At 40.0% G+C, this 72,089-nt stretch overlaps 3 protein-coding genes across 4 annotated transcripts; 2 read left to right on the plus strand and 1 right to left on the minus strand.

The window, feature by feature from the left end:
- Window positions 1–2,846: 2,846 nt before the first annotated feature.
- Window positions 2,847–9,941, minus strand: LOC118322214 (kynurenine--oxoglutarate transaminase 3-like). 2 transcript variants are annotated; one of them, XM_035653836.1, is made up of 14 exons: window positions 9,852–9,941; window positions 8,614–8,704; window positions 8,214–8,275; window positions 7,565–7,709; window positions 6,823–6,972; window positions 6,624–6,710; window positions 6,379–6,501; window positions 6,158–6,278; window positions 5,485–5,561; window positions 5,308–5,397; window positions 5,026–5,212; window positions 3,875–3,948; window positions 3,679–3,765; window positions 2,847–3,583 (listed from the first exon to the last, which is right to left on the minus strand). In XM_035653836.1, the coding sequence occupies exons 2-14, from the start codon at window positions 8,701–8,703 to the stop codon at window positions 3,527–3,529; spliced, it is 1,350 nt and encodes a 449-aa protein (XP_035509729.1). In that variant the 5' UTR covers window position 8,704; window positions 9,852–9,941; the 3' UTR covers window positions 2,847–3,526. The 2 variants fall into 2 exon arrangements, with proteins under 2 accessions (XP_035509729.1, XP_035509730.1); XM_035653837.1 differs by having other exon boundaries at window positions 9,795–9,933.
- Window positions 9,942–14,940: 4,999 nt separating this feature from the next.
- lrrc8c (leucine rich repeat containing 8 VRAC subunit C) lies at window positions 14,941–25,434 on the plus strand. Its single transcript, XM_035653887.1, has 3 exons — window positions 14,941–15,110; window positions 20,001–20,143; window positions 22,297–25,434. The coding sequence occupies exons 2-3, from the start codon at window positions 20,006–20,008 to the stop codon at window positions 24,508–24,510; spliced, it is 2,352 nt and encodes a 783-aa protein (XP_035509780.1). The 5' UTR covers window positions 14,941–15,110; window positions 20,001–20,005; the 3' UTR covers window positions 24,511–25,434.
- A 1,039-nt stretch (window positions 25,435–26,473) lies between these two features.
- On the plus strand, window positions 26,474–33,453 carry lrrc8db (leucine rich repeat containing 8 VRAC subunit Db). The gene is made up of 2 exons (XM_035653886.1): window positions 26,474–26,895; window positions 28,921–33,453. The coding sequence occupies exon 2, from the start codon at window positions 28,923–28,925 to the stop codon at window positions 31,476–31,478; it is 2,556 nt and encodes an 851-aa protein (XP_035509779.1). The 5' UTR covers window positions 26,474–26,895; window positions 28,921–28,922; the 3' UTR covers window positions 31,479–33,453.
- The last annotated feature ends 38,636 nt before the right edge of the window (window positions 33,454–72,089 follow it).

Genomic DNA, 72,089 nt, shown 5'->3' on the forward strand with positions numbered 1-72,089 from the left:
GGCAGCAGGCTCGTTTGAACCACGTTTCACTTGGAAAGGGGACGTGAGCAGGCCTTGGCAGCAGGGTGCAAAGCTACAGAGAGCTGCAGTCAAGATGGGGAGTTTCCAACAGCCTTCACAGTCTCAACAGGAAGTCAAAGAAACACTCACATGTCCTTAGATCCACTTCTGATTTAATTCAATGTTATTAGACCAATCTGTTCAGCTTGTACTCAGTCTCCAATAATTACTGTTGTAATTATGTTCTTTTATACGACAGAGTAGCCTATTAAAATTCTATTTACGCTATCTGTAATCATCATGACGTTCACTTCACACTCAAGTTTAAATGGGCTACAACAGATGTGCCATCCTCTCAGTTTGCCGCTGTATGTAAGTCAGCTGCCCACACTTGATTGCTGTCTGTCACTCAAAAACTAAAGAAATGCAAAACATGAATCAATAATTAAAATTCACAGGGAGAGGAAAGCAAAGATATAAAACAATGCTTTTCATTATTGATCTGTCAGATATTTAAACTGTCAGGGCTTCACATCACATGTCATTTTAAGAATCCTCACATCTCACTATTACTTCATACCTTAAGAATTCAAAAAGATTTATATTGTAGACTACAACTATTACATATTGTATGCAGTCTGAAAGCTATCTGTAAATTAATCTGAATGTATTCATTGTGATGAAAGTGACCACACTTATCCTGTTCACAGAATAAACCGTGTAATAAAATCAACATCTCTCCAATTAAACACAAAAATGAAACGTGTCTGTAGAACACCATGTAGCTGATCCAACAGAGAGAGCTAGACGTTTCCCATCATGCCCTGTAGTTCTGCTGTCAGTAGAAAGCAGCTGCCTTGATCTCATGAGGTTATCTTTGCTTATGTTTGCAAGAAGTCAGAGCAAGTCGGGATCAAGTTGGATAGAAATGTAACCCGGATGCACGGTGCTCCGAGATGTCAAAATGTCTGTGAAAAAGGATTGTTCCCATTTTAGCTCTGCCTAACCCGGTGGTTAATTAACACCTGTGTGAGTGAACCAAAATGTTCAAGGTTCAATGCTTTGTGTTGAACTTAACTTCATTTTGCATCCTCCACACGTAATTCTTAAAAGTTCTCAACTACAAGACATTAAATGTAGGCTATACATTCAAACCAACCAAAAACAGTTTATAGTTTCTGACTCCAGCACTGTGTAATGCATGTCCTCCCCACTGATAGGCTGATTTCAATGGTGAGGTCACATCAGAAAAATATGCCCATATATGGTCAAGTAAGACACAAGTAGTTAGGCTATTCAAACCCATGTAGCTAAGCAAATTGTTAGTTCATATAAGCCACATGTGTATCTTTTAACTTAAGTAAGTTACTGACATGGTTAAATATGTCAAAGACTCATTTGACATATAATTACTCAAAAGTAACTTTATGTTTAATGTAACGTTTGTTACAACGTTTACCTGTTGTCTTCCTGTGCCTGAAGTTGACCGCGTTCTCAGGGGAGAAGTTGGCTGTATTTTAATGGATGAAAATTAAAGAAGTAGTTAACTACTTCTGATACAGCATTTGACCTGACACAAGCAACCACAACAGGAACATTCAACATTGGCTGATTGATAGCTAACGTTAGCCCTGATATATCGAAAACTGCCAGCTTACCTGATTTAGCTTAATTGGTTAGTGCACATCGGTAATCCCGCGAGAACTTTTACATCATCTTTATGAATCCGCTTCTTGACCTCTGTGGACGTCACATTGTCACATTGCCAATAATTAGTGTTAATTACTTACTTCAGTGGTTGTCTTCTGTTCAACGTGAACTTCCTACCGCCCCCTACTGGGACTGCGGGTTCCCACTGCAGTCACTCACTCACGGCCCAGGACCTAGATTATATGCAAACACATAATGGCCTTCCAGAAAGAATACATCTTTACATTTGCTAAACTGGATTGACAGAAATATCCTTCTTCTTGCAGAAGCTCAACTTCTCAGCTATGAGGATTTTCTTACTTCTAAAGTCTTTCTTGTCGCTTATAAAAAACAGTAATAAATGCTATTCCTAATGGAATCCTTCAGCTGATGAAATGCCACACAGAGACAAGAATTACACACATTTGAGCCTACTTTCTAAAGTAACAAATGTACCAATAAATATATGAGGACTTATCTCTACAGCAAAAGGAAAATTACTCTTTGTAATTTGTGTTGAACTAAATGACAAACATCTGTTCTTTGTCAGTACACATCAGTATTCTGGATATATAGAATTGTCAACTTATTACATTTATTATGGAAATGTCACATCCATAGAGCCATCATTTGAACCTTTTAGAATTGAATGTAGAAAGAACTGAGTCTGTCCGATCTATAAACAATGAAAACAATGTCCTCAGTTAGTATGCTACAGCAGTGTTTAATGGAAATATGAATCTGACCTTATTGCCTACATTTCATTACATTACTCCTTCAGTAATTCTCTTCCTATATTTATTATTACCCGTTGCAAGTGGAGCCATGTTCTATTATATAATGTTCCATACCTTTTGAGTTATGTAAGTTTAAAGTTCAAAACAAAAATACATAATAGCATTTTATTTATATTGACATAACTAATATAGGTTCGTTCAGTTTTTCATCAATCACTGTTCTGATTAGGGAAACCCTTTCTTAAAGCAATTTTATGGTGGCTTACTAGTCATATTGTCCAGCTATGCCATTTTGCTACACTGAAAATGGGCCATGGAAAGAAGTGGAGACATAGCCAAATATGAACCCGGACAAAGTCCAGGCTTAACACTACCTGGGACTATGATAGTACCAAAACAAAAAAAAACACCATGTCACAATCAGGTTTCACACAGCAATTCAACCCAGGACCTGTGTCTGGGTTTCATGGTTTTATTGGAAATTAGAGACAGGGCACAGTTACAGCAGAAAGGCTTAGTCAAAGTGTAATGTTAAACCCCTGTGCAAATATTAAAATACTAAGTCTATACAGTATGAAAATAGGAAGGCATAAGGGGTTGTGCACATCCAAGGTAGGATAATGGATAAAAACTACATCTCACTTCACACCTTTGGGCACCCACTAGAAGTTGCCATAGCTTCACAAGGTTCACAAAGCCTTCTAGATATTAAGGGGTGTAAGAAAAACTTTAAAAATATATACAGCAGGCCTATATCATCCTAGCGTTTTATTCATTCCTGTAAAGAAAACTACATGGAATTGTAATTTTCAATGTTTAGATTATTATTTGAGATTAAGACCAATTTTTAGGGAGAAGAAAACACAAAATGTATACATAATACAGACAGAGAATTGAAGATTCTAATTTATTGAGATGCACCTGTATCAGAACAATCCATTTCAGCTACGTTGACTTGAGGATTCTCTCCCTTAAAACAGGATACATGATTTTACTACTGCTGGTGTCACTATCAACATTTTACCAGTTTCCAGTTTGTGCGTAATGTTGTAGTCAAATGCTGTTCCTTCAGTTTGACCACAGAGTCTTCAGACTGTGCATTAAACCTTACTCCAGTTTTTTAAGATTTCCCCTGCTGCATCCAGAGTACTATCTTGCTGTTGAGAGAAAGACAACTGAAGGTTATGAAAACACCTCAGCCAACAATAGTCTTTACGAGATCATTTTGGATGTCCTGTTCTTTTGTATTTACCTTAATGAAGCAAAGGCGAATATATTTCTGGAACTGCTTCTTGGACTCATCTCCAACAAACGCTGTGACTGGAATGGCTGCCAGTTTCTGTAAATAATATCATTATTAAGAACAGCAACAAAAAATAAAAACAATGGCTGCAGCGTGAGTGCAGAATTGCAGTATTGTAGATTATAGGCAAAACAAATGAACTTACCTTTTCTTTAATCATCCACTTCACAAACTTGTAGTCATATGCTTCATCATCGAGCATGTGTGACAGGTCCTGATCTACAATGAACACAGAGCAGAGGAATATTCAGCAATAGGGCTGCAGTCAGTCCCACAGCTGATCCAGTTCCAAGTTGGTAAAATACCAGGATTTTTGAAGTTTCCAAATTTTAATCGCCTGACGTTTGTATTGGTATAAGGCAAAGCAGGAAGCATTTCCGAATTAAATCTGAATTTTGTCTGTCTAAATATTAAGTTACACATTAAAATTTGTTTCATTTCAAAGCTGCAACAAAAATATTTTTTTTCTATATTTCAGAGGTAGTCCCCTGGAATAAGTATGGCTTTATGAATGTCAATTATTGAGTTACATTCTAAAATGACTGAAAATAATTTTTACTTTTACTACAATTGCTGTTAGTTTTTTTGTTCCTGCATTTAAAAAAAAGGCACATTCTAAAGGGATGCAAATAGATGCTTAGGTGCAAATAAACCTAGGCCCCCATGTTCATGTGTCAAAGTGTCCTTGAGCAAGACACTGAACCTCTAGTCGCTACTCGGAGGGTTACATCTGAAAATATATCAGAAATATAGGACACATTTCCATTCAATGTATGTTAAACTACTGAGAATATGACAATAATGGGTGAAAGGTCCCTGTTTTTCTTCTTCTTCTATAAACTGAGCTACTATGTTAAACATATCTGGTAACTCTCCCATCACAGTGACAATGTTAGCATGCACTTAATATATATATTGTATAATATATACAAAATATACAATATTATATATAATAATGCTATATATTATAATGAATTTTCCTACTTTTCCTTCCCTTTCCCTCTTTTTCAAAGTGCAGTCATGTTTCTTGTGGTAAAAGTGGAACAGCTGGAGGCGCTCAAACCATTTTGCCTCCTGGCATCAAAAGAGGAGTTTGACCTGTTGATAAATCTTCCAAAATATTTAAAAACAGGTTTCTACTGACCAGAAACCAGAGTTGACCATAAACAGGCAGGAGGCTGTGTGTCACATACTGCGGTAAAACGCGGTATTTTAAGAATGTATCCACACTACTTGCAAGCACCAACACCAGTGTAAAAGTGCTAGTGATGTCAGTTTAAATGCACTGTAACTCACTGAGAGATGTGACGTCCACGAGCATGAAATAGCCTCCCTCTGGGATGACGGGAGTCATACCAGCCTCTTTCACAATGGCAGCCATGCGGTCCCTCTTGCCCTCGAGTTCTTCTGCCAGTGAGGAGAAGTAGCACTCAGGCTGACCCATAAGATCAACGTTCCTGAGCAAACCTTGTGCCACTGCCTCCTGAAGACATACACACAGATAAAGGTTGTAATTAAATGATCCTTGGATGGATGGATGGATTTCAAGGAACATTTTTGAAAGCTGTGCAAACTTGCCTGTAGAGGTGTTGGGCAGGTGTACAGAGTATTCTGCATGACGGTCTGAAGATGCTTTATCAAGTGTTCAGGTCCTATAGACCAACCAAGCTAGGAGACACAAATGTCAACTACGTGATATGAAAGAACTGATTGTTGGTTGTTAGAAACTGTGTTCCAAATATACAGATTTCTTACCTTCCACCCAGTAACACTAAATGTTTTCCCTGCACTGCTGATAGTGATTGTTCTATCCCACATTCCAGGCAGAGTGGCTATAGAGAACAAAATAAGATTAAAACTTGAGGAAATTTTCATTTATTTGAGAAAATGTTTAAAAATAAAGCGTAACCTTTTTTTAAGTTGTCAAATTTAAGAACATAATTGCACGCCAAAAAAGATGCTTTCTATAGAAATGTGCAGTGAGTGAATACTTTAAATGCTCCTCAGTGTAGGATGAGACTATGTGAGGCTCCAACCAAACTAGTCCTGGCTGCAGCGCTCAAGGGTTGGACTTTGGTCCTTTGCTGAGTGTCACCCCCCCCCCTTTGCAGAATGGCTGCAAAAGCTCTGTGATGCAATCAATCAGTACCCGGCTAAGGAAAGCATTTCACCAGTTAGCTTGCCGGCCACAGTAGCACGCCAACTAGCACTGCAAGTAGTTACAGTGCTTCTCCACCAATGCAGGACATGTGAATGCATTTTGCCGTTTCTGCAACTTTCTGGTGCGACTGGACCCTAAGGCAAGCGATGCTGCATGTTTTAGAGATATCGATGCCTGTATCTGTGTGTAAAGAGTAGAGCAGCCTCTATTATGTAAAGAGATAGATGACAGTAGCATATGTAATGGTATGTTGCGCTGAAAACGTGCCAATTTTGATATGTTGGTGTCCTTTGTAGACGAGCCACTCATAAACCTCATCACTGAAGCACAGTGTGTCATGTTTAATACAGAGGTCAGCAATCATCTGCAGCTCATCTCTGGTGAAAACCTGCAGGAAGAAGACAGGAGCTACTGAAAGCACTTGTTTTCTCTGTCAAGTCACTAGTGTTTTCCTCAGACACAATGAGTGCTGACTAATGTATACTTACCTTCCCAATAGGATTGTTGGGGGTGTTGATGATGATGGCCTTTGTCTTAGAGTTGAATTTAGTGGAAAGCTCATCTGGGTCAAGAAACCAGTCGGCACTTGTGATTGTCTTCTTTCCGGACTTCTAAAATATTGCACAAGACATTTTGTGTTATTGCGTGTAAATTCTACAAACATCCACAAGGCGAACAGTAGTTAAAGTAAATACTGCATGTATGGAACATACAGACTTCACATTAAACTCACAAGGCGTAATGGGATCAACACAGGCGTGGCCCCCGCCATTCGCACCATAGGTACATAGCAATCAAAATAAGGCTCTATTATGATGACCTGGAGAAAAAAAACATGATACATTAAATATTCTGTAAATACTGGAAGCACATTTGTGAATGTATAAATGTCGATAAATGTATGGCCCAGTTGGAAATAGAAATGTCCTTACCTCATCTCCCTCTTCCACTAGTCCTTGCATGGTGCTGAATAAAGAACCATAACCTCCTACTGTGACCAGGATTTCTTTGAAGGGGTCGATCTGGCGCCCATAGACCTTCCCATAAACCTGAGAAAGGGCCTTCACCAAAGATGGATGCCCCTTGTGAATCAACAGAAGACATAAGTTATAAAAAAAAAAAACCTACAGTAGATAGAGGATTTCTGGCAATGGCAAATATTTCATTGAATACTGTATTGTAATGTACATTTTAACTTGGTACTTGATATTAACTTCAGTGGTTGCTCCTATCTTAGCACTTACAAACTGCAGCTTTGAAAGACCAGCGTGTATTGTTGGATACAAGATGACAATAATCAACTACAGTTCATCTTTTCTGCACTGTAAAATTTGACCAAATAATCAACTATAATTTTTTACATTTGATTGTGAGATTTGATTGAATAATGTCCAACACCGATAATTTCTTAAATTACAGCTTACTACAATAATAATAGCTGAATTGTAGTTTATAGCGCCTCTCACACAATGTGACAGGCCTCTGTGCTGTACAAATATTATTACAATTGTCAGGACTGTGTCACACTGTGTAAAGGGGCCTTTGGAGGTCAAACACAAAGCATCAAATTCTGTCTCTAGTCTCTTAGCAACACTTTTCCTTTTCAGATGGATTTAGAAGCAATGTTAAATAACCGGTTTCAAAAACAGATTGCGTTTTGTCTTCGTGTCTTACAAAGCCTCTGGTGTACTGGTTCATCCTGTCCACTAATGCCGCCTCTGCTAGGGCCTCCTTGACGTAAGAAGGTGGAGGGATGTCTGGGTAGCCTTGGCCCAGGTTCACAACGGATGGGTCTGCTGCCAATGATGTAAACGCCACCCTTAATTGACAATAAAATAAAGCGAGATCACAAATTGTTCCTGACCTAAGGGCAAATTCTAAAAAAACATCTTCTAAACTAAACCTATTGCTATGGTTGTATATCAACTTTGACTGACAGTCATTTCTTCTGCTACATGCACAGTCACCTATATGTGTTTTCCTTGCATGTTGTTTTCAAACATTAACACATTATAATGGGAGAAACATGGTTTAAACTGTAGACGAGGAATACAAATACATCAGTCATTTCACATACAGTTCCCCCACTTCCTTTCAATTGTGTAAATGAAATGAATCAAAACAAAATGAAATAAAGAATATGGGGCTACTGTACTTCACACCCTACTTGCTGGAATTACTGTGCTCTTCTAACATGCGATCTGGCTGGCTTTCATGTAATACAGGACTAGTGTAAAATGGAAACTTGATCAGAGGTCTGCAAACAAAACTCCTCTCCTGCTGTGCTCTACAAAGAGATCAACTGTTCTGTCCTTTCACTTACCAGACATTCTTGTCCAGACCTTCAATTCTCTTTGAGTGAGTGTGCCGTGAGGTCATTGTATGCTGCAACACAACACCAAGATACTAAATTAACGGCTTATTAAGGATCCATTTACATTTTTACCTTCTTGCAATACCAACAATGTACTTACTTTTCCAACAAGCTGGGTGGTAGAAGTAAAAGAATCATTAAACTTCCACGTATGGTGCTGTTCATTAACACACTAGGACTTTGGTCAGTGGTTTTATAACTGTTGTGACCACACTGGTGCATCATTTACATTACTTACATTTACTTAAATTGCTTTTGTCCAATTTACAGCAAGTCCTGCCAATTAGTTTATCACCAACCAAATATTACGCACAGTAGCTAAATTCAAAGATTTCTGAGATAAACTTACCTGTGAAGTACAAAACCTTCGTCTGCAGGTATTGTTAGCTGAACGACACGCAAACTTGAAGCAATTCAGGACTTGCCGTGCTATGCTCATGCTGCCGAAAGAGAGAGAGAGAGAGAGAGAGATGAAAAAGGTTTTTGCTTAAGGTGCTCCCCTGTGATAGCTGGTAATGGTCTGCATACATGTTTGCTTCTTTCACTCTGAACGCTTGCTCAGCTGTATCTTTCCACATGTACATCTATCTGCAGTTGTTGTAAAGTTCATGTAACTTTTCCCACTGCACCGCTCTTTTTAGGACACCAACTGCAACAAATGTCACCAGAGGCCGGTCAGTGTCTATATCAGACCAATATATTCCCTCTCTCTTCAACATAAAGTTGAATAAAACTGCTCTGAAATGAGGAGGAAGGAGTCGTGAAAGAACAGATAATGTGACAATAATTCAGTGAATCTGGCAAGGCAACGCTGTCTCCCTCTGTTTTCACCTTTTAGTATGTCTGGGTTTTTTCCCCCCAATGTCTTTAATGACAATCCAATAACACATGTACATGTAAGATAAAAAAGAACACATTTAGAAGAGGACATATGTACATTCAAGTAGCTTAATTCAGACAATAATAGTACAGTAAGTTACTAACCTCTGGTCTTTGCTGTTTTTGCTTTTCTGCGATTTGACTAATGAATTGGAGTAGGTTTGTATAGCTGATCGGACAAAAAGTAAGTGAAGAGAGCACCTTGGTCTCTAGTGAATGGCTTTCACTCACTACTGTATTTAAGGTACAGTAGTCCTGTGAAGCTACAACAGTAACGTTAGATGGCGCCAGAATGCTACACATCAGTCCAGCACACAGCCTCAACTAGATGTAGCCCTTCGCAATTAACAATGCCATTATCCGCTACAGCTATTATGAAACCACTCTCGGGGAGGTCTTCCTTCACATTATTTGCCCTCAGCAGATTTGTGTTGCTCCACTGAACCACATGAAGCCTGCATGTTGTTAGCTACATCCATACAACGTATCACGCCGCCTGCCTAACGCTAGCGCCGTCTGGCTAGCTTTAGCTAACGATAGCGACGTTTACTTATGGCTGCTAAACGAGCATGTTGTCCTGTTAGCTTTCTCTTGCAATGATTTACAGTGATGCCAACTACGGCCACCAGTCTTTCTTTAAGAAACACGTACCATGTAACTGTTGCTGACAGAAGTCAAGCCAGCACCAGGTCAGCAACCACAACTTACTTGAAGTTACAGTGTAATGGCAGACCAGGGCTCCGAGTGCCGCGGTCAGGAGGTGAATGGTGGATACTATTGACGGCGTCAAGGGCTGGAGAAAGTGGTGCTGCGTTTACTGTTCGTGGAAAATGGCAATGTTTACATGTAGGTCACGGTCAACGAAGCAAATGTGGTTTCAATGCACAGTGATACTCAGGTAGCATAAAAACGATGGGACCATCGGGAGAAATAGAGCAGGGTTGCTTTAAGTGCTTTATTTGGGACAATGGACATGTTTCCTCTCATTACTCAACACTCACATAACGGGACTTTATCTATTCTAGGACTTTCTACTTGAGAAGCGTGAAAGCAGCATTGTCCCGAGCTGCACTGAACAGCTGTACGGTGATGTCCACTTCACGCACCTTCGAGAAAATTCAGATTTTACATGATTGCTTACTTAGTTTTTTGTCAGTTTTTTGTACTTCTTTGTTTCCTGTCATACTCTGTAATTACTGTTACAGATTATTGTATTACCAAAGCTTCTTGATTTTAAAGTTTGTAAGAAAAAAAAATATATATATATAAAGAAATATATACAGTAGGTCTATATATCAGCATTTCGGTGCGAGTTTACTACGTGATAGTAAAGAGGTCCCTTAAGGAAAAAGGTTGGGAGCCACTGAGTTAGCCTATAATTTTTCATTCTGCTATCAAGTTGTGTTCTGCAGCTACCATACTAGCATTCTGGAAATGAAATGACAGCATATTTAACAGAGAGTGTATTAAGATTATATTTGGAGAAAAGATAATGATGCAATCCTGCATATATGGAGTGAATGTAATTCTGCACAGGCAAATTTTTGCACCATATGTCACCTTTGTGCAAACTGACCTCCTAATTATTATTGCCATCAAAATAGGTGATCACAATAGGCTACAGACACACATGCCCTGTTTCTCAGGGCTTATGATATAAATAAATGGTTATTCCATTATGCAGGAGTTCAGTTTGCACAAATTCATTTATTCATTCATGCTGGCTCCACAATGGAACAAGCTCCCCATTGACATCAGTGTTAAGTTCACTTGAGACTTGGACCCCAAAGCAAAGACACACTCTCAGGTGAGTGGAAACTGAAGATATTTTAATAGAAATCCAAAAACAAAACTGGAACCGAAGCTGGGGGCTGGAGAGGCCCGGGGAGCTTGGCTGGCAGGAGGATGTCTTCAGGAGACTTGCACAGGGCAAAAACTAAGACTCCGGGAAAGTAGGTGAGCAAAGCCAATTCCGGTTGGAAGCATGGAATCTGACAGCCGAGCAAGGGAGAGGAGACCCCAAGGTTAATGAGTGAAAGGGGAATGGCTGGTGAAAACAGGTGTGCCAACAGGAGGGAGCCAGCCACCAACCCCCCTGCCTCACACCAAGGCTCTGCAACAGAAACAGAAAGAGGAGGGGGGAAAGCAGAGAGAAAAAAGAAAAACACAAGACATAATAAACCAAACCATAACAATCAGGACAGCAGAAACTCTACACATCTAGACCAAAAACATACCTGCACACTGCACCTCTACCCATAAAATATATATATTCTCCTTTGTTGTAAATGTAGCACTTATGCCCTTATTGTAAGTCTCTTTGGATAACAGCGTCAGCTAAACAAGTGGAATGGAATTTACATTATATCGAAATTACCTCAGCTCTGTTTGAGATCAGGAAACCACTGCATGCTGACCTGCTGAAGACAGAATTTGACATGTCTTAGGTTATTATTAAGTAAACAAGTTTTGCTTATGCCTAACCAGCTAACAGTCATATATCTGTAGGGTCTTAGGAATATGTCATATCTGAGTGCCTTTAGTCAAATAGAACTTCATTTGTCCCTAGAGGGACAATTGGTGGATTGTCAGTGCTTGGATGTTTCAAGTTGTAGGATCCTGCCAATTATGCATTATCAACAGGCTCTGTCTTGTGATTGAATTCTTGATTGGTTTAGAAGTGTTTCCTGTATGACACCTGGCAGTTTGCAGTATTTCTATTCTATTTTCTGGGAATCCATTTGCTAACCTGTAGAAAGCTTTCACCTGTGCATCAGGAGCACCTGCTTTGTGTTACATCACTATCTAATCTGAGGAGCTCTTCCTCACTTTACAGAGGTTTCCAGCTGTTTCTTCTTCTGTAATGGATAGATCAATGCCTTTTAGGGAAATGCCTGTCAAGCTTTCAGCAGCAGCTCAGTACATAAACCTCAGGTCACTTATGATAGTTACTATCTTACTGTCTGCACTTTTCAAACACTGTGAACAGCAGAGAATGATATAAGAATTTGACTTAACTTTAATCATAGTTACATCATGGTTATGGTGTTTTTCAGTGTTGTCAATAGTGACACTCCTTGCTATTATGCGTCAGGTAAATGTGCTTGCTTTTTGTTTGTTTGTTTTTGTTTTTTCATAGAATTTAATTATAATTTTTTTATGAAGGTACATGATTAAGATATACCAGTTTAATGTTGTTGTTTTTTACATGCTGTGAGAGTTGCAGTTTTTTGCCAGTACCCTAATTCAGCACAACCCTAACCCTAATTATTTTACTGGTTTTTTCTTCTTTAACAGGGACATTTTTAGAGTACCTCACCAGCATTGCTGTATGCAGGGTTTTAGAAATACAGCAATCCAAAAACTGAACTTGCTAGGGGCATCAAAGAATCAAAGTAGTTATTTTTAGACAATTATTTCACTTTTATTGTATACCCCTCGGAGAAAATTCTGAGGTCCAGACCTTGGTGACCTCAATGGTGGGTTTGCCCATTCTCAACAGAGGTGGTGGTACTCAGTAAGAAGGAAGGGTATTTATGTAGACATTAATGCCAAAGAGTGCCAATACTCAGTACCTGTGGCCCGTTTCAGGCACTTTTTTCTCTAAGAGAAGGTATCTAAGAAAATTTGCTGCTTTTATACAAAGTGAAACAATAAGGTTCAGCACCCCTCACCATCCCAATAATAGTTCTACAACCCCTTGTTATCTTCTGACTTGAAAAGGGATGTCAGGCTCTTTCTACAAAATGCCAAACAGTGGTTTTAGGTTCAAGTAGGACAAATATATAAACAAAACATAGACATAAATGGGAAAAAATATTAGTCATACCTCTCAGTACAATGCAATATGATTTTACAAATCCACAAACAACTGCCTCTGCCATGACCATAATCAACACCTCCATGAAACAGTTTTTGTGAAGGTAAGATTATTGAAGGGCTGTTGCATTAGATTGCATTAGTTGTAGCTTGTGTACCTAATAAACCGGCAAGTGGATGTATGCTTAGAATGAATAAATATACTTATATATGTTATTATCTTGCCAGTGTATGCTAGTCCAGAGGCGTCAGAGTGACTCACTGAGTAAGTAGACTGTATCACCTCACTAAGTTCTACATTTCAAGACATGCTGTGATGGAAAGTAAAAGACAATTTCCTTATGGCAATCAGTTAGATTCTTCATTATTAATGTAATACATTGGACCTGCACTATACTCCCTTCTATCAGCAGGAAAAAGAAATCTTCAAATGTCAGTCATTGTAATAGCTAGTAGGTCATAATAGCTGTAAAAGCTGAGTGCTCCAAACAGCCTAAAGGCCTTCCTGCACAGGGGGCAGATGGAGAAAGTGGTGTGTGAAGGAGGGGGAAGGTAACTAATAACAGTTACTCAAATGCTGTACCATTTTGATGTTCATGGACTTCATGTCAGTTACTTGAGTATTTCCATTTTCCACTACTTTATATACCATATTACATTTCAGAAAGAAAAACTGTACACTTTACTCCACTTTGTTTATTTTCCAACTATGTTTTTTGATTTAGATTTTAGGCTACATTAAAAGAAATGAATGAAACATGTGATCAGCTTATAAAATACAATGCATAACTAAAGGATATAAACCGATATTAATGTAATTAAAGGTGCACTTTTATGTTTTTGTTCTAGTTTTGGTGTATTGTATTCAAATGTTCACAAATGAGAGCTGATTTTTTAATATGAACTCTCTTAGACTATTATACTATGTATGTTTTCTATGCCTGCAAAATTAATAAAAAAGTTGAACTGTGTTTAAAATGCATTTTAATCATGCATTTAATATATGGAAATTGTTGTAGATCAGTGTCAAACTTTAGCAGCTAAGCTGTCCCACTAAACCTTAACAATGCAAATCAGGGGAAAAGGGTTCTTGTTGTGTTTGAGAGTCTAGACTTTTAAACAATAATACATTTCCTCCAAAACATTACATAAACATGTTAAGAGAGTAGCCTTCCATTTCCTAAAAGTGAATATTTAATAGTGCTGCTGGACCCACCCAACAGCAGTCTCAGGGGGCAATTTAGATACTAAGCACTTTTACTCATAATCAGGGGCTGGTAGGGTACTTTAAAAATGTAATCCCATACAGTTACTAATTACCTGCTAGAAAATGTAGTCAGTAACCTAATATATATAACCTATAAGTATCACAATATTAAAGTAACATAACTTGATTACTTTCTGTTACCTTTGAATTACCTCATCAAAAAATGTGTCCTCTGCTTGTGTATTTTTATAGAAAAACTGATTTATTTTGAAATTGTAATCCTGCCGAACAATCCCAATATTTAAATGTAAATGTAACTGAAATCTATTACAGTTACCTTTTATGTATCCTAAATAGAAAACGCAGTTATATGTAATCCATTACGCCCCAAGTCTGCCTGTAATGGAGTACTTTTACATTGTTGTATTGGTCTAATGATACTTCTGCACTTTGAATAAAGGACTTTTACTTGTAACGGAGTATTGATACTTTTACTAGTACACAAGTACACGGTGTGAGTACACTGTATGGCATATATACTCTTTTACTGTTTTTAGGTAAAAGATACTTTTATTCACCAGGCTGAAAAGGCAAATGTGAAACCATGCCTTATTATATAAGTGGATAATGTTTGTTGTATTGTTGTTGTTGTTTCTGTGAGTATCATTAGCAGACAATTGCTGCAGTTTCGCCCCCCCCCCAACCTTCAGCTGTCTCATAAACAACATAGGCTACATCACAAACAGTGAAGTGTCTGCCAGGCTTTCCTCAGAAGTCCACGCCCCTGTGGCTAACAGTACATGCCTGCATGGTCTGGCCGAGGATCCAGGACGGTTAGCGGACAGAAACGAAGGGGGACCGCGCACACATCATGATCCGAGACCTCATCGCGTGAAAGCCGAGCTCGCAGATCCTCAACTCCAGCCCTCATCTACAGGAAGGTAAGTCCCGAACGCGGTTATGATCTCTGCGTAATAGGGAGCATATTGGTCCGACATATGGAGAATAACGTAATCTCGGGATACGTTCGTTTGCCGTCCAAAGCGTTCAAGTGTGGCAGAGTTCACCCCCATAATGTTTCCTCAGTATTACAGCGGGGAACTCGAGCTCCTAACCGGATGACTTATCATTGATGGTTAGTGCTGAGCACAGGCTGAATCACAGCTCCTCTCACTGCATTTGCACTTTTTCAGCAGCTTCCGTTTCACGATAAAGTCTAAAGTGTGGCTCATTAATAATAACACCCAAGATATTCTTTTTTTCTCCTGCAATGCGGGTGGGTTTTTTCCATGTCCTTAATGAGACAGGACTTTTTGTATGCCTGGGACTGGGTGTGTTCCAAACATGTCTGTTTTTGGATATCTGGGATTCAGACAAATTTCCTGTCAGGAAGGGACAAGGATATGGCCTGGTCAGCTCAACTCAATGGCTGACTCATCCAGTGGAAAGACAGGATTTTTCCTAAGTATCTACCTACTACAAACTACAGGCTTCAGCTGCTGATCCAAAAGCCTCCTCACCCTACTTTTCTCTGTGCTACTTTCAGGAATCCACACTATTATTAAAACATTTAAAGGGCCATACAGTCAAATAACAAAAATCTAACAAACTCATTTTCTCACTTAGCACTTTTGGTATAAAGTCATGTAATTTGATTTTATTAGCCCAAGTTTTAAGAAATCAGCCCCTGACATACATTAGAGGGGCACACCAAATCTACATACAAGGTTTAGTCTACTTGTCACAAGGATCTCTTCAGACGATATGATCAGGGTTATCTCTGCTTGCGTTTTAGGCTCAACCCTCTAGACCCCCAATTTCCTCTTGTGAATTTAAAAATGGCTCTGTCAACTAATGCCAAGTTCACACTACGTGATTTAAGCCCAGATTTTCCACTCGCCAACTATTTTGGGAACCAACAAAGTTTGTCTGGAATACAGTTTATCTTTCAGTATTATATTGATGCAGTGATGCAGTTTTCTAGAGTAATGTACATTAAGAATTGTTAAAATGTCATATTGGCACGCATTAAGGGAGAGCATAAAGTTGAATTCAGAGTGATAATATACCACTACAGAAAGACTAGGTAAGTACAATAATGTTCTGACATTAGCTGCTGTTAGTTATTAGTTTGATTATTGTATAGATGGCTGATGCTGGCTGATCAGGCTAATGATCAGCTTGTTTTATTCTGTTTCTAACAGCAGCATGCTGACCATTGCTGGTCAGTCACATAGTGTGAAAACCACAACAACTTCAAGACTCCCGATTACAAGACTGAAAGTTGTGTAGTGTGAACAGTACAAAGGGCTGACAACTTTGAAAGTCATATAGTGTGTCCAAAGCTTAAGTTTCCCCATCTTTATAACTTACGAAAGCCAAACAATTGTGTTGTGGGAGAGATCCTGCTTGGAATCACATCACATAATCACCATCAGTAAACAGCGGAACATACGGAGCTCTCACTGGGGCGCAGTGCACCAAAAAGTTGGTAGGGAGGACTGACTGAGTTGCAGCAAATATTTTAAACATGAATTAAGCAATTTTTTCTCATATAAGTTGCCAAAGACACTACCTACTATTACATTACTGTTGTTTGTTCATACACTGTAACATTGCTGTGTGGGCTGAAGTGCAGGATGTTTGTCTGGTGTTTTATTAAATCTGTTTAATCGAACATATGACACATCTTTGGTATCAAATTAAAGAGGAACATGTAATTGTCAATTTCTTTTTTTTTTTTTTTCTAGTTTTTTGAATAAAGCTGTTTGGATTGTGTATGAAAATGCTCTCTTTGTGGTTCTCAGTGAACTACAGCAACATTGCAGAATTGAACTGGGGCCCAGATGGACAGAAAAGTCATTACAAACTAGAGGTGTTGGGTTTAGGAGGCATAGGGTCTAATGAAAGACGCTATAGTGCTGCATTATGGGAAACGCAGGATCCAGTGTTTTTGGAGCTTTACTAAAAGCCAAAATATCTCAATCTCTACTGCTTTGATTTTTACCATTATTTTGATAATCTAAAAGAGTTCCCCATCTTTATGGCAGTGCAATGTTAAATTGCTGGTGGACCAGTTAAATACAATGTTTTTGGGGCACTCACAGCATTGAAAATTTTAATCTAAAAAAGTATTCAAACCTTATACAAACTAATGTGTAACATTTGCCTAATTTAAATGAAGGCCCCTTCTAAACAAAGTTGTAATATCAGTGTGAAACACGTAGTTACTAGTACAAGTGCTGCACTGAAATGTCTGGCCATGAAGTGTACTTAAAGTACCAAAAGTAAAAGTACGCATTTTGGTGAAAAGCTCGGTTCAGTGTTAGAATACTGTATTTTCTGTTGTTGGATTATTAGTACTGAAGCATTAACACATAAGCATAATTTTGTTGTTGTTGCTGGTTCAGATGGAGCTAAGTTGAACTACTTTATATTAGGGTTGTTTCATCTACCAGTTTCATAAGTCAGAGGTTTTAAACCCTGAGGCTGCAGACTGGTACTGAGCCTCAAAACATCTGTTAAAGAGTCATGAGGAAATCTATTCAGCAAAAAAACAAAAAAACAAAATGTTATGTAACTTTGAAGGCTATTATCATCTATTTTTAGCCGTAATTACTTTGCAGTCTATGCTGCAATTTTCTTTATCGCTCCCTGTCACGCCCATAACAAAAATATAAAGATTTAGAACTAGAGTAGGGCAAAAGCATACAAGATAACCAATCCATCATCACCACCTTTCAGCATTCAGCAGAACAAGAAATCTGTGTGCGGACACTACCCGAATGTAGTGGTCACAGAATTGTCAACGGTCTGCTGTTGGACAGAAGTTGGGAACCCCTCATATAAACTGAAATTATCTATGAACTGGTCTATGAACAGCCCTGCAGGGCCAGTGTTTGGTTTGTCCGTTCTAGGGCTAAGTAAGAAAAATTGGTTCTAGTGATTTGGCTGAACTGAACCTTTAAAGTCAACCATCAGTTTAGTGTAAACATCCTCTGAATGGCTTCTCTCCATCCTTCCTGTTGTTATGACAGTGAGATGAAAGAATCAATGAGACATTTTGTGTTGAAAAACTTAATTGAACTATCAAAACTATGATCCCTCTAAAAGCCCCTAGGCTTTTATCAACCTATTCAACAATACCTTACAGCTAAACTCATGAATAATGAACTAAAGTTTGAGTGTAGATGTATTCAGCTATTGACAGCACCTGTCTCTTTGGCACTGTGGAGCTGCAGGTGATAAAACACTGTACATTATGGTCTGGCACCTTGTAGATTATTCATTGCTTTGGCTATTAGACACATACCACACATTTGTATGTAGACTGTCCTCACCTCACTGCTAGATGCCACTTAATCCAACACACTAAATTTCTAGCATTTGTATTGTTTCCACCAGCCCATTAAATACACCGTTCAAAGGCTGTGATGGAATCATCATCAAATATTAACCACTGAGATTTTACTAAGATTACCAGTGCTTATACAGATTTGTTTTATTGCCTAGGCCTTTTAATTCTGAATGACACTGCAGCCACACAGACATTGGAAATAGGACACTTGCAGCTGTAGTAAGCACTTTACAGAAGGTGACCACAGACATTGTGAGCAGAGAGCAGCATCAGGGATACGCCACTCTTTTGAATCACTGAAAGACAGGTATTTAATAGCCCCTTAAGAGACTAATAGCTCCAAGACCATTCTGTGTGTAAACAAGGACAGGGTGAAGACCTGGTTTATTTCAGATTAAATCAAATTGTATTACTGAACAATTAACTCAATTATTGAATAACTCAGTAATAAAGCCACTTTACAAACATGGGATTCTTGGGCTATGATGTTAATGTCCACTTGTCACAAGCTCTACAAAATGAGTCATTTATTAAGTCCCTTGTGGGCACTGATTTTTAAATACTTACATTTGTAAAGTGCATTTGTATAATACTGAAGCTCTACAACAGACACAACATCCGTCGAGGAAACATGATGTATTTTGTGGTTTCTCTTTGAGCTGATGTCAAAGAGGACAAGGGGAAAAAGTTCAAGGTTCAAAGCCTCCCTGGAGAGTGGTTAAGGAGGACGATTTGGGTTTTGGAGTCCTGATTCAGAACAGTCTACAGCTATAGCTCTGTGAGGCTCAATGTTCAGCACTGTGGTGCTTCTGCTAAATGCTAACATCTGCATGCCGACATAATGACAATGCTATCCTGCTGATGTTTAGCAGGTATGTTTACCATCCTCACCTTCTTAGTTTAGTGTGTTATCATACTAATCTTTGTTAATTAGTAGGGTGTAAGAACACGTATCAAAAAATATCGTATCACTGTTTTATTTTGTGATATTGTATCGATTCTCAAAAACCCTGTATCGATTTTTCTGTTTAAACCCCCATCCACTAGATAGCAGCGTTGTAAACAAAAACTGTGGGCTATGATGTAGGATGTTACAGATAAATACAAATGCAGATCCAACAGTTCTGGTTCTCAGCTTTCATTGCAACGCGTCACAATATAATAAATTGTAACCCCGTATTGTGATACGTATTGTATTGCCAGATTCTTATGAATACACTGCCCTACGAATTAGCACTAAACACAAAGTACAGCTGAGGCTGATGGGAATGTCATTTGTTTTGGTATTGTTTGGTCATACTTAATACTTCATCATTGTCATTGTTTTTGAGTGTGTGTTGTAAGCTGTTATGAACCAGAATATCATTTTATATAGTTAAATAATGTCATTGTTTCAAGCATCTGTGGTCAAACCATTTTACCCATTGTGTGCACTAAAAGTCACTTGGGCTTATTTTCTATTGTTTTGTTACAGGCATCATGATTCCTGTGATGGAATTCCGGCAGTTCTCTGAACAGCAGCCAGCGTTCAGAGTCCTGAAGCCGTGGTGGGATGTGTTCACCGACTATCTTTCTGTAGTCATGCTCATGATTGCTGTCTTTGGATGCACTCTTCAGGTCAGTAACAGTGTTGTGTTGTGTTTTTACTTTTTAACTGTAACCATCTCTTTGAAAGTGAAGGAAAAATGTAGCCAATAACGAGTTTGAACTGCAACATATTTGAGTTGCCCTACTATTTTTCCCATTAAATCCTGCATAATTGAATTTGCTACAGCAGGCCTTCGGGCTCTCTGATACAACATTACTGCTTTGCCTGCTGCTTTGGCAAAAACACAGAACCACTAATTCCCTGCTTTTACAACCTGGACTGCGTGCAGCAAAGGAAGCATTCAGCCCATCAGGAGTTTACCAGTGGAAACATTTACCCACCCAGCCCCGCTTAGTAAACATAAGATTCCAAACTCTTTTGGCCTGGTGCTTAACGTCTCTCTCTCTCTGTGGAACAGGAACATGTTTTGGCTCCTGCAATACTCTGTAGTGTAAATCCTGGAAATTATACCAAAACATTTTAGAAAAACTGTTAACAGGATATTTATCAGGGTGCAAGCAGCTATTGTTTCTCAGTCTCACTATAACAGTGTTTGGACATCATCTAATAGTGAGTAAATTGAGCGGATAATTAATCATGAAGCCAAGTTTACTTTTTAAGTCAGGCCATTATCAACATGCCATTTTGTGTAATTACTACATTGCCTCACACAATAATCCCTGCCTTTAGAGTTAGAGGGAGAAATACACAGAGAGACTGAGTTTGTAAAAAATTCTATCAGCTCTTCAGAGACCTCTGCAGACCTGACTTTGCATTTTGATCTGTGATGTGCTGCAGCACAACTGCACTGACCTTACTATAGTAGTAATGGAATTTTAGTATTCACTCCTTACAAATAGAGTTTGTTCGCATTCACATACTGTAATAGTTTAGTTTAGTAAGATTATGTTACACTATAATGGGTTGAGTATCAAGAAGCTAAACGGAGTGCACAAAATGTCTCCGCTTCCAACCTCCAACCATTAAATTAAAGTGCCCATTTCCTGTTATTACCATTGCAGAGTGAAGCAGCTGTTTTTCATTACAAATAAACATGAAAGGCATTTGTTGTATACAACTTCTAGTCAGTATTCAGTACGTTTACATGCACTTTGTAAACTGGTTACTCAGAGAAATCAGGTTTGCCATTAGCACAGGTACAGAGTACAAGCACATTGGAATTCTTGCACGCTTGTCTCAGTCAAAAAACAAGAAAAAAAATGATAGGGTAAAGAGCAGTTACAAAGAAAGAAGAAAAACAGAATGCATGTGGGTGACACACTTAGCAAAAAAGAACTAAGAATGAATAAGAAGTACAAAGATAGAAGTAAAAATAGAGGTGATATACAGTGCCTGAGCTGAATGCAGATGTGCGTGTGGACTGAACATGGCCATTAACTACCTTACTTACAGTACCAGTATAAAACAGTTTTATGTGTTGCGGTGATGTAACACTGCATTGGTCTACTGTGTGACAGCAAAGCACAAATGTAATATAATAGTCAAATGCTTCTTTAGGATACTTTGTATTAGTTTCAGTTAAAGTCAGACTTATTAGACTAGATGCACAGCAATATTTTAAATGTGATACCTGTGATGATCTCTCCTTTCATACCACCACTGTCACAACGATGCTCTCCCTCTTTGGAGACTTTGTCATGCGCAAAGTAGAGGGCCGATTAGAAACCTGGGTTTGCGTACACATGGCCAAGAAATTGGCTTTCTTCAGAAGAAATCTATCTGAAAAAATCTGCTTTTTTTATTTGGAACTTCAGACTGAAAACAGCCCTGTTTGAAGGCTTATCAGTCACCAAAACACTGCATTGCACTGCAACTGTTTATGTTATCATGAGGAAGGATTTCACTGCTCTGGAAAGTTATCATAGTGGCAATCATTTTACATTTTGCCATTACAGTTGTGAGGCAAACAGTATAAATATGGCATTGACATTACAAAGTAACCTACCAGGAATATCAGCTTGGACATATTTGATTTGCCAAAACAGTACCCTGCCAGATAAGGTGCAATGCCTTCCAGCAAAAGTTGAGGCAGGTGCAACTTTTTTGCCATATATCCCTGCAGTTTTTGGTCAGAACCATAAGCATTGGCACTCCGGTTGCATCAACTGTCTGAATGCTGCACACACTGATTGTTGTTATTTTTTTTTACATTTTGTTTTAGGTAATGCAAGATAAAATCATATGCCTTCCTCACAAGAACACAACTGACATGGACCTGCAATCCAATATTTCAGCTGTACCAAGAGAAATGACAGGCCTGAAGACCGATCTGGATCTTCAACAGTACAGTTTCATCAATCAGATGTGTTATGAGAAGGCTCTGCATTGGTATGCCAAGTACTTTCCTTACTTGGTTCTTTTGCACACTCTAATTTTTATGGTGTGTAGCAACTTCTGGTTCAAATTCCCTGGCTCGAGCTCTAAAATTGAGCATTTTATCTCTATGCTTGGCAAGTGTTTTGACTCTCCCTGGACCACACGAGCTTTGTCGGAGGTGTCCGGAGAAAATCCCGAAGAAAAGGAACACAAAAAGAGTGGCACTTCTAGGTCCAATCTTGCTGTGTCTCCTGGAGAAGGCGATTTGGAAAGGACGCAGTCTCTCCGGTCTATCCCAGAAAAGATTGTAGTTGACAAGCCATCAGCAAGTGTTCTTGATAAAAAAGAGGGTGAACAGGCTAAAGCTCTTTTTGAAAAGGTAAAGAAGTTCCGTTTGCATGTTGAGGAAGGAGACATCCTCTATCTTATGTATGTTCGCCAGACAGTGTTCAAGGTGTTTAAATTCCTCCTGATCATTGGCTATAATAGTTCTCTAGTGAATAAAGTGCAAAATAGAGTACATTGCGAAGTTGACATCCGGGACATGACAGGCTATAATGACTTTGTATGTAATCACACTATGGCTCATTTGTTTTCTAAGCTTTCTTACTGTTACCTGTGTTTAGTGGCTGTCTATGGATTGACGAGCCTATACACCTCTTGCTGGCTGTTTTACCGCTCACTGAAAGAATACTCCTTTGAGTATGTGCGACAGGAAACAGGCATCAATGATATCCCAGACGTCAAGAACGACTTTGCTTTCATGCTACACATGATTGATCAGTATGACCCTCTGTATTCTAAACGATTTGCAGTTTTTCTATCCGAGGTCAGTGAGAACAAACTGAAACAGCTCAACCTCAACCATGACTGGACTGCAGAGAAGCTGCGTCAGAAACTGCTGACTAACTCCAACAACAGACTTGAACTTCAGCTGTTCATGCTCCCTGGTTTACCCGACACTGTCTTTGAGTTGACGGAGCTGCAGTCACTTAAGCTAGAGATCATCAACAATGTCACCATCCCTGCCTCAGTCTCGCAGCTGAAAGACCTTCAGGAGCTGTCTCTTTACCAGTGTTCTTTAAAGTCTCACACAACAGCTACCTCCTTCCTCAAAGAGAACCTGAAAGTGCTTCGTGTGAAGTTTGATGATAACAGGGAACTTCCAAATTGGATGTATGGCCTGCGCAACTTAGAGGAGCTCTATCTCACTGGATCCCTAAGCCCTGATGCCTCAAAAAATATAGTTCTTGAGTCACTGCGGGAGATGAAATGTTTGAAAACCCTCTCCCTTAAGAGTAATTTGACCAAGATACCCCAGTCTATAGTGGACGTTTCCAACCATCTGCAGCGGCTGTACTTACACAATGATGGCACTAAGCTAGTAATGCTCAACAATCTGAAAAAGATGTCCAATCTTATCGAGCTGGAGATAGTGCGTTGTGATCTGGAGCGCATCCCACACGCAATCTTCAGCCTGACGAATCTGCAGGAGCTTGACCTTAAAGAGAATAACCTTCGCTCAATAGAGGAGATTATCAGCTTCCAACATCTTCGAAAACTCATTTGCCTCAAACTTTGGTACAATGGTATCATGTATATCCCAGAGCATATCAAGAAGCTTGGTAGCCTAGAGCGCCTCTACTTCAGTCATAACAAGATTGAGATATTGCCTTCGCACCTGTTCTTGTGCAACAAACTGCGCTACCTGGACGTGTCCAACAATGACATCCGATTCATCCCTCCAGAAATTGGAGTCCTTCAGAGTCTACAGTATTTCTCTGTCACCTGTAACAAAATCGAAAATCTACCAGATGAGCTCTTCTTTTGCAAAAAGCTCAAAACACTAAAGCTTGGCAAAAACTCGCTGTCCGTACTCTCGCCAAAGATTTCCTACCTAGCTCTACTGACATACTTGGAGCTCAAAGGCAACCACTTTGAGCTTCTGCCACAAGAGCTTGGTTGCTGTCGTGCTTTGAAGCGCAGTGGCCTTATAGTGGAAGAGACACTGTTTCAAACTCTGCCTTCAGATGTCAGGGACCAAATGAAGGCAGAGTAAAATGCCTTATTGTAGCCACAGTGCCTGCTGTTAGTTCTGTTTACCAGTTCAGAGCATTTGTTTTATATGAACTCATTACCATACTTTAGTATTACACTACTGTTAAGAAAGTTAGGAGTTATATCTCCAGTTTCCTTGACGAAGGGGAACAATTAGACTCAATATATTGTCACATAGAGTGTGGCTGCAACAGGGTTGCTTTTCTGTTGTTAGAATTTTAACTTTTGAAATATTATCCGGCCATAAATCCTTCTTGGCGAGAGTTAGATGAGACAAGTAGCCTGGCTCTTTCTAAAAGTGAAAAAATACACCAGCACTAATTAACTAATTAACATGTTACAGCTTGTTTGTTTAATCCGTAAAAAATGACAAGTTGTGGTTTCATAGGGAGTTACATGCTGGACTGTTTTTTGGTGTGGTGCACTTCCTAGAGCCTCTTAATTGATGCTGTTAGGTGGACAGAGCCAGGCTAGCTGTTTCCCCATGCTTCCAGTCTTTATGCTAAGCTAACTGTCTGCTAGCTGTAGCTTTATATTTTGTCTACAGACAGGAGCGTGATCTTCTCATCTAACTCTGCTTTCAATGAGAAAGCAAATAAGCTTATTTCCCAAAATGTTTAACCATTTCTAAGCACATTTACTGCTATATACAACAATTTAAGTACTGAATGTAAATCTAAACTGAAGACCTCACTTAAGTTTAGGCCACTAGCCTTACGTATGCTGTATTTTATACATTTTATTTTGCTCTTATGAAGCGTTTTATTTCCTTCCAAGAGACTGTTAGTTCACATGGACCGCAGCAGGGAGAATGCAAAAAAACAAAGAATATATCATACATAAGTACATCGTATACCTTGGCTAAACAATTCTGTATATAGAAAGATGACATTTTGAAGTGCATTAAACTTGAAGGACTATGTCATACTGGTGTTTTTCTTCGGGTCTTGAAATGTGCACAACAAGTATGCAGCCTATTACAAAAGTGTATTTTTTAATATTTTATATTGTAGTATTTAAGTATTTACTTAAAAAATGCCATTTATTCGGTTGGAATTTCTAACAGCACAAAAATCTACTATTTAAAAAAAGTATTAACAGATTTTGACAAACAATTCCCCAAAATACCCAACCCTAACCCTAGGATTGCAATATGCACTAAAGTAAATGTTCGAAATTGACTAGAATTTTGGAGAAAATATCAAATTCAATCTATTATATTTCTTTATAGCTGAAAGGGGTAACTGCACATTGTTCTGAAATGTGTTGTGGGATAAGATGTCACCTGCTGGCTGGCGAGGATTAATAAGCAAAGAAGATTAGTCTATTATTATGCATACATGGGGCACCGATGGAAAAATAAAGTTGGCATAATGGAAGTGTAACAAATATTTTGAAAAAACAAATAATGGACAAAGAGATTTAAGAGATTGTGGCTGCAAAAGGATCAGTCCTAGATTTAATAAAGAATCAGAATTTTGATTCACCAAGTACATGCATACAAGGAAGGAAAGTAAAATTATGTGATTTTTTTTTTTTTTTTAATATGTGTAATAAAAACAATAGTAACTACAGAGGATCATATATTCATTATATAAATAATAACTGAAGTTGGATTCTTATGTTATTTTCTTATTTTATAAATTTGTATTTATGTATTTGATTTTTTTACAGTGACAATGTTCAACTGATGTCCCTTAGGCTGACAAAATAAAATGACAAAGCTATTGAGGAAAACAGCAGAAACTGCTCATCGTGTCAATGTGTTTAACACTGACTGAAGAATGGCCCATATGAAAATAAAGTTATGAAGTTATTAAGTGTTTTTATGATGACAAACATGTCCTATTTTATTCTAGTGAGAGGTTGCGTGTCATTTTTTTGTAATAACGAAACATAAAAACGTAGAATTACATTTTTCGCACTTTTACGACGGCCCCTTAACTTCAGTGGGTCATCTCCCTCTCTACTGTCAGTCCGTGCAAGCTTTTCAAATCGCTACATCATATCAGCTCCTGATGTGAAGTAAACAACACCAGTGCAACGTTAGGCGACATTCATCCTGCACACCACAACAGAACTGATGACAACTGGTGGTGATGGTGAAACGTACGGCGGATCGAGTGTGTGAATAACATCAAACCGACCTACACCTCAGCAGCTGGTGCTGCCGGGCCGGCTGTGTCGCCAGTCACAGGCAGAGGACCCGACCATCTGAAGCGGAGTGGGGGTAGTCAGCTAAGCTGCTTATAGCCCGGCCAGCAGGCCCACGGTTGAACCGATGCTTAGAATGGACGGCTTCATCATCGCAGCGAAACATGGCATATAAAAGGAGGCGTTGTTCGCTACTGCTGGCATCGACATAAGTGGATCAGCCCTCCTGAAGGTGAGTATCTGTGCCTTAGAGCGCCGGACCTCCTCTAGTGTTATTCAAGATCCACCAATATAACGCTATGCTCTGGCCCGACGCTGTGAGCAGGCTTTATAGTGTAGGGGAAATAATAGCGGGGTTGGGTAGACTGTTAGTATGAGGCAGCAGTGAATGTAGTGCACTAATGTAATCTGAGTGAGTCATGATTTTTTCTTCAACGGAACCCAGATTTTAGTGCTGCGTTTAAAGACTCCACGGACATCAGGTCCACCTCTTGTTTTGTGTCCATGGATGAGTCTTGCCGCTGCAGCCGGTCTCAGCCTGCTCTGCAGCCTCATTGAAAATATAGTGACCTTCATGTTTTCAACACAATAGAATTTAGTGGCAGTGGGGGCACAGAATTTTTTAAAATTATTATTTAATGTATTTTTGTATAACCTACACGGAAAACACTTTGATATGTAAATATAACATTTCATATAAACAGTACAGTCAACATGTCATGGCTTCCCCAGTATGATAGTGGGCACATGTGTGCTGGCAGGACATATGATTGTAAACCCTGTGGAAGGAGGCTCATTTAGAGAAAGGTACTAGCACAGAAAAGCACAGTGCAAATAAAAGTAATGGAAATGGTGTGTTGTATATATTTTAGATTACATTTTGCTTTTCAGACTTTGTGTTGCACATGGAATGCATGTCTCTTCAGACAACTGTGCTGTGTCCAAGTTCAAGAGCAGTCCTCGCTAAATCCATAACAATCTGACAAGGCCGTTCTCTCCAACCCTGCTCCACACGTGCCTGGGAAATGTGGCCTTGCCTATCTTCCAATCCTCTGTATCCCAAAATTTAATGTACACTGGGGATATGCTAGTACTTGTCAACTAGCACAGCCAGGAAATATAATTTTTCACTAGGTGTGATAGACAAGTGACCAGAAAAATAGAAACAGATGCACAGTGTAGTCTAATACAAAGCAATACAGTAAATCTAAATGCTGTCTTCCTAAAAGTATTTGTTGAGACTGCTACTTCAGCTGTTCTCTGATGTACATATCTAGACTTTAGCTACTTTGTCTTTGTGTTATAAATGTGTCTTTTTAATATTTTCTCCTTGCTGTTTAAAATTGAAATTAAATATTAGAAACACATTAGAGTTTAAAGTGATCCAATACAACAGCATTACAGTATAAAGTAATTTACACCTCTTTGTTCCTTCTGCCTTTAAAATGTATTTTTTAATACAAGACTGTATTGGATTGCATTGGATTAGAGGACACAATTCACTTTTGGATTTATTTTTTTCTGGTCACTGATCACTGTGAACAGGAATATGATTCAGACATACACTCTATTGTGTTAGCAGCCTGGATATGCCTTCATTGCCATCACTAAATCCACTATTGTGACAGAAAAATTAAAGTTATATGGATATGTTTGTCATGTAACCGTTGTTGCAGATGTCCATCCTGTATTAAAGTGAAAGTCACAACTATGTAAACTTAGGTAATATGGAACAGAGTTTTATGACATTTACCACTTCACCCATCCAAGGACAAATTCCTGGTGGTAAACATGAACATTTTAGATTGTACAAGTTGGCAAGGACTGCCACAAGGCACCATTAATTGTGCCCTCTGTGGGGGCAGAAGTAACTGTGTACAAGTCTAAATCCTGTTTGGGAGCTAAGCTAAGGTAAAAGCGTTGTCCTGCATTAACATATTTCTATTATTATTTTCATAAATTCACATTCTGCCAAAATTACTTGTTCACAGGGCTGGTCACAGCTAAAAAGCTTTGCTGTAAATGGAATTGCTAAGACAAAGATAGTAGAGAGAGATTAAACTTCAACCTTACTCAAAAAGCTTGTACTGGACTGCAGAAAGACAGCTTACAGCTGCTTGTGCCAGAGCCTATGTGTGAAATCTAGGTGGCCATAATTTCCATTATGGGCACAAAAATCTACTGGGATAAGAATCTCTGTATACATTTTGTAATGACAATAACATAGCATTGTGTTAATTCATATTCTCTGTTGCAGGAATGTTCACCCTCACAGAGGTAGCCTCCCTGAATGACATCCAGCCAACTTATCGAATACTGAAACCATGGTGGGATGTCTTCATGGATTATCTTGGTATTGTTATGTTGATGTTGGCCATATTCTCTGGAACGATGCAGTTAACTAAGGACCAAGTGGTTTGTCTTCCTATTCTGGAACAAACTGCAGAGGGGACAGGGGGCTTCTTAGGACCCCAACCGCCAGAGACACCTGATAGTTTATGGAACAAAGAAAGCGCCATTGGAGAGCAAGCAGCTCCTTTGATGGCTAAAAGGCCTCCTGATAGCATCGCCCCTACAATTCATTTCACACAGCCGGGTACATTTGGGCAGCCTCAGCCTACAGGTGTCAGGACCAAGCTGGATTTTCAGCAGTATGTTTTTGTCAACCAGATGTGCTACCATGTTGCCCTTCCTTGGTATTCCAAATATTTCCCATACCTCGCTCTAATCCACACTATTGTACTGATGGTCAGTAGCAACTTCTGGTTCAAGTACCCAAAAACCAGTTCCAAAATAGAACATTTTGTTTCCATACTGGGAAAATGTTTCGAATCGCCATGGACCACCAAAGCCCTGTCTGAGACAGCATGCGAGGACTCGGAGGAGAACAAGCAGAGATTGGCTGGTGCTTCCTCCCTCCTGAAGCATCTGTCCACAAGCAGTGAGGAGGGCAGTCCGAACCAGTCTGCCCCAATTCTGACTAAATCTGGGGTCACATTTTCTGTTGAAAAGCTTGTGAGTGAAGTTCCTTCTATGACCATACTGGACAAGAAAGATGGTGAGCAAGCAAAAGCCCTGTTTGAAAAAGTCAGGAAATTCCGTGCCCATGTGGAAGACAGTGACTTGATTTACAGATTGTATGCCATTCAGACAGTCATCAAAACAGTTAAATTCATTTTGATTCTGTGCTACACAATGACTTTTGTTGCCTCTATTGATTTTGACCATGTGTGTGAGCCTGAAATAAAGCATTTGACTGGATACGCCAAGTTCCATTGTACACACAACATGGCGTTCATGTTAAAGAAACTCCTTGTTAGTTATATTGCTATCATATGCGTTTATGGCATAATCTGTATATATACACTGTTCTGGCTTTTTCGGCGACCACTTAAGGAGTATTCATTTGAAAAAGTCAGAGAGGAGAGTAGCTTCAGTGACATTCCAGATGTTAAGAATGACTTTGCGTTCCTCCTCCACATGGTCGATCAGTATGACCAGCTATATTCGAAGCGTTTTGGTGTTTTTCTCTCTGAGGTGAGTGAGAACAAACTTCGGGAGATCAGCCTGAACCATGAGTGGACCTTTGAAAAGTTGAGGCAGCATGTGATACGCAATCCTCAAGAAAAGTTGGAACTCCATCTTTTTATGCTGTCTGGAGTGCCAGATGCTGTGTTTGATCTAACCGATTTGGAAATCCTTAAATTAGAATTAATCCCAGAGGCCAGGATAACAGCTAAAATCTCACAAATGATAAACCTCCAAGAGCTGCACTTCTATCACTGTCCAGCCAAAGTTGAACAAACCGCTTTCATCTTTCTCCGTGATCACCTTCGGTGCCTTCATGTCAAATTTACAGATGTTGGCGAGATTCCCAGCTGGGTATACTTGCTGAAAAACTTAAGGGAACTATACTTGGTTGGTAACCTGAACTCTGAAAACAACAAAATGATCGGACTCGAGTCTCTGCGAGACCTCAGGCACTTAAAGATTCTGCATCTCAAAAGCAACCTCACAAAGATCCCGACAAACATAACAGATCTGTCTCCGCATCTGATCAAGTTAGTTGTTCATAATGATGGCACGAAGCTCTTAGTACTGAATAGCTTGAAGAAAATAATGAATCTTGCTGAACTGGAGTTACTTAACTGTGAGCTGGAAAGAATCCCCCATGCTATCTTCAGTTTGAACAACCTTCAGGAACTGGATCTAAAATCTAATAACATTCGTACCATCGAGGAAATCATCAGCTTTCAGCACCTTAAGAGACTGACGTGCCTCAAACTTTGGCACAATAAGATCACCGCCATTCCATTGTCAATTAGCCATGTCAAAAACCTTGAGTCGCTTTATTTCTCACACAACAAGCTTGAGTCTCTACCCTCATCCTTATTCACCCTTCTCAAGCTGAGGTACCTCGATGTTAGCCATAACTCTATAGTGGTAATTCCACTGGAGGTCGGCTTTCTGCAAAACCTCCAACATTTTGCCATCACCGGCAACAAAGTCGAGATAGTTCCCAAGCAACTGTTCAAGTGCACCAAACTGAGGACCTTATGTCTCGGCCACAACTGTATCTCCTCCATTCCAGAGAAGATTGGCCAACTCTCGCAGCTGACACATCTGGAACTGAAGGGAAACTGTCTGGATCGTCTTCCGGCTCAGCTCGGTCAGTGCTGCCTCCTGCGCAGGAGCTGCCTGATTGTGGAGGATCATCTCTTTGACTCACTCCCCATGGAGGTCAAAGAGAGCATCAATCAGGAATCAAGTGTTTCTTTTCCAAATGGGTGCAAATGTCTAAGTGATGGCCGGTAATCACATCCTACATGGCAAGTGTCATGCATTTCATCTTAGGTGTAAAGTAGTCTTTGTTTTAATCATGTCATTAGAAACAGTAGTTCAGGGTACAGTATTGATATGCTTCATGATGTTTTAGCAACTTATCAAAAAAAACATACCACTGCACATACAAGGTCAGTACCACTGGATACATTTTAAATGAACTATAGAAATGATCATGGCTTGTGTCATGTCTATATATATATATATAATTTATTTGTTTATTTTTTCATTTTGTTTTCAGTTAATGTAGGTGCATTGTAGCTCACTCTGCTTATGTTTTTTACCTTTTGTATGCAAAATTATCTACAGTGGATCAGAAATTTGTATCATTTTGAAACAGTCCACCTTTTTATCTCTGCAATTTGACTTGATTTGACTACACTTGAGTGACCTCGATTTAAAGGAATGGTTCACTCAAATTACAAAAAAACATTTCGCTTTGCTATCAAGCCATGCAGGCAGTTTTGGTTTTGACAGAGGTTTCTGCCTCAACTAAATAAATCGAATGCAAATAGAATTTGGTCTGTGGTGCTCACAGCAATAAAATATTGTATTTGAAAACAATCCAACAGCAATATTTCTTTCCAGAATTTATTACACCTATATTTAATCAAAGAAATATTCTTAGTGTTTACAGCAAGTATGTTGATTATCCAGAGTGACCAGGGCATTGCGTCTGGAAAGAGATGTTGCTGTTGAAATATTCAATGCTGCAAGTACCCTAAACAAAATTCCCTCCCCCCTCTATTATATGGAGGAGGAATCACAGATATCGATTTCTCAAAACTTGAACCAGTAAAACCAAAACTATCTGCATGTTTAGATATGATAAGTGAGAAGGTACACTTTTTTTGTTATTTGGGTGAACTGATGCTTTAAAAACTACAGTTTCTTTAAAACAATCTTAACTCAAGGTCCAGTTACCAGCTTTGGCCGTGTGGACATGCAGGCGAAACTCCCTCCACTGTAGTAGACTGCAAAAAATGGTTGAAAGCTCCAAAAAAAGATAGTAAGTTGAGTGAAGATTATTACTGCTACTACTACTTCTAAGGTCAAGAATGACTCGTTTACTCCACTGCAGTATAGACCACAACCAATGTAATTTGCTGCGCAAACAAATTGAAAAGGTATAGTTGTATTCTTATTAACCTTATGCATTCCAATTTAAATATACTTGTACTATATTTTCAAGTTACACACCAAAATTGTAAAGTTTCCCATGATACTTTTTCTCTACTTCTGAATGTCTTGAATCATGCCATCATTATTTTTGATACATTTGTTTTATTTGAAAAAAAGTAGATGGTTTCCTTTCTTGTGTACAGCCAACCCACAATTACGTTTTTCATCAGTTCATTTGGTCTCACGTTTAATTGCGCGTTTCTTTTTGTAAACAGCATATTATCATATATTGTGTGTGTTTTTATGTATTTATTATCTCATTGTCTTTTATCTGTTCTTCTCTCTGCACTGCACTTTGTAAATCTGGTTTTAAAATGTGCTATATAAATAAAGGAATTACTACTTTATTATACTATTATTATCAAAATTCCCTCCAATTTGTGGACAGTAATAACAATTTAATAAGATAAACCAGATGTATTTATCTTGATTTCTATGATTTGCTAACAGCAATATTATTATATGCAAATAATTTACTACATAAAAACAATTATGTATTTGTAACAGATTACATTTTTGAGGTTTTAAATTTGTATTTTAAAATGATCTCAGTGAGCATATGCAGTTTTGCCAACACTTCCTTTCCTTCCATCACATCCTTCAACACACAGTGCTCCTATGCTACACCTCTTGGGCCAGTTCATTCAATGTAATACTTGTGAATAACTTAATTTTTTTAGGATGACCAGGCCATCAGTACTGTGCCGTATTTCACAAAATATATTCAATTCACTCACTGATTATGCGTGACAATCTGTGTGTGTGTGTGTGTGTGTTTGTGTGTGTGTGTGTGTGTATGAGAGACAGACAGAGTTGTGTGCATGTGAATACTGAGGCTCTCCACTGGAATAAATATGAATTACTATAAATGATTATTGATATACTACCTTGAGTTTAGTGTGGGTTTGTGATTCTAATGTGGCCTCTCCATAAGCTACAAACAAGATCCAACACTTACTATGTCATGTGTGTAACATGAGAGTAAAGGTCCTCCACTGTGGACAGGGTGACAGTAGGCCAACATTTCAAGAATCTCCTGCAATTTCTTATGTGAAATGAGGTCCAAACCTGTTATTTGCATAACATTTTACATGTTAAAACTGTTATCATAAGCCTCCATAGTTCATACACTTATCATAAAAGAGAACGTGTTGCATTCAGTACAGAAAACCACCGTCATAATTAACCTTCAGCACCAGACCTCATTCATTTTTCCTATAATATACATGTAGTTTAAACTGTACTTGGTTCCAACCATGATAAAACTTAATATATCATCAGTAAAGACAAAAAGAGTAGAGTACCTGCATATGACTGAGCACATTGCTTGGATAGTGTTGCCCTCTGGTGGAAATGACTAGTTACTACATATTATTATTATTATTATTATTATTATTATTATTATTATTAACACCATGTAGGTATCATTTTTGCTGCTGCCATTACACATGTTGAACATTACTGAATTGTATACATCGTCTGTTAGCTAGATCATAGTTTTCAGCTTCCTTTGTCTAGGTAATTGTTAGTGATTAATTAACCTTTACATTTCCTGTAATTGTTAAACAATGTAAGTGAGATTCATTTGGTATTTTGGAAACATGTTAACTGAAGGCCAGCCTGCAATGTAATATCAGAGCATGTATGATTCTCATCAGAATACATACAGACACATGTGCTGACAGGCAGGAAACTTCCCTGGGCAGGTTTACAGGTTTAGTCAAACACTGACAAATTCATACTGATAAATTACGGGTTCCAGTTGACCTGATCAATAATAATTTACTTACTTCAGTGTCAGTTAACTTAAAAAAAAACCCTAATATAGATGTGCTCTGAGAAATCTATTTATATCATATTATATCACATCATTACAAACATGGTAGCCTGTTACCTGAAAAAATCTATCTTTTTAAACACAGGTCATTGATTGTTTTTGTCTATATTTAACTCATCAGTACAGCACAAGAACAACAACACAGGGCATAATACAGGATTGTGTGAAATGATTATTTCACTCAACTTCATGTTAAACAACACTTAGAGTCTCTGTAAGCTGTAGCCCTGAAATTTCTACACCCTGTTTACCTTGTCCAAGTCTGTTAATGATAAATTACCCCCAGTCCCCCAGTCTGCAACGATTTTCTTAGTGCCCAATATCTAATTTGTAGATTCTCTAATGAATTAATTACTGTTCAGTTATATAGTATAATTAAGGGGCAACCAATGAGTGGTGAATTTGTTATCACTGGGTTAAAAGGTCCTGGGATTGGCGCTCGGTTAGCTCAGTGGGTAGAGCTGGCGACCCATGTACCAAGAATGAGTCCTTGCTGCAGCAGCCCAGGGTTCGAATCTGACCTGCGGCCCTTTGCTGCGTGTCATCCCCTCTCTCTTCCCCCCCTTTCCTGTCTGTCTCCAGCTGTCCTATCAAATAAAGGCATAAAAGCCAAAAAAAATATACTTCTGGGTTAAAAGGTCCTGGGATAAAATCCAGAAATGTTCGTCTGGGGTATAGATAATGGATGGATGGATGGCTATATTGCAGGTGGTGATAAAAGGGGTATTGCAATTCAGAGAGTTTTTTTTAACTAGTTGTTTCTGCCAGTAACTAATTGTGGTCATTTACCCCCCTCTATTTGGTATTCATAAGCAGAACAAAAGTAAAAAAAATAAAAAAGTAAATCATGTATAACAAACTACAATGTAGTAGATAGAAGATATAAAGTGTTTAATAATGTATATATCAACAACCATAACTCCTCTTATGAAGCACCCATAACTGCTGTATAAACTTTTATTGAATGCTTGACAACATAATATAACATAGTTGTAGGTATATATATATATTAAATAAGTTTTGAATGGAAAACTTTCTTAAACCTGCCTGTGAATGATTTTCTATGTGTATAAACAGTTCATAAATGCCTTATAACACAATTATTACATTAGCAGAGTTATAATTGTTGACAACCCCACTGATAAAAACTTAAAATTGTATGTAACCAATTTATTAAGTGTTATATTTTGCTGATAAATGTTATATAGTTCATAATAATTATATATACATCCCTGCTTCCATTTAATTATATTTACCCTTTTAATGTAGCTTTATCATGCTTTATCAAGCTTTTTTTGTAAACTCTTTATTTCAGCACCAAAGCAATACTTGCCTATACAGTGTTATAATGTAATATATAACCAGTGATTCTCTCTAGTCTGATTTGTGCCCACCATTAGTGGGCATGCTACAGTACTTTAGCCTAGCATGCTTTTAGCCTACATTCAGCCTAGCATACACAAATGTAAACAAACGCACTGTGAATTACACACAGGGCGTACATCACCAAACCAGACTTGATTGTGACGATTGTGCCATTTGGCTCCTCGGCTCTGGGCAGGGAGGAACAAACACATGTCGTGATAACTCTGGATGAGCAGCAGAGGGAGAGGATGCATGACTTTAAGCCGGCCTGACACTGGGGTTGTTAGAAGTCTGCCATCAGGTGGATGAAGAAAACACACAGCCTACAGTCCAGCCTTCATTACTTCCTTGGAATCAAGCGATGGCCTTAGCACTCGTCACAAACACTTAGCATGCACTCTCCCCTTGCAGGACTACACTGCCAGCCATATTTGTATGAAGTGGTCATCTCAGAACCGATGGCCATCAACCCATACTGCAGGCCGGGGACGGAGCCAACATGATGTCAATTTAAAAGGTTGACTGGCTCCTCAATCTGTGCATCTCTGTTTTACAGAGCACACAGTTTGACACATCAGCCGAGGAGACAAGTTATTGCTTTAACGACCTGCTGTGTATTCTGCGCTTCCTGGTTTGATGGGTGCTGCTTGGTTTGTCCTTGGCAGAAAACATATTTTTAACAAATGCAGGTGTTTATGGAGGATAATAGGCACTCATAAGTACTGACGTAACAGCAAGAGAAATTCATTTGAATCTGGGCTGCTGTGGCCAATTTATTTTCTTCCTGGTATTTCTGGTAATAAGACATAAGCATTTTATTTTGAGTAAGTGTGGCTGTGCTGGGAGTTTTGGGTCTCTATGTGGCCTGCTACTCCGCTCATGCCCCGAGGAAAGCGGCAGATCTTCAGCGACAGCACTTTGTGAGCACTTGCACAGCTGATGAGCTGTAATTATGTTTTAATTATTTCTGTAGGGCATCATTCTCTCCCGACGTGAACCACCCCCCCACACACGCACACACACCCACCCCCTGCAAATTAAGACATTCAGTATTTTGAAAACATTTGGTGATGAAACTCTCTTCAGTGAAGTTCACTAATTACTGCACAGCCTCGTGTCAGCACCCATAGAAGCAGCTTTGATGTCTACTGCCCAGGATGATAATCAAGGGCACAGATCACATGTGATTGGCTGTAATTGGGACAAGTTGTTTAAAAAAAGGGCACCACATGACTTTGACGGCTGCTTCGCACAGCCACTGCTCCGAGACACTAACCCCACCCTCCCCCATCCTGTGCCCACGGGTGAGGAAGCCTTGTCACTTATTAAGCAGGCTGTTGCCATGAAGTGACAGATGTCCTGATGTGATCTGTCTGCATCTTTGGCCTCCATCTGTCTTGTTAGTACAAATAGTTAAGGATGGTGTGAGGAGAGAGCTGTTGTGCTTTCATATATGTTAAATGTATTGGAAGCTCTCGTTTCTGGGAGCTGAAACTAGCTCCCCTGGCAATCCCTCCACAACAATCTCTACGCTCTTCTTTTCCTTCCCTTGTTTTTCAAGGTTTCCCTGCCTCCTCCACCACTTCTGCAGGCCCTGATGTTTCGGGTTCAGTGCCACTGAACCATATCTGAATCTCCATTTTTGCTCTGCTTTGCTCCCTGCTTGGCAGAGAAAGATTAGGGGCTCGGGTCCTGAGGTGCGTATCCCACCCTCTCTCCGGTCCTCACACCCTCCCTCTCCTCACCCATCCTCAGAGATTCAAATCCTTTTAGCTTCTTCCTCAGGTAAAATTGCCAAGGACCTTGTGAGCCCTAGGTTCCCCTGGAGGTAAAATCTATAATGGAGTTTTGATTTGAGCAAGAACAGCCTTGAAAATGGACTTCTTTAACCAGGTAGCTGCCTCGCAGAAGGTCAACAGTACTCCAGGTGGACACAACATGCCACAACTGTGTTAGAAAAAGACAGAACAAAGGAACAGTTTTATTCCAAAGAAAGTGACCTGTAGACAATGTTGTAAATAAAAAATCAAAGTGATGCTTTGCTTTTGTAAAATTTTAAAACTGAAATTTTTAGCATCACAGAGTATCAACATCAGCTTACACATTTTTCTCCAATGGCAGAATAATCTCTTATTTACTCTCATGTCCATCGTGGTTTTAGATATGTCAGATAAAATGCCAGATTTGACTGAAAATGAGTACAGATGAATGAAATTGCCAAGAAACAATTGATCAGTCTACATTTGGTCAATAATGTGTTTTTTTTTTGCCACCTTAACTCAAAGATAGAGGGCACCAAAGCCTCAGTTTTGGAACGACTGCTGTTGAAAAATCAGCACAGAGGATTTGAAGGGTTTTGTGTATTTAGTGTTTAGTGTACTTTGTCATTTTATACCAGCCTTGACTCCTAGCCAGAGGGTTAGGGTTAGGACCAGGGTTAGGTTTAAGGTTAGGGTTAAGAAATATTCTATTTTGGATAAAATGACATGACATATGACAATATGATCATTGGACATGACAAAAACAGGTGATAACTACTACTACTGCTACTACCACTAATAATAATAATAATAATAATAACAATAATAATAATTGTTTTTGATTATATTAAGTTTATGTTCATTCAAAAACCAGGTGGCTATAATAATGATAATAATAATATTAATAATAAGTCATGATTAGTTGTGGCAGCAGTTACAGTAGTGGTGTTGGGTGTTGTGGACATATTTGAAAAGGTGCTATTTAATAAGAATCAAATTAACATACAGTAAGCTTCATGATAGCACCAGATGTTATAGGCTGCTAGAAGAGTGACAGAGTTTCAGGATTAGAAATTTCACACAAATATGCTTCATTACCACTTTATTGATGTACCCTCTGCTGACTTTCAATTATTCATCAGCCCCTCAAAAAAACAGTTTGCTCTGCCTCAATTTATGCTCCGTATCAAAACAGAAATCACATCCCTGCCGCAGCTATAATCTTAGTTAATCAGCATCATTTAATGCACTTAGCAGCAGTGTTTCAAATTCAAATGAAACACTTGTGCAAAAAGCAATCGCCGTCTGCCCTAGTTCTCATCGATGGTGGGTTTGTCAAAATGATGCAATTGGTCATTACCTCACATCAGACGCCTCGGAGACATAATTCTGCCTGACAGTTGGATTCTAGCTTTGACAGCCTCAAACTTGTTGAGTTTTCTCTAAATACTTGCCATTGCAATGAGTTAAACATCCCCCGGAGGCAGCGCAGAGTTTTCCTTTTGAACAAACACCCGAGGGACGCCAAGCTGGGACTGCATGAGGAACTGGAGGTCTTACGGAGAGGGTTGTTTGGGTTTATCTAATGGTACAATGGGTAATTTCTTCTGCCACTGCAGAGGGAGGGGAATAAAAGAGGGATGAAAAGAGAGAAGAGAGTATGTTTAAGAGAGAATCTTTATCTGGGCTTAATATCCCATGCTCAAGCAGAGTGGAGGATTTTTTTGTTGTACAGATCTCTTTTGTCAGATCCTACCTACCCATGGAAGACCCAGGGGCACTCTAAGAACATACGCATCACCTAGATTTGCCTTCCAGCCCACTTCTCTCCAGCGATTGCACCCTATCCCCGCTGGCTTCTTTGTGTAGAAGAGACGAGCGAGCGTTTTGGAAATCAAATCTCAGTTTGTCGGAGTAAAACTGGAGCAGACTTCAATTTGAATAGATTTATTTCTACATAATTGTTCTGAGCACATAAATGCGCAAAACCCTCTCCTTCTGCGCTTTGCCTGGATGTGATGCAAAATGGGTCTGAATGGGAGCCACTGTATAATATACTGTGTGTGTCTCCCAGGATGCACCATTGAGAATCCCTTCAGAATGGCAAATGTAATCCTTCACTAAACTTACATATGATTTCATAATCTGAAATCTGCGTCTTCTACCATTATCTCCTCCTGCCGGTACTAGTTTTCAAGCTGTAATCGTCTCCTCTTGTTTCCCAACACCCTGATAGGCCCGAGACCTCGAACGGAGTGTGGCTGGTCTCTGAAGGCCAAGCCACTTTGCAAGGGAGAATTCAGGCAGGTACAGTAGTCATCATTGTCAAAAAGGAGTGCACAACACTGCTGGGACAAAGGAAGGTGCTGGTGAAAACATGAGGTGAGTGGAACAGGCTGAGGTGGAGATAGGAGGGGGGGGGGTGTGGATGGGAAGTTGAGGAGAGTCCCCAAAGCTCCCTGCGCAGTGATGACCAAGAGTGTCATCAGCGAGGTCTCACGGGTGCCCTGAAACAGCAGCGGCTGGCAGAACTAAAAAAACACCACCCTGGGAAGTGCTTTTTCTCCCGCCAGAAACAAGAGAAGACGCCAAGTTTGACTGGATATGGCCGCCGGCCCAGTGGCACACAATGCATTTGTGAGGGAGAAGAAAGAGGAGGGGAGGAGGGGAAACAAGGTTCTGTCAGAAAAAACACTTCCACTTACTCCTATGTAAAAGCACTTTAAAATTATTGTAAAGAGTTCCGATTATTTATTTCATTATTCCACACCATCGATGTGAAGAATGCACATACACACAAAATGGAAAGCATACAACAAAAGGTTTGAAAGTCAAGCACACTGAGTTTGGTACCAAGTCGCCAAAGGTGCTTGAAGTAAAGACCAAAGAAACGCCAGGATGGAAATACTATTCACTCCAGGGTTAGCCATATTTTTAATAGCAAAAATCGGAGAAAATATAACAACGATTAAACACTGTTGAATGACAACTGATTTGGGCGCTTGGAAAAGTTGGCGAGTAGGCAGTTCGCTGCGTTTAGGTTTTCTTCCTGAAAAAGGAAATAGCTTCTACTGAGAGGTACACACCAAACCACAAACTGCCAACGCTCAGAGTCAACAGTATTGAATTAACCGCCGCATCCTTTCAAAATTCCCATCCCTCATTTCCTTTGAAGGCCAAAAAAATCAATCCACTTAGATATCTGGCCAACAGCTTACTACTTAGGGATTGTCTTCTTTCATCTAGGGTTATATTAATTAATGCCAATGCTTTTCTTATAATTAGAAGCCCTCTGAGTGTAGGGCTATAACTTCAAATTCCCTGTATTTATGAAAGTAATATAGGTTTGGAAAAAAATGCTAAACTTTTAGAATAATTATCGCAGTCCAACACTTGCTTTGAGATAAAGCTGCAAGAAGACCTGATGAAAATATGAGATGTCATTGGGTGCAAAAGATAGTTGAAATATTTACAAATCCTGTGTTAGTCACAACCCCAGTAACGATGCTAGTCAACTGGCAATAATTGCTTTACTGCAAAACTTTGGCCACTTGATTCATGGAATTCACAGGGTGTTATAACAAGTTAAGAGTGGCCTTTTTCTTTTTCTAAATGTACACATTAAAAATATATCATTTTTTGAAACTGCTGGTACACGCCAGTACAATCCTGTAATATGCATTCCATTTTTCTACTTAATATAAATCAGGCAGGTAGTTTGCATCCTTAACAGGAAGCAGCCATGATGCAGTTAAGAAAGGGGCACACTGCAGTAAGAATGTTGAGGGAGCCCTCCTGAGGGACTGATCTTCTATACTCAGGAGAATCTGTATATTTTATTCGTCTTGGAAAAGAGGCCCCCCTATTCAAACCCACCAATGCTTGATTATTAAAGACAACTGTATGTTTTCATCAAAAGACCTTGATTTAGGCTTTTTTAAGGGGGGCGGGATGTGTGCTGTGTTGGTAAGTGGGCCAGGGGGTTGGGGTTCAGTGGTTGGAGGGGGGGGTGTTGTGGGCTATCAGAGGCTGGATTGTTTCTGTTTTCACCCCTCTCACTGTTGGCCTCGTCTGCTAAAATGGCCTTTTACTTTCTAAGCATGCTTTTACTGCCTTTGAAGAGTTATTTTTGTTGATGAAAAGGATACGCCGCCTGGGTTAAAGCAAACCCCGGCTATTCACAAGGTTGTTTAATACTTTCCCCTCAGTTTGGCTTATAAATTTATCATCAGTAAAGTATACCAGTGGTCTCATGCCGTAGTACAGGCTTCAAGCTAAGTGGCTAAGGTTGAGTGAGTGAACGAAGGACAGAGAGAGATAGACAGAAAAACAGAGAGAGATGGAATGAAAGAAAACGGTTTAACAGTAGTTGATCCCATTCTGGAGTGGAGGAGTGTGTACTCAAGGTTTTAAGACATTAAAAGTCTTAAATTGGCTTTATCGATGACTCTCTTGATTCCTAGATACAGTACAGAGGCCTCACTTGTTAACAACTTGTATGTTAATGACTTGTATTAGAACTGATCAATCTACTTTGGATGCAAGCGTTTCCCATCGCTTTGAAGTGAACGCATTGATTGGTGAGAATATAACAGAATTAAACAATCGGTGTTCCTAAGTGCTGAGTGGAGCTGTCTGTTATAGTAAGCCTGCTTTGCTTTCTATTAATAGATCTCAGAATGCCATGGCTAGTAGAACACAAACATTGTCCTGTAATATACGCAGTGTGTATGACTGGGTTAAATCTGTGCAGGCAAGTTTTTCCTCAACTCAAATGTTGGTGTTGGACAAAAAACAAAAAATTTAGCAATACACACGTTCTTTTTTTTTAATACTGGCAATAGATACAGCATGCAATGCATCATATTCTCAAAATGACGCCCACCAGAGGGGAAAATAATCAGCGCCACAATATATATATTAATATGCAATCAAGGGCTTAAATGCTAAATGCCTGTAGCTATCTAAAAACATTAGATTTCAGCATTTCAGAGGATTATTCTTTGAGAAAACATCCCCCCTGAATGGCCAGAAGTGACATACTTTGATATTTGCGACTGTTTGATCGTAGCTTTCAGCTATATTTTGTTTACTAGCAGATGAATGTGCAGGAAGGCACCGTCATGTAATACGATGGCGAGTGAGATTATGGTTATGACAAAAAGACTGTTGTTAAGATATAGTCACGGTTAGGTAGCTAACTTGGTCAAGTAAAGATTGTGGTTATGTTTAAAAAAAAAACTCCACAGCTTTACTTGCTGCACTGGAACTGAACGTTTGCATCAGACATAAATTGTGAGGTGTGGAACTGTCCAATAACAATGTTATTCCTGTGGGTGCTGAACTGGTTTTTCCACACCAAACTTTCAAAAACTTTTTTTATGTACCTGGTTTTGTGCAAAGGGGCACTGTCATGTTGAACAGTAGAGGCCCTTCCCCAAACACAAAACTGGAGAACCCTATGGTCTAAAATCATTGTCTGTGTAGCATTAAACTGCTCTAATCAATGCTTTGTACCAACAATGAATACGTATGAACTCAGACAAATATCATGCTGCCTTCAACAAGGCTCTGAGAGCCCTTTTTTGAAACCTTTATTTAAAGCTGTTCGAATTAATTTGATAAGGTTAACTTGGAGAATTATCACCCAACTCTGCAGTTCCCCTCAATTCTATGGAGTGTTTTTAGCATTTTTTAGCTCATTGTTTTGGTTTTACAGCATGCAACTTTACTATTTTAGTTCAGTCTGGTGGCTCTCATCAACCTTGTTTCCAAACCATGATGCATTTCAGTAAAAAAAAAGTGCTGATAGCAATTAACAGATAAAGAGCCGGATATTTCCTTCAGTAGTTGAGGAAACTAAAATAGAGCCAACAGGAAAGTAAATATTGGACTTACATTCCTCAGGTTGCCCGAAACACAACTCCAAGTGAATGCCACTGCTATTTGCTAACACATTGGCCATATTAATGCTGCATACAGCTTTCTTCTGCTGTCCCCAAGTGGTCAAGAAATGAATGCAGGTTTAACATTAACTAGAACTAAAAGGGCCCAAATCATGAAAAACACAGACTAAGAGTGTAGAAGTGTCCACATATTTTGGGTTATATAATGTAGTTTTCTATCATAATATGTGCATCTTAAACCTGATTGATCTCATTTTCTAGCAAGACGTCCATTGCTTTCATATACAGATGTTCAATATGTTAGTAGTTATGTAGAACCGGGCATAAGTGCTGTTAAAACTAACAGATCCTGTACATAAATACATGTAACCTCCACCACCACCACCACCACCTCTGCTCTCTGTTGCCTGTATTGTAGTACTGGCTGAAAAGACGGGATGCTGTTTATGGATGCTATTCCAGGTGGAATATTGCTGATGCATTGCCCACCAAACAGATGTCTCTCCTGAATTAGTTACCTCAGGATCCTCCCTGAATACCAAATCAGGGGAAACATACAAGTTGTGCACAATTCTGATTTATTCATCTAGTCTATGCCTCATGCTTAGACAATAGCATGCAAATCAGGCATTTATAACCATTTTATGGTATATCATATACAGAAACATGGGTACAGCAGTTTGATGCTTTATTGATGTCTCCTACAAGGATATCATAGATGAATAAATGATGCAGCCTTGAATCTGACATCATCACACAGTTGGGATCTAAATGACCGCTAGGAAATCTCTGAGCTTCCAAACAAAATGCAGGTTGCAGATGTATTGCAGTGGCAGGATGAGGTGGTCTAGACTTGTTCTCCGTTCAATCATGGTTACATCATTTCCTCTTTTAAAGTGGGAGGGCATGAAAACAAGTGAACTCATGATATCAGCCCCCCCTCCTCCTCCTTTAGCCGACCACATGGCCCAGCCTTTCTTTATTGATAGTGGAATGCTTGACAAAGCAGGGTAATTAAAGCAATAGTGCGGGTTGAGTTTCATTGATAAAGATTGGAGCCGATGCACCTCTCTGTGGTGTGTCTGCAGCAGAGAGCTCCCGTCCCCTGGATCCCTCATTCGCCTTTCATCTCCCCCACTCAGCCATGAAAAATTCATCCAAGACCTCCAGAAATATTTATTGTAAAATCTTAGGGAGAAGTGGTAGCACTGAAAAATTCATGGCCTTATTCGCCTCCAACAGCTGTGGACCCCTTAATTAATTTGATTGCTCACATTACACAATAAATTCATTTATACAATATTTATCTGTCCTTTTCCTCAACTTGGTCTAACCATACAGACAAGCTAGTGTGTTTTTTTTAATTCTTTTTTCACATACAGAACAGTAGATATTTCTGTTTTAATTTGGTTATCCTGCCAATATTTCTTCTTTCATACAATACCACTGTGAGGAAGACCCTAAAGTGTAGATGTGATATACAGTATGTCAAACAGCTTCAGCTATTCAATCTAAATCATATGATATCACTAGAAAATAATGTTTTTATCAGACATTTTATTTGGTAAACACTTAATTTCTAAAATAATCCATAGAGCAATACTCTTCTGAAATAAAGACTATTAACAAGTCTATTGTTCCAGGGTAACAATACTAACATCAAATACAGGGTATGACGTTATGATGTTTTTTGTCTCATTTGACGATTTGTGATTTTGCTTCTGTCTAAAAATTAGAAGTCTGATGCTATGCTAGGTGTTCTGTGAAGCTGTTTTTAACAGCACGTTTTGAGTTAAATGCTAACATCAGCATGCTAAAATTCTTAGAATGACAATGCTAACATGCTGATATCCAGCAAGTAAATTGTTGCATCTTCATTTAGCTAACAGGCTAAATGAGCTAAAAAAAAAAGGGATTCAACAAAAAAACTGGGCTTTATCCACTGAGGACCATGACTACCTGTACAACATTTCATTGCAATTTTTACAATAGTTAAGTCAGTCTGGATTAAAGCAGTGAAATGATCCAAAAGGTCTTTTTGTGCATAATTGGAACATTAAAATAGTTAGTTACAATGTAAAGGTCCAGTGTATAAAATGTAGGGATCTATTGGCAAAAACGAAATATAATATTCATAGGTATGTTTTGTTATGTGTATAATCACCTTTTTTTTGTTACCTTAGAATGAGCTTTTTATATCTACAGAGTCATCCATATTGAACTGCCATGCTTCTACAGTAGCCCAGAATGGACAAAATATGTTTATCATGGCCACCATATTTATTGCTATACTCTTGGAAGGGGAGGGTGATGCGAGAGGTATTCAGTTGGTTGCAATTTACAACCTCACTGCTAGATGCCACTATATCCTACACACTGGGTCTTTAAACATAATTTAAACATTTTTGACGGACTGTTAGATGAATTGTGATAATGACCATCTGTGCTGTTTGCTACTTTCTACTGGGATGTCCATTATTTTGCATTGTTTGATGTGTATTTTTCTTCTTTCACATGTAAAGCTTGACACACATCAGTGGGGCTGCTGTTTATAATGGTGACTGGTGACAGTCATGTTGCTTTGTGAGCGTTCAAATGTGTCATCACAACTAATTTAATGCTGATATATACTGCAGGACAATCATTTCACTTTTATTTAAGACTCCCTGTCTCGCATCTCCAGCACCTAGCAGTAACAAAACAACTCACCAAAAACTACAACTTGGTATGAAAATCATTCACCATGTAGCTCCAAATACCTCTAAAGTGATTCTAAATCACTTTCCAGACTCTGTAATTCTTTTGCCTCCTTAGCCTGTAACGTTTTGTTTCTGAATTTGGCATTTGGGCATACACAAACAAAATTTTACACTTCAAGATTAGGTTTGTCAGTTTTTCAACGCATTGATATGAGCAGCAACCAATCTGTAGGAAGCCTTGACAGCTAGTAACAGCTAGTAACAGTTCCATGTGACAGGTGTCTTCCTCCGCTATGTAATCACAGTGTGAGGAACCATGCTGTGCAAAACAGACAACAACAGTTTTTATAATGATGGAATATCTACAGCGCGCAGACTTAAAACGAAGACTCTTGAGGATGCCTTAGATGCACTTTTGAATTGCATTTTTAAGTCAATGGCAGCGATATAAGAAGCACAACCCCGGAAATAACACACTGTCTCCTAAAGGTTGAATTTACAGTTAGTGAATTGGAGTAGATGAGAGATAATAGGCCCTATCAGACAATTCATTACCCGTGGACCCAGGTATTCAGTCTTACTGCCCACTGAGATTTGGTACCGGTCCAGTCCTGCACCAGATGTAAGCCTGAGGGGAGTGCTGGGTCAGGGTTAATGGCTATAGCATAGTATCATGTTCTGCTCTGTTGAAGGCCACCCTCTCACCCTGCCAAGAGGGCTGAGAGGTCAGCGGGGACATTAGTCTCAGCCCTATTCTTCATTAGCCTTGCTAATTACAGGGCTCCTCTATGGGGATGGCAGCTCATGCCTGGGACGAGCCTCGCACTCTTCTGCCTCCTGTCTTTTCCTTACTCCACCATGGGCCCTGCCATATGCTGTGCTTCGGTTAGCTCCTATAAAGGAGACGGCTATTCTTGACTCAGTGCTTCTCCAGCCAGCTTAGACACATGTCAAGTCAACACATATCCACACCCAGGATCACTTGCTGGACTACGCTCTCTGACATGAAGCCCTAGAATTTTGCACGCTGACAGGCCCTATTTTCTGCTATGAGAAAGCTCTCTTACAGGTCCTTTGCACTGTTATCGATGGAGGGGTGGCCTGTGACATTGCCTTTGGCCTCTATCGCCTGTTGTCGTTATGTGTAAGACAGCTCGTGTAGCGCTAGCGGTGCTCTGAGGAGCAGTGCTGCCTGCTGGGCGAGGTGTCAGAATGATGATTGCTTTCTGACCTTGGCCGGCTCTCCATTACATCCATAATGAAACCTGCTCTTCCTCTACAGCTGCCTCTAAATGGTAAAAGGTGCCTCGCTGTATGTCTTTGCCTTTGATTTCATGTGGTTGCTGGCATTTGATCCTTAACGCGTTTCCTCTTTTGGTGACCATGCACCTCTGGGACCTGCCATCATGGCACAGTAGTTGGGTGCCTTCACTCATTCATCTGTGGCCCTGTCTGCAGCTCTTTGATTAGACTCTGTGAACAAGTAGGAGGAACCTTTAACACACCCTCATCTCTTAATCTCTTAGGACTTAAAGCAAGCCTGTGACCCTACTGTTGAAAACTAACCTCACTATAATTCAAAGAATCACTTCTGTCACTTTAAAAAGAGAATAAAAATGTCACTTGGTGCTAGTGGTGTCACCTGGACGGACTATCTACAGTAGTTCAGATTTTCTGACCAATATTACAATTATTCTCTGTAAGTTAAATTCCATGTCTGTACTGGGGATATATATAGTATGAATTAAAATGAAAGTTGTAGCATAATGCAATGACAAACAATGTATACAACATAAAATGATGTCAGTTGGAATGAACTTACCTATTTAACATTTAGTAGAACAGAAGATATATTACGTTATTGATATTGACATGACTCAGCAAGAAAACCGGAATAGAAATATGGATTTCTGAGAGTTTGACCATTGTCAGAAACATTTGGGATCATTTTCAGACATTTTAAAGCAGAAATGTGGGGGCAATGTACATTAATGAGAACTGATGTAAATGTGCCAGAGCTAGCCAAAATGCTATTTTTCCATTTAGCTCCTGGGCAGATGTTACAAAGTCACCCTGAAAAACAAAGTAACATGATATTTACTGAAACTGTTTGTGTAGTTTTGATATTGGACTGATGACTCTACTGTAGTGACTCTGAGCTTTCGCCGCAGAAGCTACGTTAGCTTCACAAACTTTAAGCATGAGTTGCTTTTCAGCCATAATTCAGTCCTACCTGGGAAGCTAGGTGCTAAGCCTTTCTTGAAAACAACATGACATGATTAGCGAAATGAAAGGTTTATCTAGAGAAAGATTTAGCCCTCTGTTGATCTTTTTGAACTGCATAAAGATAATCCAGTATTTTTAAATATCAAAATGATGTATGGTGTATATTCTCTGAAACTATGGATTACTATGTAGTTTAGCTAGCTCACAGAAATAATGTGAGCTAGCAACAGCTGACAGAATTTGGCTAGTGACAACTGACTTTATAAAAGGTGAAACTGACTACTTATTGTAAAGCTTTTACAGCTTGTCTTTGACATTACAATGGAATAATATGATTAAAATGGCAGCTCCTATACTATTTCAAATTACAGTTTTCGATAAGATGAATTATTCAGTCCTATTTTTTCACCCTCCACCAGATCAGTAGGCTATCATTTGCTTGTTCTTTCTAATTAATCACTTCTTGAACAAGTGCCAGTGGGCGGCAGGTCAGTTTGCTGTATGGCATGTTGCTATCTTGTGCTTTTGGAGACAAAAGAAAAAGAGATGAGTGGTTATTAACTAGTGAGAAAGTGGAAAGGGGATCTGTTGAGCAGCACTGAGGTACCATACCATAACTTCTCTGCACATAGGCCTGTCTGAAAAGTCCCATTGATCAGCTCCGAGTCTCTTGTTCAGCACTAACCGCTATCCCTCATCCCAAACTGTCACAAAGCCATCAAGATCAAATCCCGCTTCTACATGGCAGGCCTGAGAGTGCGTTTCCCTCTGATACCATACAACCCCAATAGACAGGGGAGCAATAGAAAGAGCCCAGTAGAAAACTAGAACTGCTGCCACATCTTTGGCAACCATTACTGCCTTTTTTTGTGACATGGTTTTTGATATGTCACCTTCTGATCTGATGCGGGTTTCTGCTGGTCTCGCCTCAAGGGGTCGGGGGTAGGCTGTGCTTGCAGAAAAGTCAGCGAGAAAACGAGCACTTTGCATTCAATTGCTCCCCGTTTGGTACTTCTTTCCCCGCCGCATCTGAGGGAGAGAGCAGACAAACAGATATCCAGAGGAGCTTTCTCTCCTTTTTCATCCCCATTGTCAAGTTAATTTACAGCGGAATCTTCCTGGATGCAGGATGCCATGTGAGTTATTGATTATTTTCCTCCCGCTCTCAGAGCCATCATCCGGAGCCTTGATGGAACAATGAGGGAGGGTTGGGCCCCAGAGGAGTGGTATGTACAACTCTGTACACGCCACTTTACACTTGTAGTCACTGTCGGGAACATACAGCAGAATTCAATTTACACCGCTTTTAGACAAATGTAAACATACCACACGCAATGCGCAAGTTCAAATCTCAGTAGTCTGGGGTCATCAGACACAAGCGGACAGGAATGTGAACTGACTCCCACTAAAGGATGTGTAAATTAGAAAGGAAAAGATATGTTTTATGAAAAGTAAATTCTCAAAACAATAGCTGTGAAAACACTTTTTTACTGGATGGCCATTTTTATTGTGAGAAAAAAAAAGACAATTTGACAGCAATATGACTACAATAAAACTGACATGCATTATTAGACTATCAACACATTGGTGCGAGGTTCGGAAGCAGTGCAGATCTTCCTTTGAATTGTTGTTAATTTGACGATAAGTAAATGAATTTGCTCCCTAGAGAGTGGCAGACTGTGAGAGTATCTGGGGAAGGAGTGGAGCTGAGATTCAGAAGGAGAAGTGAGGAGGAGTGACCCGGTGGAACACTGTCAGAATGTCAAAAAGCCTCCCTGACTCAACTAATCCCCTCGCCTATGAAGTACTCCCTCCTGTGATTAACTGTCTAATGAACATGCACAAAGAAAGCAATGAAATAGGTCAGAATAATGCTTCTTAGGCAGTTTGATAAGACTTTTGTCCTCTGATGTGCTACAGATTTACATTTCCTTGGCGATTCCCCCGGAGCCAAACATTTAACAAAAAGATTAGGACAAATAAAATACTTGGCCATCGCTAATGTCCTCCATTAATTTGAGCTTTGACCTTAAAACTGGTGCTGTTAAAATGTCAAAGAAAACATATTTCATCTTCAAATGTCAAATTTATGTTTGCACACTCTCATTTTCATTTCAGATTGTGAATCTTGTCCCATGATTGAATACGTTGTACTGTATAGCTCTTCTGAGTCTTTGGTTTACATCGGTGTTTGCTGACAGTTGGCTCAATCGGTTTTATACTGTGTCATCAAAAGAAAATCAAACAGAGGGATTGTTGCTTTTGATGTGAACAGATTAAACCATCAAAGATTTTAATTGTTTCTAAAACGCTTTCAGATCTTTACTATTCCCTTTGCTGAGACTGTCTTCCATCTGTCTCCCAAACGCTGTACCATGAAGGGGGATGCAGCACACACACACACACAGGCATACTCACATTGACACACACACACACAAGCAGAGGACTAAGTGAAAGGCTCAGATAATTATGCACTACTCATTCATTAGAGGGTGAAAGTTCTGGTACGTCCATTCATTCTTGAACTCAGATAATTGAACACTATTAATGCATATGGTATAAATCAAAGGATAAACATCTCATCTTTGATTAATTTCTTGTCTCATTCGCACAGCACTTGATGAAGGTAGAGGAAAATGACCTTACTTCCTTTACAGTGAGTCACACATTTCTTATGGACACTTCTAAGATAAATTGTAACTTCTGAATTAATGACTTTACTAAGCAAACACAGGCGTTAAATTCATCATTGTAGGTAACATCACACTGTTTTTTAATTCCCTGTATTTTAATGATCAATTACTATAGTAATATATGTGATTAAAGGGCCAGTGTGTATCTAGCGGTGAAGTTACAGATTGCAACTAACTGAACACTGCTCGCATCTGTATCTGGTGACATGGGAATGACAATGAGAATTGGTTGCAAAACTATGTATATGCAAAAGGTCCTATCCACAGCCAGTGGGAATGGGTGTTCATGGATATGCATCTTAAGCGGCTTGTCAATCTCACGTCTGTGCTTTAAGTACAAAGCTGGAGACAGAATGTGGTTAGCCTAGCTTAGCGTACAGGCCGGAGTTAGGCGGACCAGCTAGCTAGGGCTGACCCTCAAATAAAAAAATGCTATTCATTTATGCTCATGTATATATACATTTCATAAGACAGAATAGGTGTTTCCCCTTCTAGTGTTTATGCTAAGCTAAGTTAAACACTTTAGCCTACTAGCTTTTACTTAAAGGAAAAATGGGTTCATTAAAACGTTTTATGTTCATAGCTCTAGCCATCTGTTGAATTGGTTATGATGACATTGCATGATAGCACCAAACGAGTTGCTAGTTCTCAGAATGCAGAAACATTACTAAAACAGTTTTGCCCAGACTATCTGCTAACTTGTGGACCACATTATTACCCCCATAATGTCACTGATAGTCCTGGTCCACAGGAAAACCATAGGCTAATGTATAGTATGAGTGCACAATTATGGCAAGTACGGGAACTCAAAGTTCAACAGGAAGTCCATCTGTGAACTGTGATGAGTTGTTTCCATACTACATACTAAGTGCACACAGTATCAACTATATTCCAGTCTTTATAGTACACTGTTTTTGCAATTAGTATACAAGAAATCAGCATGCCTTTATTACATGCAGATTCAGACATCAATCAAACTGCACCTATAGACTGAAAATTCCCCTGGCAACTAACATTCACAAATAGTAAGCAAAAAGAATCACAAAGATGAACTGTCTTTATGGAGCCACTGTTTTTTTTGGGTACACTGCTTAGAACTACAGTGTAGTATGGTTATAGTACAGCTAATGGCGTTTACAGTGGACAGTGTGGGTTATAATTATACTGTTGACCTTTGTTTTAGTTCAAGGGTGTAACCATGGTATAGACATTGTGGGGGTCCAAATGAGAGGCCCCCAACAGACATTTTTTGAATCCCACAATTCTATGGTATTTATGAAAATTCACACGTAGATTGTAGTTTTGAGGACTATATTGACATTTGAATTCACATTTAAAGCAGCTGTCGTCTGCTATTCCCCTAAGATAATGGCTACCTCCACTTCAGTTTGTTTTGGTGGCTTACTGTTTATGCACCTACCAATTACAATTATACATTTTCCAGTAGTAGCGCATAGGACATCTTCCAATGGGGACAAATTACACAGTAGCTGGTGACTTTTTAGAAATAAAGTTGTGAAAAAGTCACCAAGCTGGCAACACTGAGGATACTGAGCCCAACCAAGTTGGGGTAGTTAACCACTTAATGAATAGGAAATAACAAGAGATGGCGCTCAAAAAAGGAGCAAATATTGTCCCTGTCTGCTCTGTTGTACCTATTATTCACAATTTAGCAATTTTTAGCTGCGTTTTGAGATCTCTGCAATAACTTTGGTGAGTATAATATCATCAGAACTGATATAACCAGTGGCGTGAGTTATGATAGCTATAGTTTACTTTGAACGTATAGACCTGAGACTGGTACTGATCCCCTTATCTCACTCTTGGAAAGAACAAGCATATTTCCCGTAATGCTGAACTATTTCTCTAGTATGAAACATAATCTCACTCTGACTGTGATGTCTGCTACCCTTTCCCGCCTCTATAAATAAAAGCCAAATTGGGGCAATTAGGAACGTAAAAGTTGCTGGAGTGGTAGAAGTGCCAAAACTTAGCTCTGGCAGTAATCTTGGCTTCACAGCGGGCCTTGGCCCCGGCTTCAACCTCTGTCTTTTATCTTCCCTTTGTTGGCGTGGCTGCGTTGAAACAGAGGTTCAACGCATCTCCTCCCTCCTCTGGTGTGGCTCCACAAAGATGATTGCCTTCTAGTAACAAGCCTCTGCCCCGCATCACCGCTACCATCACCACTATACCTCACCCCACCTCTCCCCCTTTCTCCTTCTCTTTCTCCCTTGTTCCCTAGCTCTATGCTTAGCAAACATCAAAGGGACCTATCATACCCCAATGGCTTAAATCTTTTAACAGGGAATAACAGCCGGAGTACATCCAGACCCCTCGCGTCCCACAGTCATGTCACCATGTGTTCCCGCAATGATCGCCAGGGGAGAGGCTCTGGCCGGGTGGAGATCTTTTCTGGTGGTGCGTGTTCTCTCTGCAGGACCATGAGGGGGGCCCCGGCACTGTGATCAGGGGCCAGGCCAAATTCTGTTTGAAATGTGAATGGGCTAATTTTCATCAGCCTCCCTCATGCTAGGGGAGGTCCCAGGTGCCACAGCATGCCAAGGGTCATCATTAGAAGACGGCTGCCTTCAAAAAAATAAAATACATGAAAAAAAATACAGGCAGGCCACTGCATCTTGTGGCAGTGTTTCTTTTTTATTCTTTTATTATTTCTCTGTTAAATTCATAAACATTAATGAACAAAATGTATACAACCCACATGCTCCTTCCGCGAGGCACCCTCCATCTTCGCTTTTTCTTTATCTGATTTCTTTTTTTTCATTTCACCCTCTTTTTCTTTTCCTTGGCTGATGTATAAACAAACAAAATAGTGACTGAAAATGTGGAGACGACCTAGCTCGAGATATCGGGGGGGAGGTTCATATCTGATTTGAAATTCAGACGGATTCCATGATCAAAGGAGGCTCAATATCTCTCAGCTGTTCAAAGGGACTTGTATAAAACAAATGTGATGTGACCAAGTGTAGAGGAGCACTCATTAAGAGCTAAAGCAGATAATGACAGGTAAGATGAGGAGATGGCGCCGTGCTCTAATTCTCTCCCCCCACTGAACAGGCATTTGTTTGCTTTGGCGTCTGTTTTTGTGTGTCTTCCTCGCGCCTGCGTTTTTGTTGCTTTTGATATTGATTAGGGAGGGAATAGGAGAAGAGGTACACGAGGGTTTCAGACACCGCTATCCTGCTCCCTTTTGTCAGAGACAGCTCTTGAGTTCTTGCTGTTGTTCTCTGCCATGCGCCAGCGCGGGGAGTTTGGGTTGCTTTGCACACAAAGTCACAAGGAGCTAAACGCCTCCCTTTAGGGTCTGCAGGGTATAAACCACCCCATTGTTTTCTCTTTTGTGTTGTTAGGAGAAGTGAGCGAATGCGATTTTTATACCCACCTCGTCGAGGCTTTCTATAATAAAGAGCAACTTTATGCATTTACAACTAGAAGAAAAAATACATCAATCTAATGAACCAACTGTTTCGGCTCTGGAGAGAATGGGAGTCTCAAGTGATGCTCTTCAAAAGTAACACATGTACAAGATGTTCTATGCTTATAATCCACGCCAATAGAGAAACAACAATATGCAAAACAAAAAATGATATTATTAAGCATTAAATATGTGTTTGATGTTCGGCCTTTATCTCAGACAAGTCTTTTGCCCCCGCCTGTTTGTTTTCGGGTCCTGACCTTCAGCGAGCACAGGGCTCAAAATGAGCCAGGTCAGTTTTGTAGTCTTTTTGTGCTTGGAGGAGCCATGAAATATTCAGGCTTAGTGCTTCCCTGAGACCAGGCTGGTGGCTGTGGCTTTGTTAGCACGCCTCGCCCTGCACTCTTGCCCAGTGTCCACTCTGCACCTTGAACCTTCGTCTTGAGGGGATGAGCTCGGGAGTCCACTCCCTCCAAACACAATGTCCCATTTTCTGCTCATCTTCACTGAAGGTTTTTCCTGCACTGCTCTCCATGCCGTCATGCAATTCCTCCCACCTCATTGCTTGATAGTAGTGTATATGTATGGCTATTTCCAGCAGGTAAGGGTGTGGGATATAGCTCTATGTGGACTTTGTCAATTCATGACCAATGGCGAGGTCCTGCATTATACACTAAGCTGAGCAGGAGAGCAGGTTTGTTTTATTCACAACCTTGTGGATTCAAACAGATTGCTCAGACTGGGGAATTGAAGCAGATACTATCATACAGGTCCAAGACATGGAGAGAGAACAGGTAGGAATAAACTATGTATAAAAGCACGGGTAAGCTTCAGCCTTAGGCAAAGCTACATTGGCTACAATGTTACCCTCCCCAAAGCCACAATCAATTCTTGGCTTCACCGTATCCAAATGTTTATTTTTGCTCGGCTGAAATATAATGACACGTCGTTCTGAGATACAATTGTACCCTTGGCTCACATTGGTATTATAGAGCGCCTTGGTTAGATTTACCTTGGTTTGGGATGAGTTCATGCTGATCAAATTTAACCAAGTTCAAAATGCAGAGAGTTTGAGTCTTCGCTGTTAAATCGAGAAATGTGCAGGATTTGCATTGTTTGTTTTGCCTATTTTAGAACTGAGCACATGCATTGCATTTCTAGATAAGTTAACACCAACCAATTTCAACTATTCAAATCACTCCAGATTTCAAATCCTGCATGTCAGAGCTAACAGGTGTAACATATTACTGTTCTATCCCTCCTCTATAAAATAATGCCCCATCACATCCAAAAATATTATCATCTCATTCAAATTCATGACACTGATGGCTTTCAAGCATCATCTATATAATTCTGGAATAATTTCCCCATGCGTTTGTCCATATCTGGAGTCATAAATAACTGTTCCGTGACAAAGGATTTCCTTTGTAAAAGGGCAGGATGTATGTGTGGATGTTGCTGCGGTGTGTCCGTCCTGTGTGATATATAAACCCGGCTATCTGCTCCGTCTAGCCTGACATGCTCTTAATCCAGCCTGACGAAGGGATGCGCTCTGTCGGTTAGCGGGGGGTTCACCGAGGCGGCGGGCGGAACCACAACCCCAAATCCCACCTCCACCCCAATCTTTCCCTCAGCCCCAGACACACTACATCCATAAGTATTCCATTAACCCCAGTCCTACCTGTCTGAAGAGCTGAACATGGCTAAATCAATGAGTACGTGTGTTCCCCATATGAGCTTTGTCTGTTTGTGTCTTTGTCTATGTTAATGCTTCACACCTGTACAAATGTGACTTTATCTCTACCTGCCCACACGTCTTTTCACTTTTTGCATCATTGCTGCTGATTCCTTATCAGCAAAGAGAGCCTGCTGTAAACAAGGTCTACTTTGCTTATTAAAGTGCCTACTGGCTGCGGATACGCCCCATACATCTTTGCTCCTTTACTGCAGGGCCCTGTGGGCCCTTTGCAGGCTGCAGTCCCACTCAAAACAGCATGGGGTACCATTGTGAGGTGGGGGATTCACCTGCTTGAAGCTGGTATTACCTTAGAGGTTTGAGTATAAAAGAATATGTCACGCTACTGTGATAACACAAATGTGTATTCATGTGTATATGATGGTAAACAAAGCACCATGTTGAGTTTATTCTTTGGATTCTTCTTATAATGTAGCCCTAACCCTAATGTGGCCATAACCCTAACCCCGGTCTCACTTTGATGAAGACAGCACATCTTTTTCTGAGTTTAACTGCAGTGAAAGCAAATTTGGAAAAACTAATTGTCCCGAATCACACAAGCTTTCCCCCACGCAACCAGTTTGAATCCAAAAACGTTCTCCTTTTGTGGCATTGTTCAGAAATACACACAAAAGCACACACCACCAAAAAACAATTTTGGATAATCATGCATTTTCCTAAATCTATGAACTGCATTCTTGCTGCGATGCATCTCTAAGTACAGCAGACTCTCCCACAGGAGCAGGCTGCCAGGCAGGCACTGATTTATACCTGCAGTACTTCACACTCACACTAGGGGGCAGTATGTGACTTGAAAACATGAAGCCAGTGCCTTGACAGGCCCATGTGAGCACTCCAAAAATTAAATGAAATTTAAAGTCAAATTGATGTTATCCTGTATAAAAGCAATCCTCACAGCACGCATCAGCAACATTCCTACAAGCCATGTATATTGCGTGTGAATTTAACAACCTATAAATAATCATATGTTCTGCAATGAGGCTCCATACATGGAGTTCTTTCAAAATGAAGCATAGCACATGGAACCATAGCAGGATTAGTTGCTAGTTCCTTGTTTTCACAGCATACTTTCACAGATAGTCATTCACTATAGTGCTGTGAGATCTATATCACAGAAAGGCAGTAGTGTTTGGGTGATGTACATATGATGAAGCTGTGCTACAGACGGAAAATCATTTTAGAATTTGATATCTGTATGCAGGTTTACAATAATGTATTTAGATGCAGAGAAATGTGTATTTTCATATTTGTGGCTGCAGATGTCTGGATTATTACATTACACCTCTGTTGTAGGCCCATCCAGTGTATTCAAGAAACCCCTTTTACCTTATGTTACATAGTAATGTGAAATGCTTTCATTGTGAGGAGCGCTATATTTTAATATGCCGATAATTTACTGCCCTGCAATCATGCACAATTTGATCTGCTTGAATTGTTTAAAAAAAAAGAAAAGCCCAAACCAATGATGAATGGCACAAAACATCCGTTTACGTTTTCATTTAAAATGCAGGCGGGCATGACCACGGTGCTGACACGTGCACCGGTCTATGAACAGAGTCAATTAGGAGCGGCTGCAGATTATTTCTTAATTAAATAGGGGCTACCTTAACCACAGAGGTGCAGCGGCTCACACCTCACAGTGCAACACTAACAGCTGCCAGGCCTTGTTCTGCTGAGAGAGAGGGGGGGTGTTCATTAAGCAGCGCTATCTCTCCTGGGCTTGTCCACCTGCCTTGATCACGTTTGCATTAATAATGCATCGCCGAGTGCAGTAATACAACCATTACATTCGCTGCTCTTCTCAGCCTCTCGCTGGCAGCTCTGCCACCTCAACATGGGGGGAAAATTGTAATCTTTTTCTCCTTTATCCAGGGCTCCTCTTATATTGCCACCCCAAAGAACACATTTCTGCTGTATACACACACCAAAATGGCTTTACCCTTTCTCTTTTGGGTTCACTACACTTTGAAAACAATACAGTAGACGCGGCTTCCGCCAGATGAAAGTTGACCATTTGGAGTCACAGTCTGAAGAATGTTCATTCCTGCACAATTCCTTATCTTGCGGCCTATGATATATATTGTATAGCAACCAAAGAACAAGAGTGTTTATTTCTCAGTGCCGACTGATGGGATTCTCAGCCGCAGACGTCTTTCAAGGTGACCATGAATTTTAATGGTAGCAGGAATTGTTTGGGAAGATTCCCTTCCATTATTGGGCTCGCATGATAGGAATAGATTGGGGAGATTTGCATAGATTTCAAACACCTGTAATTAAATCTAAATGTGGCGTGGCCTTTCTCAAACAGCGGGCTTTATGTGCAAGAGGTCCAAAAACCGGAGGAAAAAGACACCATTTCCAGGGATCACATTCTTGTTAAAATTCACAGAATAATTGTCTTTGTATAGGAGAACAGTATATCCAAACAGTCAATAGGAGAAATTGAACCAGTTGCAGAGCACCCATGACTGCTTGCTGGTTGGGTAAATATTACTTATTATTTTCTAATGTAACACTCCTAAGCCTGAGCTCAGATTTCCATTTGGAAGCAAACATTAAGGAGATTCAGGAGCCATCCAAATGGCCAAGTAATTAATGTTACCACGCACGCCCAAGATATTAGAATGTTAACAGTGTTGGAGCCATGTGATTCCGAATACAGAGTGAGGGCTTTATTACTACGGCCCAGACAGGGGGTGACATCCCTCCTAATTGGGGACATCAGAGTTCCTGCTGCTGCGTCTTATCCTCAGTTCAGATTGCTCCTTTTTTTTAATTTATTCACTTTCCCTTCTCCCCCCTTCTTTCTCCTTCTCTCTCTCTCTCTCTCTCTCTCTCTCTCTCTCGCTCCTTATCACTGGGATCTGCTCTCATTAGCAGTCGGCAGCGGCCCCCCTCGTTTGCATTTCAAGTGGCGGCGCTGTGCAGGAGCAGCCCTGCGTTACCATTAGGCAGGGAGGAAGAATGAGGAAGAGAGAGAGGGAGAGAGAAAGAGAGAGAGAGATGGGAGGCAAGAGTGGGAGCCATCGCACGCAGTTGATGCTTCATCACGGCACCGCATCCCGACATCTGGGGCCGTCTTTTTTCCCATGAGCACCAGTGTGTCATTAACAGGATTAATCTGGGCCCTAATTTCCTAATGATCGCTGTTTTAATGTATGTGAACGAGTGCAGTCTCTTGACTCATTACCGCCAATTTGCCTGAGACACACATAATCAGACTCTCTAACAACCCACCAACATTTATTTTTGCTAATATGATTTTTTTTCCACTGTGGATAGAGCAAACACAGTTTAGTTCTGGCTGAGTGGATTCCCAATCAGTGCTGACTATAGGCTTTACCAACACTGAATGACATGCAAATGAGCTAAATCTCATTTATCTCTGGATGTATGGCCTACTGTTACTGTATTTAGCCCAACAGAGCTTGCTTAATGTCTTTCCTTACATTAGGAAGCACATTATTTCCTGACGTAACAGCACTGTGCAACTGCGGTACAAAAATAGGGTATTACCTCCTCCTCTCTATGAGTTTGAACGCACACTATGCAATGTGGTTGAAAACCAGTAAGCCCACTTAAACATTAGCATCAAGTGTAGCGTCGACTGGGGAAATGGTCTGGTTTTGTGGCTAGTGGTACCACACCACCCAATAAACACAGATGTATTCAAGCCCCGGGGCAGCTGCAGGGCAGACCTGTGAAACCTGGCCATGGTGTCTTGGTTTAAGGGAGAAGTCTCAAGGATCTTCACCCAGGAGGATCCTCTGTGGCTTCTGTGACAGTTGACCTTTAACCCTCCCCCCAGCCTCTGTGGCGGGTTGAAAAAAAGTGGTTCAAGTCGCATCTTTGCAGGTCAGCAGCCCCTGTGTGATTTCATAAAGCTGAACCTCAACAGAAAACGAGGATGACACTATCTTTAATATTAATATCCAGAAAGGTTTGTTTTTGAGACTATATAAAGATAAAGTATTTCACAATTAGCTTTGTGTATAGCTAGGAGTGAATTACACACAGGCAGAGACTTTCTCGTTTTATTGCTCAGTGTACAATGTACAAAACTTTAAATTGTTCTTCTGGAACTTTCTGTTTTGTCGAGTTTGGGACAGAAGGCAAAGTTCTTTGTTTGCCGTGAAATGTTATATGTAAAAAAGTTCTGTTCTTGTCTGGAAGATATTTCACAACAGCCACTGTATTTCTGCTACCTTATAACCAATGGTGGAAGAATTACAAGTACGATAGTCCTGCATTCAGAATTTTACTTAAGCAAAACATTAATTATTATAAGCACGATGTCCTTAAACACAGTAGTAGAAGTACTCAATATGCTGAATGGCCCTTTCCATAGTACCATGTTATTTTATTATCGTATTATTATAACTGGTGTAATAGTAATATGCTCCTTTTATATTTGTAGAGATCAAAGTTAACTACTTTTTATATTCTCATATTTATGAGCAAATCATAGGTTTTGTGTGTAAAATATGAAACTGCATTATCATAATTACAGCTGTGAGATGAATGTACTCCTGTAGCAGAGTGGAATTAGCATAAAATTACTACCTATGCTGAAAAACTATCTATAAATTAAAAAAACATTGCAGATTTTCCAACATTAAATCACTAAGTAGTATCTGCTACTCCTATACATTTACAATCATGTCAATATGCAATGTAAACAACAATCAATAGTCATTTGGGTCATTCAATAGGCATTGTATATGGATAGACTGACGACAACAGCATGATTAAATTCATCAAAGAAATCAATTTAAAGGCCAGAACTGCAACATAATACACTATATTGTATATTTATATAGTATAAAGTACAACATATAACAACTTTGTAACTTTATGCACACAGCAGATGTGTGAAAATGTGGGGCGTCAAAGCTAAATCTCCAACCTGCTGACGCACAGCTGCCAATAATGCAACACTCAGGACCCCAATATTTGAAAGCTGGTGTGAAAGGTATTTAAACATAATTGATATCTGATTTCATCTGTGACGAAATATTAATTAAAGTCCTTTAAATGCCAGCCTGCTAATTGGTTTGCACCTGCACACGAGGAGCAGATTTTATGATTAATATTACCCTCAACTCACCCCTCAATCCCCGGTAAAAACTCCTGGTACAAGTAGAGGAGTGCAGGGTAAATATTGAATCTGGGACTAAACTCCTGCCGTACACGGCAGAGCAGGGGAAGGAGATGTGTGAGAGTTGAGAAGCTGTCCTAATTAAGAAGCTGTAATCAGGCTTGGAGCTAGGGGGTAACTCCCTGGGTGTCATTTGTGATATTAAACCATGCTGTCCTCCTCCTTCTGTTTGTTGTGCTTCACTGGCTGGAGCTAATCCCTTTTAATATAGCCGCAAATATGCAAATGGCCGTTTCAATATACCAAACCTTCGATAGCTATCCTCTTTTAATTCAACAAAAGTTAAGAGCAGGACCTTGTCAGTCAAACTCCCTTTCCCCTCATAACAATACTAATGTTTTCCCATTATGCACAGTCCAACTAATTAAGGGGAAGTTTGTGTGAAGAAGGATTTGTGGTTCCCAGGAGAATGCAGGACATTGCTTTTTTCACATCTTAGGGCTGGCCTCTGGCGGATCTGAAAGTTGTTTGCTCACACTCTTCAAATCTTCATAAAATAATGCAAAAATGGAAATGCACATAACAAACAGCTCGAGTCCGGTCTAGACGAGCTCCCTTGGCGGATGCAATACCCTCCACACGAGCAGTCGTGGAATGAAAAGCTCAGCATCACTGCCTGTGAATAGATGGCGCAGTTTGTGAGCGGGGTTCGAAAGGCCAAGTACCCCACAATGAGATAGCAGCATTTATATCCTTGCGACACAATTCATAAATAATGGATGAATCTGTAGATCTCTAGCACCCTGTGCATCTACATGTCACAAGTGACTCAATGATGATACCATAAAGCAGAGCTAAAGTGGTTTAAGGTCTATTCTGTGGAAGTCTCAGGATAAAGAGGGCTAAGAGAACCAAGGGACATACTTCCTCTAGTATTCCCCTGCCGCCTGTGGGGAATACTAGAGGAAGAAAAACTCTGCTCTCAGCTGCTTAACCTCCCGGCTAAAAGCAACCCAAGAACACTGTTACTGCCAGCTGATGGTGGGAGTTTCACAAACACAGGCCAGGCCTCATTTCAGTAATGAAGTCAGAATGAATAGGTGGCTAAAACTCATATTAACTTCCTTAAACATTTCAAGGAAGATCAGTCAGTTGGTTGTGTACAGTGGCCAATGGGGTTAACAAACTGCAGCTTAAGAAAACTCATGTAAATGGAAAAATGCAATCAGATGAAGTAAAGATCTTTTATCTACTTTCATAACACAGCACAGCCATTTTGAAGAAAATAAATCTGCAAAGAAATAGCTTGAGCAAATTTGAAAAAACATTCACCAATCTGACAACACACACACACAACTAAATATAGAAATGTGCAGAGGTTGACTATCGATCAAGGGTGCTGGTAGCTAGCGATGTGCATTTTTGAAGTGTCGGTTATAAACATTCTGATTGCATGACTCAGATATTGGTGCAGATATTTACAATAGGCGACACCTGAAGCCATTTGCACACACTGTAAGTTCAGTTCATTTTAGCTTAAATATTTACTAAGTGGAGATTTTCGCAGCGCTAAATTAAAACGGGCTTCACCACACGAGCTAGTTCTTATATAAAGAATATTTACACCAATTAACAACCAGCTGGAGCCAGCTGTCAAAACTAACGTTAGGCTTGCTGCTAATATGTGACCCGTGGAGAACACGAGGTAATATGCAGTACAACTGACCTGAAACTTAATAAATGCTGTTTAATAATGATATGGATTTTAAAGATTTGAAATTATATTTCACAAAAACAACACAACATACCACTAATTGCAAAAAACATTCCAATGACATTTGACTGAATGAGTAAATACAGTCAGTTAGGTTAGCATAATCGAATATTTACTCATTTATATTAGGATATTAGCTCATTCTGTGTATAGATATTTCTCTATTTAAACAGACATAAATAAAACAAAGTAAATTCTACATTTACAAAACATTTATATTTTACACCTTTTACTTTAAGTCATGTTTTTTAGGGTTCTCTATTAGCAATGATTTTCTGTATGTGGTCGTGCTATCTGTACCTGAATCTGTACTCTGTTGTGTGCTCTGTATTTGGTTTTTTAGCCTATATTTGACATATATGTTTTGAGTATGTTTCCTTCATTCACTTGTTTTGTCTATTGTGTAGTTTAATTACTTGTACACAGCATTGCAGCTATAACTGACTAAATTCACGGTTAGCCTCAATCACTGTGAGACGTTAATAGGCATTATGCCTGACTTGACAGTTGCTTGAAGGTGTTACCACTAGTAGAGTGCAAAGCTGGGCTATGACCTGTTGTTAATAGTAGTCAGATGCATCCCTATAGGTGCGAATGAGGTGAAAATGAGGATGGGATAGAAACGGCTGAGACCATGTATACTGTGTGTTTGTATGTGCTGCTCAAAACAGATTTAGTGCATTAGGCTCAATACAGATGCCCAGAAAAATCCCACAGCCTACAGAATAAAGCCTGGGTAAACTTGCTTCTGCATCCCCCTCAGCAGCAGCTGTATTCAGTCTGGCAAGGCTTTCCGACGTGCATTCTAACTTGCTGGGTAAACTCAGCCACCCTTGTGCCCCTTCAAATAGCTGTGGAAAAAGCTCCTTCAGTGGCTGTTCAATTATTGATTGACAGTAAAAAGCTTGTGGGTTCATTAAGATCATAGATGTGCTGGGGGTAATGCTCCAAAACTGGGGTAACTGCACAGCACTTAGTCACAGATGGCCTGGTAACAGTGCTCAATAGCTGGGAGGAAGGAGCACAGACAGGAGCCTCAGTATCACACTGAAACCTGGTATTGGTGTACCATTAAACACTGAGCCAGACTGTTTCTGCTAAGGATCTGTGTATCTGCTTGAGGGGAGCTCAAAGCAACAGCCACAGACAGCCTCCTCAAGGATGCCACATAAACGTCACCTCTTACTCTTGTTAGAAGGAGCCCTCTATCTCGCGATGCTGCGTGAGAATTAAGTCTGTCGTCTGCTAAAGCACATGAATATCCATATTGGTGATCGAATCAAAGCTAAATTTGTTCCCAGAACACAGAATGGGCAAGTGCCATAGCCAACACACCTCCACACACATCTACACTGAGCAGCAACAGCACTGAATGACATTGTCTGACAATCTTGTCTGATAGGCGCAGACACTGTACCTCTAGAGTCAATTTATTGGGGGAGTTTACATTTCGGGGAGTCAGGGTGAAGGCTGGCTGTGACACAGTGAAGCCAGGTAATGGGTCTCTCAACAGAAGCAAGTGGAATATGAAACAAGAGACTACTTCATTAAAAAAACCTGCTATCTAGGTCACTTGAACTAACTGCATAAAGATCACTGAATTATTAACTATAATTGGGGCACCTAGCTGAAAAAGATTGAATCAAATGAAGGAACCCTTCATAGTAAGTTTTAAAAAGGGGTTGTGTTTATAATACCAGCACCAATTACTGCACTGAGTACTTCCTCTGTTTTTTTAAAATTGCAAAATTGTGTGACCACACACATGCTTATAAATAGCACAATGATTGTTGTTTCCTGACTGCTGAGCAATCATAATGTTAATATATAAGATTTTCTTGACTTGCAGTAGTGTATGTTCATAATTAAGTCAGAGAGAGGACTTTTCCATTCCCCCCGAGGTAGACCAGGTTAAATTGAGTTGAAAATGAGATTTTAGCATCTCCTGCAATAATAGCGGGGAGCTGAACTTGGGTATGATCTCTGTTAATAGAGTGAGAGCACAGGAGAATTTGGTGTTACGCTGTGAATAGAGGCAGAGCAGGTGGAAACCAGGATCCTTTTCATGAACAGGCATGAAGTCAATTAGACAGGAGAGAGGGAGTGTGAAGAGTGGTGGGAGGAACATACGCGTGTAGGCAAGAGGAATCTGGAGCCGTGGTTAGCGAGGTTTTTGGTAGACGTCACGTGACAAGGATAAAGCAGACTTGGCCCGGAATTAGGATTTCAAAAGAAAACTAATTCTACTTCTACAAAAACTAGTTGAATCGCTCATTATTCATCAGAGATGGTACTCTGAGTAAGAAAAGAGGTCACAAGTGCTTTTTTTCTTGTTATCTTCCCAATTAGGCTTTTAGTCAACATTTCACTGAAGACAGGTAATATGCGCCAGTAATGCCAGGGCTGCTGTGGGTTGATACATTCACATTATGCATCTTAATTTAGGCTTTTCTCAGTGTAGCCTTTTGTATTCCTCAAATACAGTGCTAAAATCCAAGTTCAGCCATTTTCTGTTTGCTAGCTTGTTAGCTTGTTAAATTTCAGAAGAAAATAGCCACTCAAACGAGTAGCAAAAAAAAGTTTAGTGTCATGATAAAGCTGAATGATTACAGTAAAAATCTGGTGAAATTTAACATTTTTCATATTTTTAACATTTTCCCAATTAAGCATTTGACCTACAGGTTTTCAAAATATTGAAAAATGCACAATCACAATTTTCCAGTGCCCAAGGTGACATCTTTAGATGTCTTGTTTGGTCTGACCAAGAGTCAAAAACCAAAAGAACACAAAGAAAAATGCAAATATTCGTATCTGAGAAGCTGCAACCTGCAAAGGTAGGTAGACAACTGGTAGAGCGCATATAAATCCGGCCTGGGCCCTTTACTGCATGTCATCCCCTTTCTCTCCCCTGGCTTCCCTTTCTCTCTCTACTGTTACTATCCAAAATAAAGTGAAAAACCAATAAAAAAAATACAGCTGCAGATTAATTACTAATTATATAATTGACACTAATCATTTCAGCTCTAATGGGATTTGTTGAAAATAAGAAAAAAAATGAATTTCACCAAAACTAATATATACTACCTAATAATATTAATGATTACTTTGCAGGAACACAGCATTATAGTCATACATATTATGCATACATATACACCGACAATAGTGGAATATTTGCTTTTGGTGTTCAGTATTCGAACATCTAGCTCTAAAAAAAAACACTATTAGTGCATTAAGAGTTATTTAAATAACATTGTCTACAACTGACTACGTTTCCACTTCTACATCTATTTTGATATCATCAGTATGAAATGAATCAATCATCTAACACTCATCCTCTTCGACGCATCGCCACATGTGTGCAGATGAGATTGTTTACAATTGCTGTGGGGGTTGCAAAGAGTCTTTCAATTAAACCCTGTTGTCTTTAACATTCCAAATATGCAATTAAGCTAATTGGTAAGATGACTCTTTGTGATCCATTGTGGAGGATGACAAGGGGCAGGTCTCATCAGTCCCCTCTCAGCCCAATTCGTTGGCCTTTCATTGTAATCTGCTTCACTAGGCGCACTCTTGCCCTCCCCATTAGGACTATCCCCAGTGGAGAGCCTTTTCCTGCATTACACTGTAACAGGCTTGTTAATAATACATTAATGAAGAGCTGCTCCTCCAGATTAGGTGGTGGCCCCTTGATAATGGGTAGCTGGAGGAGGGCCAGGCAATCACCTCACTGTTGTAATCTAACCTTGGGTTAAATAAGCTTTTGTTAGTGAGAGAGAGCGCACAAGAGAGAGAGGGGAGGGGTGACAGAGAGCACTCGCCCAAGGAAATGTAAATGACTCTTTTGTCTCAGACATGGGTGAAAATATGAAACGGTGAGGAAGCAGAACTAAACCCTGCTGCTGTTTGTGGGTTACCGTACATAATTGTATGGTGGAAACACAATTACCAGATACTTTAGGAGATGACAGGTGATTGTTGCTCTCTGCCTGTGAAGTGCCGCAGACAGGGTGAAATGCAGCACTGTCAGCAAGTGCGTGGCAGGGATCGTTCCTCATATGTCAAATTCCTCCCTGTTTTCCGTGAGTGACGGTCCGCGCTTTCGCACAAGATGTACTGCTCCCGGTTTTGGAATCCCTGCGCGCAAATGTATTCTGATGCTAGCAATCAACAAACAATAAACACCGGGAAAAAAATTCCAAAGAGTTTGGCTTAAATATTTTAAATACCCTCCGCTCTTTTTGAATGGTATTCCACTCTCAGGATGTATATACTTGTCTTGTCTGTGTGCTGTTTTGGCAGCCTCTTTCCGCTGTCTGTCTCCTAATAGAAATCTTGATAGAAATATCAGAAGGAGATTTTAATCACAGGGGTGTTGTGCATGCTTACTTATCTGAACCACAAAGGAAGAAAGAATTTCCAGCCGACGCTGTCACCCTTCTCATACAGCAGCCTCTGTCAGGAAGAAATGTGCCTTAAGACACATCTCCCATTCAGGCTATGTAACACTTGCCAAACTGCAGCAAACTTAACAGCAGCCGAGAACAAACAGAATGAGGAAGCGATAGGAAAATAAGACTGAATGAAATGTTTCCTAGAGTCAAATACAGTATGTTAAAGGAGAGCCTTGAGAGAAAACATTCAGGGGGAGAAGGTAAACACAACCATTAAGTTTCTAACTGAGACAGAGTGCACAGGGAATTTGGATTGTGCTTTCGTCTCCTGATCCCCCCCTCCCCACCTCTGTTCCTCCTTCTCACAACCCAGTCTTTGTTTGGTTTTGTTCCTTCGGGTGTTTTGATGGGGACAAATTTTAAAATCCACCACTCAAGTATTTAATTCGAACTCCTGAAGATGAAACGCAGCCACTAGTTTGAAGAGGTGAAAACCCGTGTCGACTCATTTCTCTGCTCTTTCACCTCGACGCACCAATTGCGGGCGGCATTGTAGTGAGAGAGGCTTGGAAGCTGGAACCATAATGTCCCCATCTGTAAAGTTACTGCCAAGAAACTAAATCCAAGACATGTCTTTTACTTTTGCCTGTAATAAATAAATAACGGCACAAATAAAACTTTGGGGAGTGGATTAAAAATAAAGAGGGGCTGCCGGAGTAAAGTCAGTCATGTTCAATTAAGCCCTAACAACCAATGTTCTTTCTAAAGTTGGGGTAATTTGAAGCTCCCTGATGTTTTCATACAGGCCTTTTCTACTCATCTCCACATAAAAAGGGCAGTTCAGAAATTGTTGTCCCAAAGTAAGTTCTAAAAGACCTTCAAATCATTAAGTATGAGTTTTCAAAGAGCTGCCGATTGAAAGCCAATGGGAAAGTCCTCACACTTTTATCTTGGATGTTAAAGAAAAAGATGAGGATCTTGAGCCTGGGCCTTTCAGATAAGTGAATATATTTAATTTTTGAAAGAATCACAGAGTTGGTGTCTTTGGTCCTCATGCCTACTGGGACCAAGGCGTGAAGAAGTCAAAGTTTTTTTTCCCCCCTCTCTCCATCTCTCACCCTGCTGTACTCATAAAGAGGAATAGGCCCTGAAACCTCACTGGGCCGCTAAGTTGATTTATTTATCAGGTCTACTCTGCTCCCGAGTGATGGCTGTGTGTGATGGATACCCAGGGGTGGGTCTTCGCAGAGCATCCCCCTCGTCCTCCTCCTCCTCCTCGCTCCCTCGCCGTGGCATCAGAGCTCACGCCTGACACCGGGCTTTCATCGCGGGGCACGGCTCAGGCCCCTGCTCCTAATGAATGCCGAGCGGGGCTGCTGCTGCTGCTGCTAGCATTTGCAAGAATGTGACTGACCAGGTCATTAAACACAGGCAGGTTAGGTTTTACATTCCCACAAGTCCCTCATCCCCTCTGCTGTGTGGCTCAGACGTGGCGCTGCGCTGTACGTCCTACCCATATGCCACAGCTGTTTATTTAGCCCTGAGAGAGCTCTCTGTCACCCTGCCAAAACTGCACTCCAAGAGCCACCTGGAAACCACACATGCAATATAACAAAATAGAAAACTCCCTCATCAACCTGATACGGAAAGAAAGACAGATTGACACAATGAAAAAACTGTAAATGTATGAAAAACACTGGCACTCTTTCTCTGGGAAAACATAAGTTTTAGGCCTCCCGCTGTCAAGAGTCCCGAAAAGTCCTTTTGTTATTTGTTCCAAAATGGCTGCTGTTGGTTACAGAAAACACTTGTTTGTTGTTGTTTGGTTTTCGTCGCCGTGTTCCAACATGTTTACGGTGCAGGGACCCGCTGATAGAAGGAACATCTGGCTTTTGTGCATAGCTGAAAGAGCACACATATATTATACATGACGTTCTGTACATCTGCCAAAGAGCCAGCCTGTATGTCCTCGATCAGTGCAAACACAAGAACACATAATAACACACTCCTTCTCTGGTATTTGCAACTAGCCAAGCAGCACAAATACTCTATCACTTTTACAAATGATATATAATCTCATTTAGTTTGTATGGGAATCTTTCTAACTGGATTCTTAGCTTGGTGAGTTTTGTTGCACTTAGGGGCAGACAGAGTTAAATATTGAGTTTTCCAATTAGGGAGATTCACAGAGAAAACAGATGGATTGCCAATGGTGGTACAGGCAACACCTGAATTCTGTCAATAATTATACTGAGCTCCGGTTGAGAGGTAAATGAACTGAAACATCAACTCTCTTGACTTGATAAGCACGTTTTTTTATGTGCAGAAAAACTGTACTGTACTGGAATGGATTTGTGTTTAATTAAGCTAATGACTTGACCAATCTATCTCACATGGAAACCTGTGGCAATGTACTGTTTACAGCAATTAATTGCCACTGAGGGACAATGTATAGATGGATGACCATGCAAAAAACTTGAGTTATACAATGCACGAAAAAGGCTTCTACTTGCTGTATTTGAACACTAAATTGTCCAGTGTTACATGCTTGCCAACCAACTGAACACTCAACAGTAATTCCTTCGGGGTCTGAGTTAGTGAGGGTCCACTCACCATCTGTTCCGTGACTGTTATGATGACAGGAACTCTCCTAAAACTAGCAAGAAAATAAACCAAAGCTGATGCTATTTTCATTAACAAGTGACATCAGCACAACCAAACCTGTCCCATAAACATTTTGTACAAATAATTTTTTGTCGGAATGTTTCTTATCAGTATAACAATATAAACAGTATCTGCTCCTGGCAATGGCAGCATAATTAACATAAACATGGTTGTGTTTGAAGGAAAACAGTTTATTACCACTGGGGTTTTATTTTCATAGCTGCCATTGCTTCCATCAACCAAAATACCATTGAGGTACTCGCTGGGAACACGGCGTTCAACAGGGCAAGAAGCACAGGCGAGGAGTCATAGGTTGAAAACAAACTTCCAGGTTAGTCCAATTTATTTGGGAGAAAAAACAAAAGTGAATGGTAAAATTATAACCCACATTAAACATACAGGCCAACTTTTGCTCACCTCTGACTGTTTGAACATTTTGGGTGCACTCACTTTGGATTTGACCTATAATCTTGATAATCTTGTTTACAGCCTGTCTGATGATCTGACTGCTCGTGTTTGTTGCCCTGTAGGACCTAATTTTAGTGATGTTGCTGCATTCTAAGATCTCAGTCTGCTCTATATACATTGGAGAAAGATCATTTCAGGGCCAATATGATGAGGAGAGTGATTACAGCAACCAATAATGGTATAAGTGTACATATGGCATGTGAGTATTACATAAAGACAGCAATTATTTCCTCCAAAACACACTGAGCACTGTGAATTACTATATAAAGGTATTTTGTAGGAGAAAGGGTTGCAGACTGCAGCCTCACACTATGTACTCACAATACAAATTCTAAATAGATATATGGTAAATCCAGTACACCGAGTAATGCATCTCACTGTTGGCTTACAGTCCAAAATATGTCACATTGTCTCCTGACATAACGCAGCACACTTCTTGCCTTATGTGTCACATCGATTTGCTGTCAACCAGGGCAAGTGTGTAGTCAACATGTAGCATGATCCGCACTTCTGTTCTCACAGGAAAGTTTCACTGTTCCATGCCGTCGAGCCGTGAGAGTGATAATTGGGTAATGAGTAAATAAACAGCTGGAGTCCCTGTGTTTTGGCTCTTAAAGTAAAAAATGGTTAAATGTACGACTAGTGTGTAAGCCGAACACACACACACACACGCAGTCCTCTCTGACGCTCCTTCCAACACTACTGAGGTAAACTTGTCATAGAGAGAGCAGCTATTTGGGGGCCATCTTGTTGTGCGTGTCTCCCTGGCTGAACTGCAGGGAACAATGACAGGAAGGAAGCAGGCTGGAGGTGAGTGAGGTGTGAGAGCCCTAAGAGTGTGTATCCAAGCCCTAATTAACTCTCTGCTGCTTCCTCTCTCCCTGGCATTCCTGCCTTCCTGGGGCACATGCCAGTTACACGGATGGTGTGTGTTTATGCATGTGTGTGTCTGTACTGTGTGTGTGTGTGTGTGTGTGTATTTGCAAGCACCATAATATCACTGTCACCATCGTTTGTTCCTGTGCACCTCACCACCCCCCAAACCTCCCTCCTTCCCCCCGTCGCCTGGCACGCCTGCCCTCCTGTGTCAGGTTTTGTGAAGCATCCCGAAGCCACCGGATGGAGCATAATTACCCTCTGCTCGCCGTGAACCCTTGTCCCCCAAACAAGAGCTTTCTTAGACTGTATCCATAAACAAACCAGCACACACACCCCCCTCCTCCCCCTGTGCCACCCACTCATTATGGGTGTTCTTCTCACTGCAGACCTGGTCAGAGAGTGCCCCTGAGTCTGACAGCAGCTTTTTAATGACATCTCAACATGGTAAATGTT

The sequence above is a fragment of the Morone saxatilis genome, unplaced genomic scaffold, assembly GCF_004916995.1.
Source record: "Morone saxatilis isolate NCDOM2014 unplaced genomic scaffold, NCSU_SB_2.0 Contig12, whole genome shotgun sequence".
Classification (NCBI taxonomy): Eukaryota; Metazoa; Chordata; class Actinopteri; family Moronidae; genus Morone; species Morone saxatilis.

Coding starts and splice junctions, on each gene's coding strand:
- lrrc8c (XM_035653887.1), top strand. CDS start 20,006: ATGATTCCTGTGATGGAATTCCGGCAGTTCTCTGAACAGCAGCCAGCG. Junction 20,144..22,296: donor TCTTTGGATGCACTCTTCAG/GTCAGTAACAGT, acceptor ATTTTGTTTTAG/GTAATGCAAGATAAAATCAT.
- lrrc8db (XM_035653886.1), top strand. CDS start 28,923: ATGTTCACCCTCACAGAGGTAGCCTCCCTGAATGACATCCAGCCAACT.
- LOC118322214 (XM_035653836.1), bottom strand. CDS start 8,703: ATGAGCATAGCACGGCAAGTCCTGAATTGCTTCAAGTTTGCGTGTCGT. Junction 6,502..6,623: donor TGTTGATCCCATTACGCCTT/GTGAGTTTAATG, acceptor GCAATATTTTAG/AAGTCCGGAAAGAAGACAAT. Junction 6,279..6,378: donor CCAACAATCCTATTGGGAAG/GTAAGTATACAT, acceptor TTCTTCCTGCAG/GTTTTCACCAGAGATGAGCT.